The 71,072-nt window shown below is 48.4% G+C and overlaps 1 protein-coding gene across 2 annotated transcripts; it reads right to left on the reverse strand.

The window, feature by feature from the left end:
• Positions 1-17,486: 17,486 nt before the first annotated feature.
• Positions 17,487-33,392, reverse strand: PITX1 (paired like homeodomain 1). 2 transcript variants are annotated; one of them, XM_054841864.1, is made up of 4 exons: positions 33,288-33,392; positions 24,206-24,387; positions 21,162-21,367; positions 17,487-18,507 (listed from the first exon to the last, which is right to left on the reverse strand). In XM_054841864.1, the coding sequence occupies exons 2-4, from the start codon at positions 24,366-24,368 to the stop codon at positions 17,968-17,970; spliced, it is 909 nt and encodes a 302-aa protein (XP_054697839.1). In that variant the 5' UTR covers positions 24,369-24,387; positions 33,288-33,392; the 3' UTR covers positions 17,487-17,967. The 2 variants fall into 2 exon arrangements, with proteins under 2 accessions (XP_054697839.1, XP_054697838.1); XM_054841863.1 differs by having other exon boundaries at positions 24,206-24,434; positions 33,288-33,343.
• Positions 33,393-71,072: the final 37,680 nt, after the last annotated feature.

Here is a 71,072-nt window from a genome sequence, read left to right on the forward strand (position 1 = left end):
AGCTGCTTGATCTCCCAGCATCACGCCCTTGCTCCATCTGGGCACGGGGAGAGAGGCAGCAGGAAGGGCTGGGGGCTGGTGGGATGGATGCTGATGGAGCCGGTGCTTCACAAAGCCTCTGCAGGGAGGACTCGGCATGTGAAACACTTCCAGCACATGGAAACCGTGATGGGTTATGATCAACCTGGCTCCATGGGATGGCTGAAGTGGTCAGAAACTGGTGTCAACAGGGATGTCCTGAGGTGGGTATTGGATCTGTCTGGAGACAGATGGGAATGGAAACCCCAGTACCAAGCTCTCCCCAACCTTGGGGAGGTCCTGTTGCCTCCAGACTCCAAATTCATGGCTCGGAGCCATCTCTCGTTTAGTCCCAGTGAATTACCGAGCCCCAGGAAGCCTACCTTACTGAGCCTTTTGTAGAAGTCAAGGGCTCAAATTGAGCAGGAGCTTGGGGAAACCATTTCCCTTGTTAAAATAAATGTATTAATTTAATACGTACCAGGAGAGGATAGGGAGTTCTCCTTGTTAAATATTTACCAGTCAAACCCTGCTGAGGACTTACTTGGAGCAATTCAGCTTTAGTGATTTCCTTCTATTGTGGTCTAAGTCTCCAGCATCGCTGGGAAACCGCCCGGCAGGGCCAGGAGGGTTGGCGGCAGACCCGAGCCCCGGGCAGCAAAACCACGGCCGGGATGGCCGCCCGTCATGCCCGGGACACTGTGGGACCTCAGCAGGTGCCCAAATCCACCCTGGGACCTCCATCGGGATGCCAACACCTGCCCAAAGTGATGGAGTGAGCAGCCTTGTTTCCAAAGGGGAGCAAGGCACAGGAGAGATGCCCAACAACCAGGCAAAAATAGAAAATAATAAAAAAAAAAAAAAAAAAAGAGAGAGAGATTATTAGAGGCACAAAATGTTGTTCTGTGCCTTACCTGTCCTGGCAGCCCCTGAGAGCATCCTTATAGCACTTTCCCAGACACGCCACAGTGAATTTTAACAAGGAGCGTAATTTCTATGGGGGCTGATCCTCTTGGGAGTGTATACCTTTGAAAAGAACCCAAACTGTGAATTATCTTCATTTCCCTAAGATGGCCCTCCTGCTACCTGATGGTGGAGTTAAGCCATATTCCAATAATCTTCCACAGTTCAGGATTTCCTGACGTAGCTATTCTATTTATAGGAACAATTTTGTATTTATGTTATTTACATGTATATATACTAATTTGGCACACATTTACATGAATAATTTAATTGTCATTTACAAGTTTATTTTCCAGCAATCTCTGATGGTTCAAGATTCCTTAACCTTTGTAACACATTTTTTTCTAATCAAGCTAAATTCGGATTATTTATATTTTTGGTGACTCCTCATTGTTTTGTAACCCTGTTGCTTCCCCTTAAACTCTCTAGAATAAAATGGAAGTACTGGATGTGGGAAAACATGGGGGATCTCTATGGAAATGCTCGGAACTTGATGGTCACTCACTTTCCTGAATGCAGTGATTGCAGATTTTCAAGCATCATGTCATCGTGTATTTTTTAAAGAATGACTCTATTAATAACGTTAAGAGAAAACAGATGCTTCAGGTTTGCAACCAGAAATGTGGATATTCCAGGAGACATCAATTGTTAGAAGTAAACAACAGCCCTGATTCAACAAAGCTCTTAAGCAGACACTTAACTTTAAGCATGCACTTAACACGGGCTTCAGCAGGGCGTTAACATATGTTCTGCTATATAAGGAGGGACTTAAGTACGTACTTACAGTTAAGCTTGTGCTTAAGTGCTTTGTTGAATTGGGGCCAATACTTCAGCTCTCCCTCTGTCTCCCTAACATTAACTGTGCCTGACATCCAGGAAATTCAAACAGGGGTTGCTGTGTTCACCTACGACATTTCTTTTCCCTTCAGACAGTGGCTGCATCTACTCTGCAGCATGGCCAAAGCTCTCTGGGTGGCAGGGTCAGGCCATCCCATGCACCTTCGTGCCCTCGTCGTGCTCCCCATTCCTTGGGATCCCCATGCCACGGTGCCCATGGGGTCACCTGTGGAGAGACCAAGAAATAGTCACGCTTCTAAGTCTATGAAAACCCCACCTCGAAGTCTGTTGTGCCTTTATTTTTATTGGGTTTTACATCAAGATATTTTTCCATAATATTTTGCATGATCATAAAAGATCCTTGCTTTCTTTGTGCTTCGTTTTCAAGTGGGTTTGGTTTTCATTTTGGTTTTGTTTTTACTCCTGAGCACTATGAAGTGCACTGTGCAATGATTTAGCCTCTCTGGCCAATCTTTATGCACAAAAACTTAATTTTGCAATTTTTTGGTTTTGTAGCTTTTTCTCCTGTTACATCCCCCATCCACTGAGTTGCGCGTATCAGCAGGTGAATGTGCACGTCAGCAGGGAAAGGCCTTGTCGTCTTCACGGGTTACTCATGACTCCCTAAACCAGCCTGGATGCACTGAGATGCCCTTCCAGTTGGCCTGAGATTCTTCTTGGTTGTAGGTCACCTTCCTTTCAGACCAAAGTTACTGAGGATGAAGATCTCATTCTGGTCTCTGCAATGGCACTTTGAGTCAGCACCATTGGAAACCCCAAAGCCCAGCTCTCAGTCCTTTCCGTAGCTTGGGATCAAATCATCACCATTTGTTGGCTTTCATTTGGAGTGGACCAGATTTCTCCAAAAAATGAACAGATCTTGTTTCATGAGCCACAGACAGCTCAGTGAAAACAGCGACCAAAGTTGGTACCTCCAGACCCAAATCACACCAGGCAAATCCTGAACCAAGCATTCCCAAAGTTTTCCTGGTTTGTAGGTGAAGTTCGGCCCTTCTTGCAATCAAAGGGAACTTTTACACTTCTTCCATGGGGCCAGATCTGCTTTCTTCCCAGGATTTCACTTCTGGACAGTTTTTAAGCTGTGGGTATGGCAGAAGCTCTCTGGAGCAGAGGAACCTGTTGGACAGCAAACCTGCTGCCTTTCCCAGCCCCAGCTTTCTGTCTACGTCACCTCTCTACCCGAAAGGTCATGACTGGAGAGGCATGCTCACTGCAAAAGAAAGGATTTTGTTTTACCAGTCAAAGCCAAGTATGGTGAACCTATGGCCTTCAGTTAGACATGACTCAGGGAGCATCATCTAGATACTACGCTAAGTTTTCTTGAATTAAAAAAAAATTAATAAAGACCTCAAAGACCAGGTCTTCATTGCTTATTTTCTTTGCAGATGGCAGCATCCAAGTTCCAGTTATTTCTGTCTTATAAAATAAAAAACCCGACCAGAAGAAAAGGAATGTGAGTTTGCAGCACAGTTTGGTACCTGGAAGACTCCAGGCTGGCGTGCACACTCCTGATTTATGGTGTACTTGTTAAAACCACTTGTTCTTGTCATAACAAAACAGATCGAAGTGAAGCTGGGTAGAAGGTCTCCTTCTAGTTGGCACTTCATCATGGCTTCTTACTCTGTCTTAGGTTCTGGGGGTTTACAGTTATATAAAACTTAATGAATCAGTATACTTTAGATTTCCTTCCTAATGCATATGGGTTCAATTAACTGCACTGTTTGCTTATTTAAGCGTTTTCATTAAATTGCTTTACTATATTTTCCCGCAATTGAAGGGGAACATGGTGGGGCTGATGCCATCTGCCACCATCAGTTTAGCAGAACCTTTTTCTTTGTTCAGACCCATTCTTTTTTATTAGAAGAGACCCTTCTACCCCCAGTTCCCTGTGTGCCATGCACTTATTGCATTCTCCTCTTCTGACTGCAGACTGATAAATAAAAAGCTTGTGCAAGGACCTTCATGTATGGCATTTTTAAGGCTCTTTTTTACAAGATCAGGTTGTGTTTTGCTCCCCCTTCTCTCCCCCTGCTTGCAGATTCCTTTTTGCTCCAGCTTGTGAATAAATAATTGTTGCTATTACAATAGCTAGCAGCTCTTGCTGCCTGGCTCTGCGGGGTGGGGGATTGCCGCGGGTAAAACACCCAGCCAGGCTACAGGCTCAGCCCAGGACCGCAAAGACAAGGCAGGGGAGGCTTTTCCTTGTTTTTAAAACGTAGCCGATCCTAGCCACCTCCACAAACCTTCCTAAAGGTCATTTTCATGGCAGGGGGTGGTCTCCTTGCCAGTGTCCCTGCTTCACCCATGGCTTCATTTTTGGATCCGATGCCGTTAGGACTTCCCCCACTGTCCTCCCCCTGAGCGCAGAGGTGGTGTTTTATTACGTTCCTCCTTGTGGCTTTAATCCATCCTTTCGAGCTGCATCTTGCCAGTGTAAGTGCTCACCGTGAGCAGCCCTGTGCTTCTCAAGTGGCTGGCGGTCCCAAGGAGGCTGTTGCCAGCATCCCTCCGAAACACCTCACACCGCCACGGGAATGCCCATCAGGCTGACGGTGCCTGATCTGATTTTACAGACTAACTAAACTGAATAAACTCACCCACTTGAGTTGGGATGCAATCTGCACCCTGTTACCCAAATCAAGTGCTTTATAGACATCACTAATAGGAAAAACACCTCCAGAAGAATATAATAGGGGTAGGAAAAACATTCACCTCTTGTCCAGAGGTCAGCTTTTTGATTTGGAAATGTAGTGTTTGATATTGCATCGGTTATCTGCCATCTCTCGGTTAGGGAACAGAGGAAAGCATTAGTGATCCCGGAGCAAACTGATATTTGGGGAGGAAAACACCCAGGCATTTATACTTTTCTGTTCCCCGCTACGGGCATTTTATGTAAGGGAAGATGCAAAGAGAATAAATAACTTGCCCTAAAGGTATACAATGAATCTGTGGCAAGGCCAGCAAGAGAAATGCTTTTAACCATTTCTTGTAAGAGCCTTGCTCAAGCCGTATTTTTGGTGAGGGCATCGCAACCCCTGGTCCTCCCCAAAGTCTAAGGAAACTGTTTTGGCCATGGAGGACCAGAGGATGATGCTGTGGGACTCTCACCCAGCCTGTGCCCCCTTTTGTAGAGGGGTTTCAGTTTGTGGAGCAATGTATCAGACCAAACAGCTCCAAGAAGGAAAAACTTTTACCCCCCGCAAGTGTGTATGGACTTTTTTTTTTTCCTTTTCTTCCTTTTCTTATTTTCAAAAAGGTTTTCTGATTTCTGGGGTTTTTTCAATGAAAAATGCAGCAAAGGCAACACAGATTTTGCAAAACATCGCAAACTTTCCAAATTAACCTTTGGGGGGAAAAGAGGGAAAAAAAACACCCATCAGCTGGAAAAACATCAGCTAGGACCCTCGGCTGCATCCCAGTCCCCCCCTGCCCTCCCTGCCGATGCCCACTGGGCACAGGGACCCTAACCTCTGCTAACAGCCCCGCAGGCTGCAGGGACCCTCACGCAACCGGCTGGATTTGCCAAAATCATAAGGAATCACCTGTAAAACCCAAACTGGTGCAGAGCCTGGGCTCTGGGAGGCTTTCTGAGAGAGTGGCTTGACAGCCCTGCCAGCTCCAGCCTCTCGTTGGTGCCTTTTCTTCTTGAAGTGAGGCATAAAATAAATTGAAGCTGCTGGCGGTGGTAAACATTCCCTCCAAACATGCCTGTTCTTGATACCCCAAATGCAGATAGTCAATTTTGGAAGAAAATGGAGAAAGAAGAGGAAAAAAAATAAAGGAAAAGAAAAGAAAAGGAGAGAGAGAAAAAACCCGACGCTTCCAAGACACTAAAAATAGACTCTGATCACTTACCAAATGGTAAAATGAAAATGATTTGCTTTGAATAGTCTCCAGAAAGGCTCAGATACAATGTCTTGTGGAGCAAAATTGAATCAGTTGAAAGTGCAGACGCCAGCTCAGCCTAATCCCTCCCAGCTGCTTTGCTTTGCTTTTTTTCCAACAAGCAGCCCCTAAAAGTCGTCTCCCTAATCCTGCAAACTGAAATTCAATCTTGTATTTTTTTTTTTAAATCAAGTTTCAAGCCTGGGGCTTGCAGGGTGGGGGTAGAGGAGGAGGGAGGGCTTTGGGGTTGCCTCCTTCCCCTTGCTCTGACTGCAGTAAACACAGCCTTGAATTCAAGGAAAAGCTTTAGACTACAATTCGCTTGGCTTGAGCCAAACACACAAATCTGATGCCTTTAAAGCCCCTCCAGCAGACGGTAGATAGCTTTGAGATGCTCACTAAATGGCTGTCTGGTTGCTGCCTTTTTTGTTGTTGATTGGGGGCCCAAGGAGACCTTGTCTCTGGCTTGGTTTTTTTTTTTCTTTTCTTTTCTTCTTTCTTTCTTTTCTTTCTTTCTTCCTTTCTTCCTTTCTTCCTTTCTTCCTTTCTTCCTTTCTTCCTTTCTTCCTTTCTTTCCTTTTTTTCTTTCTTTCTTTCTTTCCTTTTTTTCTTTCCTTTTTTTCTTTTTCAGTGTCTGCTTTTATCAGTGAATTTGGGTTGGGCATTTACCTAATGCAAAGACCAAGACAAACAATTTCTCACAGAGGCTGGTGATTGTGGCCAGAAGTGCATGTACAGGCTCTGCTATCTCGAGGAATATCGAGAGGTATTTATGACACTTTCCCAAGAGTTTCCCAACTCCTGCCCTACTCTCCCCCAGCTCCTGCCGCGTGTGTGACTTGCAAGGGCTGGGCAAAGGCTCCCGGGACATCCCAGTCCTCTGCTCCTTCTGTGGCACCTGGGAAGATAACTCAAGGCACCTCCAGACTTGCCTTGTCACTCTTTGCCACCTGATGGTTGACTGATCCTGAAATTTTTTGGCATCAAGCGATACTGGTTTGGTTTTGGAAAGTAATTAGAATAAATAAAATAACAGCAAAGCATTCAAAACCAAATCCCCTGGCGCAGCATCCTGATAATCCAAATTCCTGGGTCTGCACACTTCCAAACGCAGAACTTCAAAGATTTTCACCCATTCGGCCATGCAGGTTGGCTCTGTGAGGCTCTTGTTTGAACCCAGGTCAGGGTCCAGAATTTTGGCAGAAGGATAAAAAAAAAGATGGCTAAGAGAGAGGAGAGAGAGAGTATCTCTTTTACAGTATAGAAACTCCCCCAGGGACAGCTGCAGGCAGGTATAGATTTGCCTGGTCAGGAAAAGATTCAGAGTACCTCAAAAAATTAGGAAATCAAACTTATAAGGAGAGTGTGGAAAGTTCAGGTGAGAACCTTTGATGTCAGTTCTCTTACCCTGATATATATGACAAAAGACATACCTGCATAACACCACTGCAACCACCACACCCATGTAGATATTTAAAGTTGAAGAAATTGGTCCCCACAAAAATCACACATTTCACAGATGCAGAGATGATTATTTTGTCTGTTCCTAATATCTTCCTTTCTTCAGCTTGTTGGCATAACAGCCTTGACCCCCACACCAGAGCAAACTTCTACTTGTTTGCAACCAACTGTTATTTCTGCTTTGAGACACCTGGGGTTACACAACATTTATTCAGACAATACCCATCCTTGCTCTCCACATCCCTGTACCCATTGCTCTGATAGAAGGCTGGGTCACCGAGAGCAATAAAAGCATTATTACTGAAAGTTACTTTGAACTAAATTACCTCTGGTATAACGAGGGGCAGCATGTTGGGCTCCTGGACCAAATGCCACGTGTCGGTTGCTGGATTTTATGGTGTAAACTGATGGACAGTTTAGATAAACATACAGGAACAAAAGGGTAGAGATATACAGACAAGTAGGCGGGGGACAGATGGATTAGAATAATTGGCAACGTTACATAGACATATACAGGATCTGTACAGAGGATGGATAATTTGATATTAATACAGAAGAAGTGATGATGGAGGGAAAGCATGTGTATTTGACATGGACTAGACAGACAAGCCAGGGCTTTGGTCAGTGTGGTCTTGATGCACATCAGGACAACTAGAATGGATTTGGGATGTGCTGTGTTAGAGCAAGTCCCGTCTGAGTGGGCAGAAAGTTTAGGTAGGAGCTGGCAGGATAGCTGGGCGGTGGAGCTAGGGATGAGGTGGCTGACGGGCTGCACAGCGAATCCATGGGATAAACACATGGGCAGAAGAGGCAGTGGCTGCATTTGCCATAAAATAGTAGTCAAAAATGTAGACCTAGGTGTAGGAGAACTATAGAGGGAAAGGAAGGAAGGAAGGAAGGAAGGAAGGAAGGAAGGAAGGAAGGAAGGAAGGAAGGAAGGAAGGAAGGACACAGAAAGCTCAGAATAAGCCTGAAATTAGCTAGACAGATAAATATGCATGGAACGGATTACAGCGTACCCGAGCCTGATAGCCATGTTAAAATGAGCAAATAAGTGTCTATATATCACATACTGACCTGTTGAATGCGTGTGGAACAGATAAATGTGGAAGAGACAAAGCTGGATTGGGGAGGTAAAGCAACTGCTGGGTGGCTGGGAAGTTAGGCAGAGTATATGTGGTGTGGATAGATTAAAACATGGAAATGTGGACTATCGTAAGTAGGTAGTGTAAGCATGGAGCTGTAATAAGTAGCAAGTAGATAGGTACAGATATAACAGAAAACTTAGTGGGACATATGGAATGAACGGAGACATGAACTGATGTCTGTATCAATGAACATGTTTAGGTAAAGAGATATATAGAGATGTTCTGGACTACATAAATCAAATGAAAGTGACATGAGTGGCAGTGGCACTAACAGATCCAAAATGGGAAAATGGATGTAAGGAGGAAGAGGTGATCCACTAGAAATACTGGGAATATTCAGGGGTAAGGTCAGCTGAGTAGAAATTGGATGGATGCATGGATGAAGAGCTGGGTATATATACTGACTGAAGAGATTATTAACTGAGCTTGCGTTAGTTAGAAATGTTGTCTAGATAAACCTGTAGAGAGCAGGTTAATAAATTAAAGGCCAAAAGAGAAAGAGATTAGATTGAGATGGACAGGTTTACAGCAGACAGAACATGTGTTGTCTGGGTAAAGGGCTGGGAAGATAGTTGGAAGGATGGAATAAATACATGACTAATACAGCCAGAAAACATGGACTGATAGGGTGGATAGGACATTGATTATGGGGAATGTGGACAGAGGGAGGAACAGATAAAAGAGGAACAATAACAGAGGTAATAGATGAGTAGCTAATAGAGTAATAGATGAGTAACACCCATAGAGAGGGTATCTAGTCTTCAAGGCTCCCTGCAAATACAGAGAAGTGTGAAAAAGGTGCCATACAAGACATAGATGAGCAAAGGAAGTATTGGGTAGATGCCTAGAAAAAAAAGATGAAGTGCACAGACATGAGAGAAGAGTAGATATGGGAAAAAGCGAAAAAGCACTTAAGGAAGAGTCAGATAAAATAAGCATGGAGTAAATAGTAAATTACATATAAAATTCATAGAGAATAAAGAGATTATGCTGAAAAACCAAGTTTGGAACAATTAGCGAGCTAACAGGTTGGACTGGGTATTGGGTAGATAAAGAGACAGTGGAATATTCATGAGCTGGGAGTGTTGAGAAATTAGCCAGATGATCAAGTGTGAATTAGAGGGATGTTAAATGGGGGAGTAAATCCTGGACAGGATGATTGATGAAGAAGGATGTGGGTGCACATACAGATGAGTGGGTACCAGGAAGCTCAACAGAGTGAGTACGAGTGAGCAGAAAGATGAATATGGATGGAACAAGGAGGAAGACGAAAATATATAGTTTACCATGTGCTATGAAAATCCAGAGAGATTAATTAAAATTTGCATCAGATTGATCAGATAGGTAAGTAGTCACAGGCATTAGCTTAATGGGTATGTATAAAAGAGACTGCAAAAAAAGATCAGTTAATTGTGGCATTAGTTGCATTGATGTCTTAGGCAGGATAGGCAAAAGCAGAAGTGGTGAATACATTAGTGCTATAAGAAAGGACAAGAGAGATTAGTAGATGTGTGAGACATTAATGTATGCAAAATAGGCAAAGAGGTCAGGTAAATATGGGGAAAATGGATTGCTAAGTGTTATGAAACTCAACTATAAACACCTACAGGGGTGCGTGGGAGAGAAAATGAGGTGATCTGCAGTCATAAGAGACAGAAAGAGAACAGATCTGTTTGCACAAGAAATACGCATAGAAAAGTTACATGATCAAGGCTGAGACGTGACTCCCAAACTAATTCTAAAACTAACCCTAATTCTAAATCCTGACACAAACCCAACCCTAAGATTAAAGCTTATCTTAACACAACACTAAGCCAAACCTAACCCCTAACAGTATCTGAACATAGATAGCACTAGCCCATAACCCTAACCTTAACCTAAAGTTCTTCATCCAACACCTAAGCCTAACACAAGCTGAGAGCTACCACTGACCCTGATACTAACCATAATCCTATCCTAAACCTAACCCATGCCTCACCCTAACCCAGCCATAACCCAAACTTAATCCTTACTGCTGAACCAACCCTACCCCTAACTCTAAACCAATCTCAACCCAACCTAACCCTAACAAAACCCTAAGCCTTACTCTAAGCACTAAGTCTTAACCTATTCCTAACTAAATCTTAACCTTGCACCTTAGAGGAACAGGTAGAAATATATGATACATTTGTATTTAGTTGATACTAAACTGTGTTAAAACAAAAGAAAGATTAGGTAAATATGTTGAAAGAAGGAGTTATCAGTTTTATGTATTATAAAGTTATACGGTATTAATTGGCTACAGGGAGGTAGGAGGGTTGTCTAAATGAGTGGGTATAAGGTAGAGATGAACAAATTAAATATATCTGTGTAGAACAGTTATACCAGAGAGTTTGAAGTGTGCAAGTAAATAAATTCATAGTTATGATCTCAGATCAGAGGTCAGATAGATGAAGGTATATGAACAGAGTGATATGTACAACCTGATAGTTAAATCACACATCGAGGTAGGCTTGAGGTAGACAGGTATTTGTATGGCATAGACAGGGAAGGAACGAGGGAGGAGGGAAGGCAGGGGAATGCAGGGGAATGCACACAGAGCGGGGGAGCCGTGGAACGAATAGGTATGTATGCTGTCAGAGCTTGTGGAAATGCATGGAGAGGACAGGTAACGGGAGGGTTCAGGCCACAAAGCGGACAGGACTGTAGATCGGTAGGTTTTGTCTTTTTCAAGTTGTGACCTCTGCAAATGTGACCAGTGGAGGTGCCAGCCCCTGCCCGGTGAGCTCTAGCCCGTGAACCGCAGAAAAATGCTGCTTGCTGCTGTCCCTGAAGCCCTGGGAATGAGATGGGGCCAGCGAAAGGAGCGGTCCCATGCTCATCACAGGGGACAGCATGGCTGGGGTAGGTGTATGGGGCAGACGGGCCCATCAGGTGGGGGGGACAGGCAGGTGGGAAGGGGCTGTGGGCCGGTGTGCCCAGTGGTAAACCATGCAAAGCCAATTAAGGTAAGAGGATGAGTTTTCAGAGGACAGGAGCCAGCCTTTTTTGCTGCCATGCCAGGCAGGGGGGTTGCACAGGTCCTGTGCTGAACCCAGTTCAGTGCCACCATGTCAGTCCATGGGACCACAAGGTGGGTCAGCAGAGGGGACAAGATCTGTCTCAGCAGGCACTGCAGAGCACAGGGTGAGAGGTGCAGGCGTTCTTCCCTGCCATGAGCAATAACGAGCTTCCTCCAGCTCCAAATACCTGCACTGACTCATTTTATTCTCCTTGCTGCAGAGAACAAGCTGGCGACATGGGCAGAGACCCGTGGGAGACATCCCAGCCTCGGTCTCTGCTGCTGAACCCACCTTGGAGGGGATGGTCCCGAAAACGGCTGGGTTCTGCAGAGCAGGGAGGGGAGGGGAGGCTGCTGCCTGTGTTCGTGGTTCCTGGGGACGGGAGAGCGGGCTGGCCCCCAGCCTTCGCAGCCTTTCCAGGTTTGCTTTCAAAGGTCCAAAACCTGCCCCTGTAAATGTTTAAAGAGTGGGGTCTCTCTTTGTGAGAGCGTAAGATTAAATTTAGGACCTGACTTCAAACACAGACTTGCGAGAGCATGACTTTCCAAAATGCTTCCTTCACTTCGCTTAACTTTATGTTTAAGCAACTTTAGTTTGCTGGCTTTAGTAGACTGCGAGCAGCGGGGTGCGAGCAGCTCTGCGGTTATCTGTGGGGCACAGCCCCGCTCCCCCGCAGCCAGCGGCAAATCTCCAGCTGGCCTCCGTGGGACCAGGGCTTCACCTCATGCCTAGAAGCATTTTGCTGGGTAGTTTCCTTGTGAGCTTAAGTACTTTCCTGAATTAGTTTTTAAATGAGTGAACCTTCTTTCTAGACTTTCTGGGAAAAAGAAGAGAAGGGAGTAGAGGGAGAATGGGAATTTTTGAGGGTGCCCCAATGCCGAGAGCCAGCCTTTGGAAGGGATTTGGGTTCTCACAGTTTCACGCAGGCAGTTAGAGGAGCCTCGGAAGGAGCCAGAGCAGATACCTCTGATAGACACAGGCACTGGGTGTTTTTAAAGATCCCACTATGTACTTAGCTGTATCTTCAGACATCTAAATCCCTCTAAAAGTCTCACTCTTAGTGTCTAAATCCCAGGTGCCTAACTCACTTCTAGGAAAATCTCACACCAGGACTGATTCACTGAATCATTTTTTTAAATCTGGTCCTCACTCACATAGGGCTTTTGAAAATCCCACTGCTAATCTCCTATACCCGGGCATGTATCACTTTGAAGCCTGTAAAATAAATTGCTTTGCGCTCCTGGGGGACAGCAGCTACTTTGTCCTTGCTCATATTAAGTCAGATTTTTGTTTCTTGCATATTAACACATAGATTTTTGGGGAAGCTCTGAAGCTGTTATGCGAGACTTGAATTAGCAACCCGGATCGAGTACTGTTTTACATGTTATTCTGGGGAGGCATCGCACGATGCCGTGGGTTGTAGGTCTGCATCAGCAGAGGTGGCGGGAGGAGCTGGTTCTGGGCTGCTCATTTACATCGGTGGGGTTTGCCCGTGGGCACAAGCCTTCGCTCAGCTCCACTGATCTCCTGGGAAGATTTGTGAGCAAATTTGCTCGTCTCTAGCAGAGATTGAACATTGTTACCTGGGTTTTTGCAAGAAATTACTTGGGTGAAGAAGGGGAAGAAAAATCAAATACATATGTTCTTTCATTTTTCTTTTTTTTTTTATTTCCTGTGGGAATTTTTATTTGTTTGGAAGGTTTTTGGTAAATAAAAATTTTGTGCATATGCTTTCTTCATTAGAGAAATTGGAGTTGGGGATAAACAAATTATTTTTTCCTGTTAAAAAAAAAAAAAAAATCATGCCACAAAAGAAAAGGCTGGCTGCCATTGAAACATTTTTGATAGAAAATCTGCCTGCAGCCCTACTGCTTAATCAGTTTGGAGCAGAGCATAGCCTGTAGCTTGTTAATAAGAGCAGCTTGCCCGAGCGGTTCACACAATGGTGAGCTGCAGAGGAGGCTTGTTGCATAGCTGTGGATTTTATTTTGCAGCTCTGTTAATTAAAACATATTTTACTTTGAAGGAGGTTTTTACTGTTTTCTATGAGGGTGAGCTGAAAACTGTTCTCCTGGATAGATTAAAGGAGGGATATGAAGTATTTTTTTTAGAAGTAACAACTTAACTTTGTTTGATGGGCAAACTCTTAGCAAAAACAATGTGTAGTTTCTTATTTTCATTTGTTCTCAGTCCTTGTATACAGCTGGTTTATAAGTCTGAATATCTTGGCTATTTTGATAGTATCAAACTAAATTTTCACATACAAGTTGCCAGACTGGAACAGAAAAGTTGCCACAGATTCTTGTTTAATTGATAAAGTAATTTTTACTTGTACAAGGGTAAACTAAAATACTAAGGCCTGAAACTGTGCCATTGAAGTTAATGACAAACCCTTCATAGGTTTCATATAAAGCCTGAATTTTTATTATCCCAGTTCCAGTGACTTTTTGTTGCAAGTTTGCAGCAAAATGTTAGGGCATTTCTAAGTGTTATTTTTATTATACAAAATCCCATTAAAATCAGTACTGAAGCATCCCATTAATTTAAATGGGACTTTGCATAGTTTGCTGAGTTCCAGGCCACAGATAAAGAAAAGTATGCAATTTGGAGTTAAACTGACCACAGCTTTTTATTAGAAGACATTTAATCTCGAACAAACAGCTCAGTCTGAGGCATAAAGTCTTTGTGAACTTCATCTGGACTGGTGCAACAGGAGCCTTCACCGCGCAGCAACTTCTGCGTTGGTCGTCTGGGACCTCTCAGGACCATACAGCGTTCTCAAGCAAACCCCTAGCCCAGGTAGGTATGCAAAGGGCTCCCCAGGCAGCTTTGCCTTGGAAATGCTAATAGGTGAGCCAGCACACCCAGAACAAATGGAAAACTTGAATCAGCTATTTCTCTGGCTCCAAGTATCTGCTTGCCTTGACAAAGGCAAGGCTGCAATCGGTGGGCAGGAGGCTAGGGGCTCTCTGCAGCACCCGCTGGAAGGCAGAGTCCCACCAGGCTGGAGCCACGCTAGGTCGAAGCAATGCAGCTTCAGAAATCACTGCTTGTGCTTCACGCACTGGAAACCACTTGGAGGAATGTGCTGGGCGAGGGATGGAAAACCATCGCCTCCGGTGTGAGGAAACACCCACCAGCCAGACACTGGCAAGGAGAGTTCAAAAACCAAAGCGCGAAGAGCGGTGGGGAGGGCCATTTTATATGTGGTACCCCCCTTTGGGGACTCTGGGGGCTAAGTAACCATTAAATGACAGCCCCCCCCCCCCCCCCCCGGCTGCTCTCAGTGTGGGCACACACCTGGGCACATCCAAGGGTGTATCCCTAAGGAAGCTGTGCTTGGACAAGGCAGTCCCAAACCATGCTTCAAACACACCAAACCCCCAAATAACTCAAGCTCTAACCATTGTGGGAAGAGACCTAAAGGCTGCTGGAAGCAGAGCATCCATAAAAGTGCACAGAGAAGGTGTAGGAGCTGCTTTCTGCTCAGTGTCTCCTTGGAATTTTCCTTTCCCTGAGTCATAAATGTGTCAAGATGCCCAAATTTCACCCAGCAGCAGCGAATCAGCTTTCCCTGGTACATTCACAGGGCAGGGGGACACCGGTGACGGCCACCAGCACAAAAACCCAAGCAGACTGTGTCCCCGGTCCCCAGATGAGTTTCAGGGGGGCATTCAGGACTCTGACAAAAACTAAAACTTGCGGCAGGGTTTGTCTAAACCTGAGCACTGCAGTCGCTACTCTGATTTAGGACTAACAGTGCTACCTCCAGGAACAGGAGAAAATGAACACCGAAAATCCAGGCTAAAATCACAGCTTGCAGATATCCTTCTGGATGGAAACCGGAGGGGAAAACCACTCATTTTCCTGCTCTGGTGCATGCTCCCATAGCTATAATGAGTGATAAAGTAGCCGAGGAGACTCAGCTCCTCTCTGCTGAGCACCCCGGGTTAGGTGCAAAGCCACCGAGCAGCCCCCCAGCCCCAGGAAGGGGGCTCCGCGGGCACGGTGTCCCGTCCCCCCCGCCCCGCCGCTGCCACGAAACGGTTCCCGGGGCTCCGCGGGGCCGGGCTGCCGTGCGCGGCCGCGGAAGCTCAGGCTGTAAACCCCCGAGGGCGGGGGACATCCGCAGCCGCGTAAAGAGCGCGTTTGGGTGCGGGGAGACAGCCCCGGCAATGGCTTTTCCCGCCGCGGAGGAAGGAGGCTGCCGCCGGATCCGGCCTCGCCGCAGATAATTTATTGTTTCGTTGGCTGAATTATGGCATTGTTCACAAAATACTAACAGTAATCATAATACTAATGAAATAGTAATGAAACCAGAGTCTTTTGTGCTTGCAACAGCTTGGGAAAAAAAGAAATAAATCGAACAACCTTTAAAATTCAGGATATCGGGGAATTTGGAGGAGCAAGAGGAAAACGCACCTTAGCAAAACGGGCAAAACGGTTCAGCGGGAAGGAGCGGTCCCAGGGCCGCGACACGCCGAGGCGGGGGTTCTTCAGGGTGCGAGGATTAACTATTTTGGGAGGAAAACCCCCCAATCCACGGCTCGAGGCGTTATTATTTCGTGGGAGCAGCAATCCAGGCGGCAAGGAGGGCTGCCTCCACAAACCCCGCCACGCCGCCAAAACAGCAGCGGTAAAAGTCTGCCATAAAATTAGAGATGGGGAGGATTTCCACTGCCGGGGCTGCCCCTCGGGATGGCAGGGAGCGGGGCCCCCCTCCCCGAAGAAGGGCGCCTTCGCCCCCCTTGGCCGGCGGCTCCCGGCCGGGTCCCTGCCGGGGCGCGGGGAGGAGGAGCGGGGCGACGGCGCAATTACCGGGGGGAAGCGGAGAGACCCTCCCCAAAATGCCACCGCCGGGCGGGGAAGTGGGGAGAAAGCTGCTTTTCTTCTTATTTAGTCGATCTCTTAAACACAGCCAGAAAAGAACATTAAAGGCATTTCTAGATTTCGTTTCGGTTTTGTTTTTTTTTTGTTTTTTTTTTTTATTCCCATGCTCTTAATTTTGAAAAAAAAAATAAAATTCACAAAACATAACTTATAAAACAATATATATACCGCATCCTTATCCACAACAGCATAATTGAAACATCCAGCGTAACGTTTACCACAGGTGTGAAATACACTGGGAAAGAAGTACCGTGTGCATTTTATATTATGTTTCTTTGTCATCTACAGGTAATAAGTATCGACAAAAATAAGCAACAAATATGCCTGCAATTAAACTTCATATGCGTTTTGTATGCGTATTAATAAAGATCATATTTATCATTTCCATGTTTTTTGTTGGGGTTTTTTTTTTTCCAACAAGCACTTGTTAAAGTATCTACATTTACATAATAACACCTTAAGATAATAACAACTTAAGATCGGGGGTTTTTTGGTTCCTTGTTTTTCCTTCACAGTTAGAAAAGCAAGGAACGCTTTCAGCTTTGCTAAGCAACCTTTCCGGACGCCGAGGCTCACTGTTTCTCTAGCAGAGATGCAGTATCTGGATTCACTTCATAACAGAACATTTTTCGTCTTTTTTTGTTGTTTAGACTCTCTGAAAGGGGGTTGGTATTTTTGTTTGGTTGTTTGCTTTTTTTTTTTAAGATAAAAACACCCCCTGCATTTAAATAAAGATGAATGATAATTTAATTATCAGGATAAGACTTTGGATGGGGAGAATGCTGAACAGTTTTCGCATCGCTGGAGGGTTTCTGTGCTCTCGCACAACCGGGGATACTGCAGTCTTTTGGAAAGGATGAAGAGGTAGGAACCTTGAGCTGCTTAGTATCAGGAATGACTGGATTATAGCTTCCAACTAAAGAAAAAACATCAAGAATCATGCATTTTAAAAACAGTTTATTCAACGGCCAAGGACAATGATCCGGCACAATGCAACGGTAGATATAAATATAACCTTATATAAGTGGTTGACCCTTGTCATTATTATTTTTAATAGTTTCATACCTAATATTTTAACCATTTTTCCCGCAGAATCTACTCTGCGAATTATATTTTTTTTCTCCCCCCCCCCTTTTTTTTTCGAGTGTGATTCTGTTTCTCAGTGGTAAACATTAACCAAACTCTTCCCGTGCGACAAGCGGCCAAGAACCGTCCCACCAGCTCTTACCACCGAGGCGTCTCCCTCCCTCGCCGCCCTCCCCGCGGGGAAGCGGCCGCCTTACCAACTCCTGTGCAAGTTCAAGTAAACACATACAACCCGCATAATCCAGAGAAAAATTGCAACTCATCCATGTACCAGATTTCGGTGTCTCTTGCAAAAGTTTTCTGGTCCGTTTACGGTTTTTGATGGTTTGTTTTTATTTTTTTAAGCGCTGTTTTGTTGGTTGCGTCGTTGGTTTGCATTAATATTTTTTTTTCTAGACAGTCGAAGTCCGCGGAGCTTTTGGGGCTTTATTGTTGGTGTTTTGTTTGGGTTTGTTTTTTAATTTTTTTTCCTCTCTCACTTGCTCGGGTTTTGCTTTTAATCATCATCGGGTTTTAATTTTTTTTTTTAATTTTTTTTTCTTTTCCGTTAAACGTCGCTTTGCTTCTGCTTTGCTTTGTCGGCGGTGTTTTGTCGGAGGTGGTTTGTGTCAAGTCCGTCAACTGTTGTATTGACAGGCGTTTAGACTAGAGCCGGGGCTTTGCAAACTGCTGTAGCCGAAACTGGAGTGCTGCTTTGATTTCAGTCTGAGGCTGGCTAAGCTGGAGTTGCAAGTGTCCCGGTAGACGCTGTAGGGCGAGCCCGGTGGCCCGTAGGGACAGGCCGGCGAGGACATGGCCGAGTTCAGCGAGGAGCCGCTGATGTTGTTGATGTTGTTGAGGCCGGAGTTGGCCATGCCCGGCACGGCCGAGTGGCCCATACTGGAGGGCATGTTCATGGAGGAGATGCTGCTGGGCGCCGAGAACATGGACTGCGAGGAGAGGGGGCTCATGGAGTTGAAAAAGGTGAAGCTCTTGGTGGAAAGCGGCGCCGGGGTGAGGCTTTTGGTGGCCCAGTTGTTGTAGGGGTACCCGGCGTACATGTCGTCGTAGGGCTGCATCAGCCCGCTGAACTGCGGCACGTAGCCGTTCTTGCACAGGTCCATCTGCTGGTTCCGCTCCCGCTTTCTCCACTTGGCTCGGCGGTTCTTGAACCAGACCTGCGGGAGGGGGGACCGACACGGCACGGTGAGTGCGGGACCACCGCCCCCCTCCTTTCCCGCCGCCGGGGCGCACGGAGCGCAGATGCGCGCAGAGGAGCGCAGGCAGCCTGCAACCAGGCGCCGACACCCCCGCGCCCCCCGCCCTGGCTAGAGGCACCGTCTGGCGGCCCCCACCTCCGCAGGCTGCGGGCACGGCTCCGCGGCCCCGCACCGCCTCTCCCTGCAGCCCCCTGTCCCCGCGGGCTCTGCGCGCATCCCCCTCTATTCAGCGGGATGCGCCAGCCGGAATGCGCGCAGCGGCCTCTCCGCGAAGGGTGGCTGCGCGGGTGTCCGCGCCACGACCCTGGCCGCGTCCCCCCGGTCCCCCCCCCGCCGCCCCTCTCCCCGGAGCAAGGCAAGGGGCGAAGGCACGGCCCGCTCTGATTAGGGCCGGCTCGCCCCGGCTCCGCCGCGTTTCCGAACGCTAATGCTGTGTAATAAAAGTCCCCTGTTACAGATCATAAAAAAGGGGATTGGATTAGTATGTTTAAGTTTAAAAAAAAAAAATCAGTCCCCGCATCGCCCTTGGATGGATGCAGCCTCTGCCTTTATATCTAATGAGAATTTACAGCCCTGACCAGGGAACAGAGAAGCGGGGGCCGCTCCTGGTGTTTGCTGCAAAAACCTGATCCAGACTCTCCCTTCTTTACTTTGTTTTAGCCCTCGGAAAGCGTTTGAGTCCCCCGTGATGGAAGTCGGGCAGCCCCAAATTCTTTTTCCAGGTAAAAAACCCAGCATCGTCCTGCCTGCCGGCTGCGCCCGGCCTGAGAGCTTCTGCCTCTCCTGCTGCATCCCCTCTCTCCCGGCTTTCTCCGACCGAGCCGTCGCCCCCGGGTTCCCTGCGGACACCGGGGCCCCGGGCCGGAGCCGCGCGGTTCCGTGCGCCCGGCCCCGCGGAGGCTGCGCTCCCTCCGGACGCCCCCCGGAGTCGGGGCGGGGGGCAGCTCTTCGGGCCTCCCCTCCCGGCGCAGGAATGGCGCAATTATTATTAAACACCGGTCTCAAGGATGGAAACTTCGGGGGTGGGGGTGGGGGAATGTATGGCGGAGTCTATTTTAAAAAATAATAATAATAAAAAGAATCCCGTATAAATAGGAAACGAAAGCCAACATGTTCAAAACCTGTAATATACTCCTCGGAAGGTGCTTCCAGACAGGAATTTCCTGAAAATGAGGGTAATAGTTTTAATTATGGCTCCTAGACATTTTAAAGGAAGGCCCTCATAGCAAATTAAGGTTAGATTTGCAATCTGCAATCTCAGAATATCAACCCAAAACATCTCCACACAGAGGGAGAACGGTATTATGTTAATGGTAACTCATATATTAGTTTTATTTACTTCCTGAAATATTCCAGCAATATTAATGCAGTTTAGTCTCTGCTCTGGCTTTGTTTTGTTTTAAACTCAATTAAGACAATGCTTTCAGATGCGTTTCCCCCATTGCGGATGGGTGTTTACTCTTGAAAGGTTTAAAGCAGAATCTCTATAATCCGATTTGGTCACTCGCGGTTTAATTGCCAAGAAAAAAAAAAAAAAAAAAAGAAAGAAAAAAAAAGTGGCTTTTCGGGACTGCCGGGCTGCCCTCCGCGGTTCCCGTTTTCTCCCGTGTTTCTCCCCTTCCCGGCAGCAGACTCAGCCCACGGCCCCGGCGGGCGGAGGGCTCGGCTGGGGTGCACGGCCACGGCCGAAACCGCGCGGGGAAATGTCCCGGGGGGGAAACGCAAAGGGGAGGTGGAGAAACCGTGACAACCCAGGCACGGTGGCCAGAAAGTCTACGAATCAGTACAGCCCGAGCCGCTCCGGTCTGGTCGTTCATTGCCAGGATATTTCACCCGTAAATCTCTCTAAGGAACTGCCGAAGATATATATATATATATATATATATATATATGTATATGTATATGTATATGTATATGTATATATGGTGGCATCGGCTCCGAGGCGCCTTCGCCGTAGAAGTATGTGTCTACAGCGCTTATTGACTTTGGAGTGCGATCGCTCCCCAGCCCTTGTCCTTCACTTTGCCCATCGGCGGCCTCTGCAAACAGCCGCTCCGCCCGCCGCGGCCGCGGGAGATGCGCGGCCGGGAGGGGCTGGCACCGACAGCCGCACGGGGGGGACCGCCGCGGGCCGGGGGGCTGAGCCGCGGTTCCGCCACCGCAATGGCATCAGGCAGCGGTTTGTTGGGAGATGATCACGATTGCTGGGATTTATGGGAATAACCAGAGCAAGGGGAAAGGCCGCTGGAGCTGCACGGTTGCTCGGATGGGGGGGTTGCTCAAGCCCCGCGCCGGGTTTAGGCTCACCCGGGGGGAGTCTTCCCCCCACAACAGGGTCCTTCGAAGCCCCGGCCTCTCCGTTGCCCCCTGCGCTGCTCGCCCCCCACTTTTCGGGCCCGTGTCCAAGCGCGGGGCCGGCGGCCGGGAGCCGAATTTCTCCTCTGCGGCCTGGATCCCAAATTTAAGTAATTAAAATGAAGCCCGCCGCGGCCGGGTGCTGCTCGCAAACCACCTCCGCGGCTCCCGAAAGGGGCAGTTTCCCCGAGACCTCCCCCCGCAGAGGGGCCCGGAGCAGAACCCTGCATCCCCGCGGGGCTGGGCGCCCCTCTTACCCGGACTCGGGGCTCTGTGAGGTTGGTCCACACGGCGATCTCCTCCCGCATGCTCATGTCGGGGTAGCGGTTCCGCTGGAAAGTGGCCTCCAGCTCCTGCAGCTGCTGGCTGGTGAAGTGGGTCCGCTGCCGCCGCTGCTTCTTCTTCTTCGCCGGGTCGTCGGCGGCCCCGTCCTCGTTTTTCTGCTCGCCGCTGCGTTCCTTTTCTGCGGTAGGGTGTCGGGGTTTGGGGTTTTGTTGTTGTTTTGGGGTTTGTTTGTTTTGTTTTACAAACAGAAATACAGGCATACAAAGGCAGGCATGCCGCCCCCGCACCCAGACCTGCCCGCCCCGCCGGAGGGACGCGTGGGGGTACCCACGCGGGTCCTGCCGGGCCCTGCAACCACCGAACGTCCCGCAGCCAAACCTGGCCTTTCCCGAGCGTGCTCGAAAAGGACCACGGAGCCCTGTCCGGGCCCAGGGCACCCGGGGAGGCAGCGGGACCCCGAGGTCGGCCCGGCTGGAAAGGGGCCCGAGGGGTGAGAGCAATCGCGAGGGAGCGAGTTCCCCGCAGCATCGGCTGCTCTGCCTTTCCACGGCACCTTTTCACTCCCTTCAACCTAAGGCGCGATCTTTGCTCCATTGTCTTTGTTGTGCTCGGCCGCGACAGGAAACTTTGGAAGGGCAGGAGTGTAAAACCCAGTAGCAATTAATTGCAAAAGGCACCCTCTCTCGTTGCCTCTACACTCTCCCATTTATTTCCTTTTTTTTTTTTTTTCCTGCTTTTAGGATTTTAGCATTTATTTTAACCCGAGGCTGAGCGAAGCCCTCTGCAAAAATCATATCGAAAGAACCAAAGAAAAAAACCAACCCAAACCCAAAACCAAAAACAAAACAGGAGGGTTTTGGCGGTCGGGATTTGCGCGGACTGGAAGCAGGAATCCAACCCCGACCCCGCCGCAACGGGGGGACAAACCCCCGTTCCCTTTTCGTAACGGCTTTTGTAGCTCTCCCTGCCCGGATTTCGGCCGGATTTGACCCGGTTGAAGCGCTCGGAAAGGGACTCAAAGGCCTGAACGAAATGTGCTCCCGGCTGGGCCCCGGCGGGAGCGGGGAAAGGTGCGGCCGGGCGGCGGGCGCGGGAGGCTGCAGGGCCGGGAGCCGCGGCCATCCCCCCGGCCTCTGTCCTGCTGCTGCCTAAAGGAAACTCGGCGGGGAGTTTTCATTTTTAGAGGGTTTTTCTCCCTCTTTTAGAGGGTTTTATCCGGGCGGCGGCGGGCCCGGGGGCATTTCTGCAGCCCCGACCTCTGCGAGGTAAACCGGGAGTCTAAAAATAATCGCGGGCTGTGTTCAAAGCCCGGGAGGACTCGTCCTTGCACAGTCACCCCTGAATCGTTCCTCGTTCCAGAGCAAAAGTTGGGGGGGGGGGGAAGGCGAGCGAGCTCCAGCGGCTCGATGGAAACCCCAAAAGGGGCCGATTGCACCCGGCTGGCCTCTCCCTGCCGTAAGTGGTTTGCAGAGCAAACAAGGCCTCTGCAGCGCAGATCCCATCGCCACCGGCCCCCCCGGCCCCCCCGGCCTCTGCGGCCGCTGGACCGGCCGAGCCGCAGGGCCCGGCGGCGGCGGAGAAACAGAAACCAAAATAACCCCCGCAAAGACAAATCCTCTCTCTTTCAGCTGGGAAGAGCCCGGCGAAACCGGGCCGAGAGGGAGCCGGGGGGGCGATAGGAAAGCGGCTGCGGTGGGATCCGTCCCGATGGCCCCTCGCCCCGCTCCGGGTTTAACCCCGCCGGGATTTCATTAAAAATCCGGCCTCCGCGCCGGGCTGTGATACAATTTCAAATCATAAAGCATATTAGCTTTAATCGGCTCTTGTATCTTTTTTTTTTTTTCCATTAAAAAAAAATGTGAAAGGTATTTTGCAGCTTCTCGGAGAAGAAAAGCAGGCAGGTCCTCAGCCCTCCTCCAGCACCGAGGGGGTCACACACAGGGTTAGGGCAAAATGGAGCAAATCTCCCTCTCTAATCTCAAATAATCCCCTCTAATCTCGGAGTCCCTTCCAGACGCCGGTCCCTAACTTTGTTTGCGAATCAGGCTGGGAGGCACAACCCAAACCCTGTTTATCACCGGGTGCCACTTCGGGACCGACTCTTGCCACAGCCACTCTCTAGGTTATAGTACCTGCTAAAACTCCGAAAAGCAACAATAGCTATTAAAAAATTAAAATTAAATAAGAGATAAACTCCCCCTGAAAGGGTCTCGGTGGAGAATGAGTATTACACTCCTTCCTGCAGCTTTTGTTTCCTTCTAGCTTCCCTTGTCATTCTAGAAATGTTGCTACTTTAATTAAATGCAAACTGGGAAACCACAGCTTTCCCTGCAGCCCTCGCACATGGTGGTCAGAGCGCGGGGACCCTTTCCAGCGGGGAAAGCGCGCAGCCCACGCGCGAAACCTCTCCGCGGCCGCGCACATCCCCTCCGCGGCGGCCCGCGCTGTCTGCGCTCGGGCCCACGCCGCCTCTCCTGCTCTGCGGGGCTTTTCTTTCTTTTTAAAATTTTTTTCTTTCTCGCCCCCAACCCCCCCCCCCCCCGCTTTGACAGAGAGATCTTTTTCCATCTCTGCACCACCCGAGCTGGAAAATAAACCCAGGCAAAAGCTGACATTATTTCAGAAACATCCGGCAAAACCGCACTCCCCGAAGAGCCCCCCTTCCCTTCGACCCCATCAATTAATAACTGTGTTTTTTATAAAAAAAGAGCAGCTCCTGGGATGGGGCTGGGGAGCCGCGTGTGTCCTCCCGGCGGGCTGTCAGCACCGGGCACGGCGGGGGTGGCAAGCTCCGGGCGGGCCCCTGCCCCCCGCTCCGGTTCCCGGGGCTCGCTCGGGATGGAGCCGCCAGGATCACTGGCTGCTCTTACCCCCCCGTACCCCCTCATCGCCTCTGGTTGTGCGGGGGGTTCGGGCAAAGCACCACCGACCGCCCCGCGAAGGGAAGGCGCGGTGGGGAGGGGGAGGCGGCGCGGGGGGGAGCGGGCCGGGGCCGCGGCGAGGGGGGGGGGGTTACCTGGCACCTCCGTGTCGGAGGATTCACTGGCTGAGTTCTCGATCGGGTCTCTGGGTTCCGAGGATCTTTGCAAATGGAAGCTGGAAGCCATGTCATGGGAGGGTTGGGGTCTCAAGCTCTCGGGCAGTCTCTCCAAATTCATTCCACCTTTAAAGGAATCCATGGCAGGGGCGCCGGGCTGCCTGGGGGAGTTTGCAGGTGTTTATTCCACACAGAAAGGAACAAGGAGCTTTTTTTTTTTTTTTAAAGGAAAAAAAGAAACGACAAAAACAAAAGCAAATCCACTTATTACTAACAGTATTATTTTAAGGGTGTTGGAAGAAGAGATCTGGGCAGTGCCTCGAAGCTGGTTGTCTTTGCTCGGGGAGAGGCACGGCAGTCCGGCCGCATAGGCAGGGAAGTGGTAAAGATCCCTTATAGAGAAACGCGAGTTGCGAGTTGGACAGTTTAAAGCTAAAGAGATTAAAGTGACCTGCCCTAGAACAAATGCCTGTAGTTAAACGGGGCTCCTCCCCCTGAAGGTTAAAACCTCCCCGTCTCGCTAATGCATCACTCCATCTAGCGCTCGCCCAGCCCGGCCGCGCGGGCGGACCTGCCTCCGCGCTCCCTTGCCGATGTGCGCGACTTGCGCGGCCGCGGCCAGGCCCGCGGCCCCCCGGTGGGCCCCTGCCCGGCCCCCGCCGCCTGGCTGCGTCTCCTCCGAGGGTGCCCCCCCTTCTCTTTCCCCTCCCCCCCAAACTCGGTGAGGTATTAAAAATATTTCAGAAACGAATGGAAAGGTGGAAAATTATTCCCAGTCGTGCGGGGGGGCGGCTCGGGACCCCCTGCCCGCCCCCAGCACCCCGCCAGCCCTCCCTCCTCCGCAGCGTCCAGCCAGTCGGCAGCGCGCAGGTTGCGCCACGGCGCAGCACAGCATCTCCGCGGGTATCTCCTTACCCAGCCCCGCTGGGCCTCCCGGTCCGCGGAACCTCCGCCCCCACGCCGTGCAGTGGACGCGCACCCTGCGCACCCCTCAGCATCCCTGCGCAGGGCTGCGCGGCCCGGCCCGAAGCGACCCCACCGCGAGTTCCAGTCCCGCGGGGAACCCGTTCCTCCGAGCTGGAGGGGATTTCTTTTCAGGACGGCCTCCTGGGGGTTGTGTCTGAACTGTTTTTACCTTTATAAAACATTTTTTTTCTGGCTGTGGCGTTTATAATAAAGCGGCTCGGACCCTGCCCGGCGGCCGGGGGACCGCAGCCTGGGGAACAGCGGCAGCGCGAACGCTCCCATCACATCATCTTTCAGCACATGATTAATAACAAATAATTTTCCTCCCGCAGCCGAACTCGCGGTGACCCTCCGGAGGGGTGTCTGCGGCTCTGCCAGCCCAGGGGCCGGGACAGCCGGCGGGGAGGGGGCGGGAGACATCCCCACCTTCTCCCGCAGCGGGCACGGTGCGCCCTGTCCCGGTGCGGTGCCCGGGGCGGGTTGAGCGGGGCCGGGCCCCGGGGCTGCCCGCGTAGGCCAGGACACGGCCTTGAGCCCTCTCGGATAACACCTCGGTGTATGGGGAGGTGGAAAAACCCACGGGAAGCCCTCAGCCTCGGGGGGCAGGTGGGAACCGGGGGGTACCGGCGGGGCAGGCGGCGGGGGCTCGCTGCACCGGGGAAGGGGGCGAAGGAAAGGGGGAGAAGGACCCTGGCTGTAACTCTGCCCGGGGAAAGGACCTTCACTCCTCTTTATTTTCTCGGCTCACTTTAACTGATCCATCCTGACACTCTATTTTGCTTTCAAATCAAGTAAAGATGTGGGAGAGAACTTTTGAACTGTTTTATGGAAAAGTGGAGGGAAACAATGTTCCAGCCGCGCAGGCTTTTTCCTACACCGCCGGGGTGATGCAGCCGGGCCCGCCCCGCGCCCCCCGGCAGCGCCCCGCGGGCCCGGGCCCCCCCCCCGCCAGTGGGCCCGGGGACACCAGGCGGGGAGAGACCAAAGTTCCCAGCCCCAACCCCCTGCTCTCCAGCGCCTTTTGCAGTTTAGGGGATGTACAGGTGGTGCTGTCAGGGTCAGGTCTCCCCAGCTCGCTCTTTCTTTTTTTTTTTTTCTCCCCTTTTTTTGAGTGGCATATTGATGTCCGTCTGTCAGCTCCCGGCTGAACTCCGCTCAGGAGTCTGCAAACGACGGGGAATTTCGGGCACTCGAGGTGAACCAGGCAATCTCGAGGCTGCTAACATGGACGTGGTTTAAAACGCAAATATTTACGAGAGCCAGGGCCTCTGGGCTTCGAGGGGCTCAGCTGATGCAGGAGCCCACGGCACAGGAGGGACGGGGACCTCCTCCCGGGAGAGAAGCGAGAGGTGGGGATGGCCTTTCTCCCGAGGAGGAGGACAGCGACTGGATTCCAAACGTGCACCGTACCCGAGACCCTTCACAGTCCCATTTTCTTTTCTTTATTTCCGAGAGAGAGAGGCGGCAGCCCCGGGGCAGGTCTCCGGGGGCTCCCCGCTCTCAGCGGGAGCGGGATGGAGCCCGGCGGGCCGTGCTGGAGGAGGGAGGCTGCCAACAGCCCGGCTGCTCCGCTCCGGCTATTTTAAACCCACTGCTCACAGCAGCCTCAAAAACGGAGGCGGGATTTTCTTGTATTTTTTTAATGCGCCTAATTTATAGATTTTGTTCTGCTCTATAAAATACAGTTTTCAAAAATTCGTTCTAGGCTCAATTCCTCCCGGTCGGGCGCGGGGAAAGGCTTATCCCTGGGCACCGACATGAGCTCGCCGAGGCGACGGCCGCGATAACGCCGAGTTCGGCTGCCTCCCGGGGCGACCGCCCCCCCCGGCTCCTTCTGGGGGGTCCCTGGGGCAGACACCCCTCGACATCGGCGTGAAATGGAGAATAACGGGCCGACCCTCTCGTTCCCGGCCTTACGAGGGGTTTTCGGGACTCGGAGCAGCGCCGGGGTCCCTCCTGACCTCCCCCACGCGTGTCCGCGTCCGGACCGTGGAGTGAGTCAGGCATTTACCGCACACCTGCGCACGGGTCGGCAGTCTCAGGTGGGCGGATATATATATGTGTCTTCTGTAGATTTAAGGGCATCCTCTCGCTCCGCGCTTTGGGGAGCAGGAGCACTCCTGTCGCACAGAGCCAAATCCACCCGGTTCTTCCCGTTGCTGGTCGCGACAACATGTGTCGCGACAACAGAGCGCACCCGCGGGGCTGTCACCCCCAGATTTGCGCTTTCTTCTCTCTCCTCCCCGCCGGGCCCGCTCCGTTTTGGGATGCCAGGGACACCTCTCTTCCGGCAATCCCCTCCAGCAGAAGCTACGTCATGGGTCCACTCGTCTGACGTCATGCCTTGCTTCTCTGACGTCACGCCTCGCCTTTCAGCCAGCTTAATGACCGGCTCGGAGCTGGCGGCTCTTCCCGCGACGTGAAGGCGGGACGGTGGCCCCACGGGCCGGGCAGGACGGTGGCCCCGGGCTCGGGCTCTCCCTTTCCCCCGCCACTTCCCCGGGCTCTCTGGGGGCCGGAGGGAGCTGCGGGGACGGAGAAGAGGCCGCAGCAGACGAGGGTAGCCCGGCCGCAGGGCCAGCTGCCCGGCCCCGCCATGACGCCCCTGGGGAGCCGCGACCTGCGTGGGCGTGGGAAGGGCCGGGGAGAGGCGGAGAGAGGGTCGGGCCGGGGACCGAGCGGGGCCCAAGGAGCTCCGGCCGGGATGCAGCCGGTGTGCGCGGGTCGCGGGACAGCTTTGCGTGGGAAACCTCCGCGCGGTGCTGCGTGGGGCTGGCCAGAGAGCACCGCCGCTCCGCGCCCGCACATCCACCGCACTCCGAGGCTCCCTCCGGCCGGGGGCTGCGTCAGGGGTCTGTAAAACGCTGGAAGCCCGCAAATAAACCGCTCCGCTTCCTCAAGCTATAAATAAACCAAGAACGAGGGACGGCGCTTATAAACAAATCAGAGCTGGCCACGCCGGTGACAACCCCGTGAAGAAGAGGATGAGACGCGTCTGAGCGAGAGCAGGATCCTCACTGCTCCCCGAGGGGCGGACGGACCCGCCGAGGGCGCGGGGGACGGGGCCGCGTCGCCCCCCGGGTGCCGGGGAGGGATGTCTGCTTTTGGAGAGTGGCTCCCATCCCCGACGGGCTGCGGCAGTCGTAGCCAACGCAAAACCACCTGGGCCGTATATCAGGCAGCAATATTCAGTCTCTGCCAGCTTTTTCTCCTCGGATTTATTAGCGTTGTATAGACTCAGATTCAGTCTATAAATTATTGGGAATTGTTACAAAAATGAAGGCATCTCCTCCCAAGCGCACCTCTGCCCGAGAGGAGAGGGAAGCCCGCTGAAAAACAGAGCTGCAAGTGAGTCAAGACAGGAGGGAGAGGCTCCCTAACACAACCCAACCAAACCCAGCTCAACCAAACCCAGCCCAACCAAACCCAAGCCCACCCAACCCAACCCAACTCAACCAAGACAAACCGAACCCAACCAAGACAAACGAAACCACAACCAAAGCAACCAAAACAAGCCATGCCAAACCTAAACAAACCAATCCTAGCCAAACCAAGCCCACAGCAAGCCAGGCAACTTCCACTTGGTGCCCCCTTCGCGGAGCCCAGCAGACCGGAGTTGCTGCGAGGAATCAACTTTTAATAACAACCCCCCCTAAAAGTGCCCAGCGGGTGGCGAAGGGACCATCGCCGGGCGGCGAGAGCAGCTGGAAGGGCGCAGATCCCCTGTCCCCAGCGCCGCGACAACGCGCAGTGGCATTTTTAAAGCTTCCGTCTATGAAAATGTCCCCCGCACGGGTGGATGAGTGGTTGTCGGCCGCGAGCTCCCGCTCCCGGCCTTTGCTTGTGCGTGGGTCTGACCCACGGGATGCCCACGAGGGTTGGGAAGAAGCAGAGGCCGGGGATGCGCGCAGGCGTGTGCGCAGGACAGCGGGGCTCCCCGCGGAGCACAGACCGCACTGGGGGCGGGGGGGAGATGCTTGTTGCCGTGCACCGGGGAGTCGTGTCCGTCGGGACAGTGTCCCTTGTTCTTGAGGTGTTCTGCCCCAAACCAGCATCGCCCCAAACGCCGCCTTACGCGCAAGGTGGAGACCCGAGTGTACGCCCCCGCGCAGGGCAAATCTCAGCACTCCCCGCCGCGACTGTAGCCCCGGCCCGCATCCGGCCCGAAGGGAAAATGGAGCAAACGCCAAGTAACGGCGACCACGAAACGAGCCCCGGCACCCCCCGAATTCCCTCCGGAGCTGGAGCCGGGTCCCCCACCGGGCCGGGCGGAGCGGGCAGCGGGAAGCAGAGAGGGGGAAGAAACCCAGCTCAGAGAGCATGTTAAATCGCTCAGGAGAGGAAGGTGGAAAATTACGCTGGCTCCCAGCCGGCCTGTCCTCCTCTGCGCAGCCAGGACAGCAATTTTCCTAAGAAATTGAGCAAAACGAAATCAGCCCTTTTTGGATCCGCAGCCCTCCTCGCTCCCCGTGCTGGCCAAGCCTCCGACTTCCGCGGGCGCGCAGGGCCCCTCCGCGCAGCGCTGCGCCGCGGATGCTCGGCGGGAGGGTTTCCAGCGGCCGCCACCGTCTCCTCCGGCCTCCCGCAGCCTCCTAAACCGCCCGGGCGCTCCCTGCCCCATCCCGCTTCCCTCGGCCCGGCGGACCCTGCCCCACCGCCTCGGCTCTTCCCTCCACTGAAACCCAATGGAAGAAACGGAATTTTCTCGGGGCGTTTGGTCCGTGACACCTCCCGGGGCACCTGGGGCACCCGGGGCTGCGGCTTGTCCTGCCCCCCCCGCCCCCCCCCCCGCCATCCCCATCCCGCCCCGGGGCTGCCCCGGGTGCCGGCGGCCAGCGGCAGCGCTTGCAAAAACTCGGGATGAAAAAGTTGAAGGCTTAATGTTTTCTGACAGATACAAATGATACCCCAAGGCTTTCTTGAAATGCAGCGACTGACGGCTGGAGAAACGGTTTTCCTATTTGGGTTTCTGCAGCTGGAAGCAGATGGGGTGGGAGGCAGTTCCCCTCGGCCCTCCTTCCCCTACCCTCACCCCGAAAGTAAAAACCATCTCCTGGGTGTTCGCCGCCGACCTGGGACAACTCTTTTTTTTTTTTTTTCCCCAAATGCCTGGCAGCACAGTCCCACCCTGGCCCAGAGCTGCTTCCCAGCCCTCTCCGCATCCTTCAGAGCACAGGCACCGAACTCTGCTCTAAGAAAATACTAATTTGCTGTTAGCAGTGCCTTGGGTTTATCTCTGGCCGTTCGCAGCCTGATGTGAGCTGGAGAGTGTCCGGGCCCTGCAATGACAACGCCGGAGAGTGGACAGCTCAGGAATAAGAGAGGTTGTTTCCCTAGATGGGGGGGAAGAGAGGGGGAAAGTACAATATAGTCCCACAATTCCCTCTCTGAGCAGAGGGAACATGCTTTTCTTATTAATTGATGGAGGAAGGGGCACCAGAGTTTGCTAGGCAGCCTGCTCATGTTACTGTGTGCATCTTTAGATCCTGAAATGTGTCTCTCTTGTGGACTAAAAAAGATGCCTCTGAAACAGAATAACCAAAGGCCCGGGCACTCCGTTGGCATTTACTGAAGACCCTTCTTAGGCAGAAAAGAGGCTGCGTCTGAAACCACCGATATTATGTTTCCATGTGGGTTTTCCCCCCACCTTGTTTCAGGCGAGCAACCTCTTAATTGCTCCAGCATTTGGATGCGGGAAACACATTTCCCTTAAACAGGACATTTCCTGAAAGGCTGAAATATTCTAATAACGCGCTGGGCTCTTTAATGTTCTCAGAACAGCAGCGAATCTCTGCAGAGCCGCACATTTCCTGCTTTAAAATGCAAAATCAGAGAAACAATTAACCTTTGTGTGCCTTCAGCTCCTTCTCTTCTATATTATTTTATTTCTTTTTTCTTTTATTTTTTCTTACGCATTTTTCTCGTCTTTTTTTTTTCTTTCCCCCCCCCCCTAGCTTTTTTTTTTTTTTAAATTTCCCCCCGAAAAGCTGATTTCCCCCCGCTGCCTGGCGGCACCGCGCTGCTCCCCCGCTCGTCTCCGCTGCCCGAGGAGCAAATATCACCGAGATAAAGGCACGGGACACTTTTCTTTCCAGTTCCATTGTGGGAACAGCCGTATCTTAACGGGCACATCTCGGGGAGAGATAGGAACATACTGCCTTCCAGAGGGCTGTGCTAATCAGCACGCCGGGTTAGATATAAAAGTTCAGGGCAAATAAAACGAATTAGTTTTATTAGCACGTTTAGGAGGCGGTCTAACGAAGGAATTCGGCTTTACTAGAGAATGTTTTCTCCTCCCCTTTTGTTATTTAAAAGCAACATATATCCGAGCTGCTCATCATGGGAGGGAAATAATGCATCGTTCAGTCTGCGGTCATTTTCTCGGAGAAAGGCGCTCCCTTCTCTAAACCCGGTAAGAAGGATATATACTCTTGGAAATACACGATTTCATAATAAAACCTGCGTGAACAATAAAACCGACTGTAAAGGACAGGCTGCGGAGCCCGCCAGGTTATTGTTCGGCGGTGGGTTTCGGTAGGAAATATCTGCCTCCATCATACGCGCCTTTAACTCGGCTAAAACTTTCCCAGAAAAATGTTGCCACCGCTCCAGCGCGGGATTTCCAGGGACTTTGTCCGTATTTCAAGAAAATGAAGGATTTTGGGGAGGTTCTCCCAGTGAAGTAGCTCTCAGAACATGTTTGGAAGTCAGTTTTTAGATCAACGGTTGGAGTTGGCGCAGGGAATAACCCGGAGACCGTGGACTTTGGTTTGTTAAGTGGAAAAAATATATACTTTAATTGTTATAAAAAAGCAAACGGCATCTCGGTCCTCGATTCAGGCACAACAGTATTGTTTTACGTTCAATCCGTGCCTCGGACTTCGTATTCGCCTGCAGTGCGGTTGGCAAAATTTGGGGAAATGGACGAAATAATAAAAAACTCGCCTAGTGACAAATTATTAAACGTGAGACCTAAAAAAATCTCCGAAAGCTGCCGTCGGTGGGGAGCCCTCACGTCCATTTAAGCGGTGTTAATACGCGGAAAAAAAGCCTTTTTCCTCCCACTCCGAGAATTTCACTCCCGCTGCAGGAAGCGTTATCCCGGAGCGGTGCTGCCAGACACCCACACTGTATGTAGTTCCTAAAGATGGTGCCTATTTTTTAAGTAAAAAAATGAAAAAAAAAAAAAAGCAGAGGGGCTGCAGCATTTTTTTTTTTTTTTTAAGAAAACGGAATTCATCGACGGTCCAGACTCTCCCCGTCCGCCCGGCTCATTCCCGAGAGCGGCCGCCTCTCCTCCGCGGTAGCGCATCCCCGGTCCGAGCACCGCGGGGGCACCGCGCACCCCCGTCCCGCACCATCTGTACCCCCCGCTCGTCCCGGGGAACCCCCGCCCCGCCGGGGCCGCCCGAGCCTCCGCGCATCGCCGCCGCACACGGCGCTGCTGCCGGCGGCCAGTCCCCGCCGAGGGCACCGGGGACCCGGGTGCGAGCCGCGGTTTGCTCCGCGCCGCGGAGCGCCCCGAGTAGAAGCGTTGGAGGCTGAAAATGGTGCGGCGCGTTGGGAAAAAAATTAAATATATATATATTAAAAAAATATAAAATGAGGTAACGCCTCTGGAATTGCATTTCCCAGAGCATTTGTCAGAGCTGACGAAGCGCAGAGGCCCCGAAAGAATTTATACACGGTATAAAGATGTCAAAGACTGCGCGGAGAGCGGAGCAGAACTGCCGCCGAACTCCGGGGCGGGAGGCGAGGCGAGGCCGCGGTGAGGGGCGCTCCCCCGCGCCGGCGGCACGTCCCGTCTCGGCTTTGTTTTCCAGCCCCGAAACGCTCCGCACCTACGGCCGCCGCCTGCGTCCCCGCAGCTGCCGGGCGGGCCTGGAGGAGGCGAGAGGGGGGACGGGGGTGGGACGGCCCCGCGGGACACGCGTGGGGAGACACGGTGGGCGCGCGTGGGGCGGTACGGAGCGCCGAACGCACGCGTGGGGGGCGGGACGGGGCGCACGGGGCCGCCCGTGAGGGACAGGCAGCGACACGCGTGGGGCGGGCCGGGCGCAGGGGGACACGCGTGGGGCCGTCCCCGGGCACTTACCGGGCGGTGCGCTCGGCGGCGGCGGGGTGCCGGGCCCGGCGGGCGCTGTGCGCGCCCCGGCCGCCGCTCCAGGGTTTTCTTGGGAGATTTCCCCGTCTCCTCCTGACGTCAGCCCCGTCCCAGGGTGCCGCAGACGGGGGAGGGCCGGGGGCAGGGCCGGCCGCACCGGGAGACCGGCGGCGCCGGGCGCCCCGCGCCCCTCACCTCCGTCCTGCCGCCAAAGGCATCCCCGGGCCCGGCCCCCCGCCCCGTCCGGCGGCTCCCGCCCGGCCGAGCCTCCCTACCGCCGCCGCGCACCGAGGGCCGGTTTCGTGCTCCCGGTTGCACGGCTCCTGCCCTCTTCGTTTCCTCCCGGTGTTCTTGTCCGAGGGGGCAGGGACAAGGAAAGCCCACTTTTTTTTTTTCCTTTTCTTTTTTTCTTTTTTTTTTTCCCCCCCTGAAATACGCTGCTGGTTCAGGACTTCAGCCTGGAGGTGGGTGCGCAGCACCGAGCACCCCAGGGAAGACAGCAAACAGCACCCAGGGCTGCCCGGGCTGGAGCCGGGGCTGGAGGAGGCAGGGCTCCGGCGGGATGCTTACACGGGTGATACAGGGCAGGCACACTGTGCTGCCCAGCCGGCCAAACACCCAGCCCCAGCCCCTCTGTCCAGTTTAATTTTCCAGGGATGCTTCTGGAGTTTCAGACACTTCACTTCTTGTACCTGCCCCCTTGGAAGGTCTCCTCCCAAGACAAAAACACACAAGTCATGCAGCGACCGAGCAAACACTGCGGCGGGGACATGCCTTATGCTTTCCTAAGCAGAGGAGGTCAGACACATGCACGCACACAGAGGCTATAGCTGTAGCTGAAAACCAAGGACAACGAATATGGAATGGATCAGAAAGATAAATAGCATAAAATCAGGAACAGTCCAGTCCCACACTTGCCATTTGTTAGAGAGAGAAGAAGTAAATGGGATTCACATGTCGAGCATTAGCTGGTTGTTAGTCTGTAAGATAATATTAACTTTAGTGCTTGCTGGTTTGCTCCAGTTTTCCAAAGGCAGTTCCAGGAGGCACCCAGCCTGTAATTTAGGATGGCACATACTGTGTGAAAGAGACTTTGGCACTGGGGCCTACAAGCACATCAAGGTGATATTAACATAATAAAACGTTTGGAGAGGGAGTAGGAGCTCATAAATTAATGCATTCTACTGTTTTAATGCTAGGAGCTAACAATGCGTTTCCTGTTCGGCTGATCGTCCCCGCTGCAGCCTAACAGCTGTTTTAAAGGTGCTGTGAAATTAAAGAGAGGGAAGATGATTGTCTTTAAATCAATGTTTAATGATGTGTTATTAGAGGAAAAGTCTTCCTCCAGCAGATGTTTACTTGCTGAGGATGGAGGGGATCTTCCCAGCCTCCTGCCTGCCTGAGGAGTAGGGGTGACTCCCCTGCGTCCCACCAGTCTCACAGATGGCCCTGATGTCCCCAGCACGGGGGCACAGCTTGCTCGACACCAGGCTCGGCTGAAGGCTTTGCACAGGTTTTCAGGTGGGTGCTGAGGAAACTCCTGAAGGATGCTGAATTGCTGCAAGGTTTTCAAGTAGTGACTATGATCGGGTGAATATGACAAATGTTGAGAACATTCTGCCCATGTTCAGCGCAGGTCAGGGCTGCCAGCATCCTTCCCCCATAAAGATCAGATATGGATGCAGAAATATCCCCCGTGCAGGAGTCTCAGGACGGTCAAGCTTTGAGCGATCTTCCTTTTAGCAGGGGATCAGAAGAGCTCTGGAGAGGCAAACAGCTGGTCAAAGACCACACAGCAAAGGAGTGGCAGGGCTGGGGCTGGCCCATGGGCCTTTGGGCTGCAAGGGGACTTTATGTACAGACCCCATCCCTCCTAGTCTAGGAGACGGTCCTCATTGAATATGTATACTGGGCTGGAAGCCTGTCCAAGCTCTTCACTCATGCAGGTCGGTTGGACTGAGACACCTCTGGCCATGCACTAACAGCAAGCTCCAGGTACTAGAAAAAAATCTAGCTTTGAGGCAAGATGTAGGAGTGAACTTCTGGATGTGGTGCCTAAAATAAGGTGGAAACAGAAGCTGTGAGTATAAATCTTTCTGTAGGTGCCTAAATATTGTTATTTCCTTTGCGCTTGATCCAAAGATGGATTAATTAGTCACAGTGTCTGTGATTCAGCTTCCAGTTTAAAAGATGACCATCATAAAGCTTCTCCCCGAGAGAAGACATCAGATGGATTCAGATGCCAACAACACACAGGGATTGTGCCCAAAAGACACTGAGGAGTGCACAGCATTGCTGGGGGCCAGGAGGGAAGGGCATCTCATTGCCAGGTGACACTCCTGATGCCAACCAAGCCAGCGTCAAATCATCTCCAACCCCACCCAGTTTCCAAAAGTGTTGTTTCCACAGCCAAGCTCACATTCTATATGATGTTGGCACAAATTGTTGCTACACAGACAGAAGAACCCTTTGCAATTGCTTTTTTAAATCGTCACAAACATGAATTAAAAGAAAATCTCTCTGTGTTTCCAAATATAGCGAAGAAATCACTCTCCACGCTCGCCCATTCCTTTATTTGCAGCCTTCCCTGTTAGTGCATCCTTGGGACAGCGTCTAAGAGGCCACAGTGCTTCTTTGGGAGAAACTGGGATGCTTGGAACATGACTGGACTGTAACGTTTCTAAACTTCCCAGAAGAGTCAAACTGTAAAGGAATAAGACTCTTTCTGTGCACGCACATTTGTTTTGGAGCCAAATGGAAAGGAGAGCTCAGAAAAAAAATGACAAATTGTTTGGAAAATATTGTCCTTCCCAAGACAGACCTAACCATATGGGGGGAAGGGAGTCAATACTGAAATTTTCCCTTTATATTCGAGTCCAGCAGCCCTCCCATTCTCTCCGCTGGGAGGTTTATGTGAGTCAGACCTGCAAGATCATCCATTCAGGGTAATATTTCCAGCACTTCAGTTCCCTCCCTGCTTCACTCCTATTTCTCACTGAAAGCAGTGTGGAATGGGAGGGAAGTGGGGGTGTCCCCCCCTCACATTTATGGTAAGAATGACGGAATGGGACCCAGAGCTGTCCGTGTCTCTACTAACCTCATCCACAGCCCGGCATCGCCAAAGATGTACTACAGTGAAAGAAAAGGCAGAGCAGCTCCATCACTTAGAAAACGTATCTGTAAGTTATGGAGATAATTGTGAAAAGCAAAAAGCACAGTGGAGCAAGGCAAAAAAAGTATGAAGACCGGGAGAAGTCTTCTTTTGAGCCCTGCCCAGCCTCCTGGTGTGACTTCAGCAAGTCGGATGAGGTTTATGTGCCTGCAACCAACTACCCTGACCAACCCCCGGGGCATGGGCAGGTTAAGGCAGGAAAAGGTGTTAGGCAAGTGGAAGAAGCTGTAAAAGAGTAGAGTTTATTGGCATTTTGATCATGCTTGTAAAAGGCTGCCGTAGCCGCACTGGATCGATAATGCTAGACCTGATTTCTTTGCGGACAAAATGAAGGGTGCATTGCTGCTGCTGGGTGGTTAGATGGAAACACAGAAAATGCTTGTTGTGGCAAGGAAATCCCTTCACTCCTTTTAAATCACTGAATTTATCATCATTGTCATCTTTAAGTAATAAACAAATGTGATATTTATGCATCGCCAACTGCTAATGGTGACATCTATGCAACAACAAAAAAAGCTGCAGCAATTGTGTACATCGGCAATTAGCGGCGTGCAGAGCATGCAAGATGCTTTGAAAGGAGATGTTGGGAAAGAAGGGTTTGCTGTGTGTGTGGTTGTGTTTATTCCCTGGTGACATGCTGCTAACAAGCTGCAAACCAAGGATCACCCACAACAAACAAAAACAAACAAACAAAGTTTTGTAGAGGGTGGTAACGCTTAGTTTAATTCTCTTAGGCCTTTAAAAATAATTATAGCCCTTTTGTGACAACTGGAAAGGCCACATTAACTCCAATAAAACTGCTTGTTATTCTTCAAGAATGACATTTGGAGATGTTTCCTTATACAATGTAGACATTAATGGGAGTAGATCTCAATCAATGAAATATTGATGTATTTCTCATCTTTGTACTAGCAGGATTTTTGATTCTGCAGCTTGTGGTTAGCTGTTTACTTGCCAGTTAAATCGCAACACATTTAACGACTTTCTAGAGATCTATTTGAGGACTTCCTGCCAAAGAACAGGATCTTGGGGATTTGGGCATTAGTGAAAAGTTACTTAGGGTCTAGACATCGATCCAAGTATCTCTACTGCAGTTTATTCCACGCATGATAGATTTTGCGGGGAAAGTGATAAATGGCACATATACCTTCAAACTAACAGACACGCCTCCTGCGTTCTCACAAAGTAGTTGTTACATCTGACTCCAAGTACTCTGCTGTGCTTGGTATTATTCATCTGTGCTTTGACAGCACAGCAGTGTCTGAGCTCACGCACTGTCTGAATGTCATCCTGGATCTTAAAGTGTCATCTGTTAGACCTTGGCATATACTTAAACTAGCTTCTTAGGTCTTGGTGGAAAAAAACCCCAATCCATATAGATATAATATAGATATAGATATTCAAGTCTACCTTCAGTTGAGAAGCATTTTGCTTTGGCCTTAACAAGGACTAAGCATTTTTTTAAAGGTAAATTTGTGCTTATTCATGAAGAGATGGCTGAGGGCAGAGATGTGCAGTATTCTGCACTACATTCCTCCCTCTTCCCCAGGGATTGGCTTTGGGCCATGGCGAGAGGCAGGAGAGGGGACTTTGGCCTGGCCACTGTTCATTCCTGCTGTTAAACAGTGCTGTGGAGCAAGACTCTTAGAGCCAGGACAGCCTCCTCTCCAGCCCTGTGGGACCTTCTCCGTCTTGTATTATTATTGCTGTATCTATTACAATTAATGACTTCCAAAGTTGTTCTAAAACTATATAAGTGTCTGATGATCCATCTGAAACCCATCTCCATTCTGCACACAGGTCCCAAGCATTAATCTTTATAGGTGACCACGCTGGCCTGTGAGTGGAGACGAGGTAAATACACGGTATTTGGCAGGAGCTGTACATGGGACAGCACTTTCTGGCAGCATACACAGGGCCTCATACAAATGAAAACTGATGGCTTAATATTTTGTTACATTTTTCCCACCAGAGTTATTACCTCCTAATTGCAGGGATGGATTAAACCGAAGAGAGTGTGCTCGTTCAGGGAGAGGCTGCCATGTGTCAGCCTTGAGCTGTCACCTGGGGAGCGGGGGCTGGGGGGGTTCCCCTCCTGCTCCCACTTTCTGCCCTGGCCGTGCTCAGCACCAGCGCATCCTGTCACCAGTGGGTGAAGCTGAGGTTAAACACAGGCTGGCATTGCAGTAGAGGTGGCATTTCCGAGGGAATTTGTGCTTTCTGTGCAGTTCCAGGGACGTGGGAGGATGTAACCAACTCTGCACTGATTTCTCAATATGCATCTCGTTACTCGTGGATCTACTAGACAAAGCTGTATTTAGATGATCTCTTTCATTGCCAAACCCACCCATGAGGTCTGCTGAATTCAGTGTGGCAGAAAGGAGAGGCAGCGGTCGGTGGATCCGATGTGGCAAAACATCCTTTTATATGCCTTTGTGTCTTTTACAGCAGAGCTAGGCACTGGGCTGAGGATGCTCAAAGTGGATCTGGTAAAAAAAAAAAGATGATAGAGCCTTTATAGAGACTGGCTTGTCCATGCCACGGGGCACAGGCAAGTTTTTACAGTCTCTTTGCACAAGGCAAAGCTGGACGGTTCCCAGAGCAAGGCCAGGCCCCCGGGAGGTGCCATCCCAGGCTGGAAACCCACGCGGGGTCAGGAGAGGGAAGGCATTTCTGGCCACTGCAAATACGGAGTATGATGTAAATACATTTTCTCCAAAGGCATGAAAGGGCTGAGCTCTCTGCTGCTGAAACGCAACTGCACCAAAACAAAGATGCTCATAGCAACGGAAGAGCAAGAAAATGACTGAGTTTGGGTGCAAATATTTGGAGTTTAGAAAGCAGATGAATTGTCCGTGTGTGTATTAAAAGCACCTTTAGCATTTTTGCTCTCCCAAAGGGAACATCTACAGAAGATGACTAACCTGGAGCTCTCCCAATGACTCGGTTGACCACGACATAATCACCAAAACTTGGTATAAGGTTAAAATTAAACACCTGCATGGAAAGTGTTTGCAGAAGAGAAGTCCTCATCTGCCTGTGAGCAAGAGAATTAAAGGCATTCATTCATCCAGTTCCATGAAATACTGTGAGATCTATGGGTGGGAAGTGCTAAGTATTACAATTATTATTTACTATATATTAATATTTGTTATTCAGGAGGATTTGTGTGTGGAGGGCACTTGGAGGATCTGGTCTGGCTCTGCGTGTGCTGGGATTCTCAAGGGATTTTTTAGTGTCTACCACAATTATAGATGAGGACTGAGTGAAACCTTGTGGTTTTACTCTACAAAACATTAAATTCAGCAACTGGCTATGTTTTCAGGGAAAAAAAATATAAATGAAAAAAATCTTTCAGAATGTATTTGAGCGGTATTTCAACGGTGTGGCTGGAGCAGAGTCTTTTTAAAAAGGGATCACACATGGCTATGAGAGAAAACTGCAGGCTTAGGCTCCTGGTCATAGAATCGAGCACCGCGCACGAGAGCATCAGGTATTTTAATCCTCCTCTGTCTCTCCCAGCCTGCAGAGCTAATCCACCTGCACACAGAGGTGTTTTCGTCTCTGTGTTCATAGTGGTTGATGTTTTGTGTGAAGATGTACCTGGCTGGGGCTTTTCTTGCTTCACCTTTTGGTACCCGCAAAGGAGAAGAGCAGAACACTTCCCCATTGACTTGGGGAAGTTGGATTTTCATGTTTTGAAAGATGACACGTCTTTCTGGGTGAACTACAAAAATTGCCAAAAAAACATTTAAGGTGTGTTTGTATAATTGCTTACAGTACGTCTCCGGATTAGCGAGTGCATTTAGATGTTTAGTTTTAAGGACCAGAGTTTATTCTGCTTCACGCTTAAGTAAACACTGGAAGTTTGGATCCTCCATACCGGATAAGACCTCTGGTTCATCAGGTCTGGTATCCTGCCTCTGGCAGTGACTCACATCTGATAGTGGGAGAAGCTGCCGTGCTGGAGCACAGCGGTGCAGCCGAGATGTGCGTGCACTGGGATGCGGGGACCTGCTGGGCACCCTGCGCTCCAATCCTGCCCATCCTGAGCAGCAAACCCTTACATTTCACATTGTTACATCTCCATTAGTTTTAAAACCACAATGAAATGTTAGATATGCTTCTTCAAAAAAGCCTCATCGTCTTCATCGATAGCGCCTGCAGAACTGCTGCTGCCTGGGCTTTTCCATGTTGTGGCCATGCCGGCACTCTGCCATGAGAAACCTCCTGAGGTTTCTGCTCTTGCATACCAGCATGTCCCTGCATAGCTCCTCCCTGGTGTGCTGGGGTCCTTGGTCACAGCTCACACATATAGAAATTGCTGATATCAAAGACTGCAGGTGGGAAAAACATTCCCCGGGTTTGCTTCACTGTTTATAATCACTCCTCCCATTGCTACGGTGTGTCTGAGCCGAGCTGCAGTTTGGTTTTTTTAAACTTCAACCCTTATGTGACATATAATAACTCTAAACTGCATTAGGAGCCAAGATTACAAGGTATAACGTGAGGTGAAACAGTATATGGGAAATAAGGATGCATGAAAGGTTTTGTACAAAGGAAGTAACCCACTGTACATAAACTGGGTAGTTGCACAGGGCAAACCTTTAGGATTTGATGGATTATTATCCCTGGGATCCAGTGTTAAAGAGTGTTTATTTATTACAGCTTCCTAGTCCTCCTCCTCCCACCGTGTCCCAGCCTTGGGGCTCTGGAAGACTCAGAAATGCCACGTCTCCCTGGCTGCCTCTTCACCGATCTCCTCACTTGGGGATCTCCATTTAAGGCTGGAGCTCAGACCTGCGCTGCTCTCCTGCTGTCTACTCTAAATAAACAGGAGAAACACGGTAAAACCGTGGAGATTTAGCACTCTTTCCTTCAGGAAATGCGTGTGGTAGCTCTGTCCCCTCGTCCCCTGTGCCCGTGTGTCCCAGCCCTGCCACCCCGCCGCCACCCAGGGCTTGCACCTGATGCTTTTCGCAAGAGCTGTGAAAGATGATATTGTTCCAGTTCTGTTACCACCTAATGCTGCTGCTGAGAATTTCCAATCCCCTAATTACAAATGCAAATGCAGTGAGTCAGATCCCAATGGATGGCTCTTCTCAGATGCCTTCCTCTTTGTGGGTGACTCTGACTCTTCCTCATCTAGGCTGGATGGAAACTCACCCATGAAAATGACTGGAAATCCTGTTTTCTGGAGGGATACAGCTTTTGTGCGGCACAAAAGCTTCCTAGGTTTGACTGAAGGAGTACTTTGATGCTGAACTGAGGCCAGTCCAGGTCCCTCTCATGACAAAAGAGGCAGCAAAAGAACAAGAATATTAGCTGCAAGCTTGCAATGCTCCCATTCCTTTTTTTTTTTTTTTCTTTTCATTTGGATCAGTTTCTTTTACATTTCTCCATGTCATGCTATCAAACTGCAAAATTAAAAACAGTGCAAAATTATCCAGCTCCACTCTTTAGTGGTTTGTTGTTTTTGTTGGTGTGGGTTTTTTTTTTGGGGTTTTTTTTTTTTTTACGTTCAGGTTGTATTTGTTTTGGTTGGAATTTGGGAGAAGTGACTGTACCCTAAAGGCAAAAGGTGTGACCGGCAGAGCAGGGTACATCCCTAATCCGCTGACTGCAGTGACACTCCTGGCAGGGCTGGGAACTGGGAGTCTCTTTTGTCTCTGACAAAAGGAGCATCATGTTAGAAGCATGTATTACTTGATAAGATATTCCTCCTGTAGAGATGGAAAGGAAATAACCTTGGAGGCCAGAAGCAGAAATTACATTATCCATTACGCCTGGCAGCACATAGCCCAGGGTTTAGTCATGGGTAGTCATAACCATCTAAACTGCTGCGCTCCCATGGCTCCCCTGGAAGGATTATTCTGCAGCCTAACACATTTCATAGTTGGGAAATATCTCCTGATATTCAGCCTAACCCCTTCCTTTCTTAATCTCATCCCATTACTCTTAGTTATGCCCCATGCAGAATTGTAAATAATTCCTCTCCTTCCTTGATGTTTACAGCCTCCAAATACTTGTAGGCTGTTATCATGTCCCCTTGGTTGTCTCCTAGCCGAGCGATATCTATTTGGCTCTTTTAACCTCTCCTTAGAACTCAGCCCACACTCTCCATCCTGGCTGCCTCACCGCGGTCCTCTGCTTTCTCCAACCCCCTTCCCAGCCCTTCCCCACCGCTGTCCTGCCGCGAGGGGCTCTGACCGGGACGCAGCCTTCCCTGCACAGCTCCCCACAGAGCTGGGTGGGCAGGGCTGTCCGTGCGGCGTGTCCTTCGGGGCACACACCGGTCCCCATGCCCTGGCCACGCTGTCACCCTCCCATACCTCATGGTGCTCCTTGCTCATCTCCTGCAGCTTCTTAAGATGGAGCCAAGAGCTCAGGCCAAATTGTGTTTTCAATCTGCTTTGCCTTTTTTCTTCCAGACCCTTTCTCAGCTCCTCTCCTTCGTCCAGGGGAAAAGGGAGCCCGGAGCCACCTCTTTCTCCCTTCCCTGGGCAGCAGGACTTGCTGAGCTGCTGCAGTGATCCCATCTTGCCGTGCTTTTTGTTTTCTCAAGTCTTTTTCTCACCCAGAGGAGAGAAGTTAAACCCCATAGGCTATTTGTAGGATTATTAATGTCAAAGCTGGTGGCTGGAGGAGAGTCCCAGGATGTCTGCATTTAGAGAAGCACCTGCCCAGCAGCTCTCTCTTGGGAGCCCTCCCACAGATTGCCCACGGGCTCGGCAGCCGCGGGAAGATGCTGTGAGGTGCGGGGTCCCTCTTCGCCAGCACTCGGCTCCCATCACCCAGCGGCAGCCGTGAAACTCGAAACGCCTCCTTCCAACCCAGGGCAGGCTGGCTGCTAATTCCTCCCAGTGTAAATTTACACCCGGAGCTGTTTTCTGACAGCGGGCGGAGGTCAGGCTGGGAGAGGGCTGCCCGGCCACTACAAATTAGAGCTCTGAGTGGCAGCTCTCGCAGGGATGCTGCTCCCTTCTCCTGACATGCTGGGCTGCCTCAGGCTGCAAGCTCTTGATGCTCATTGCAGTCATCATGGTATTTTCCCCTTGGTGCACCGCAGTTAATTTCTGTGTTGGGTTGCAGCTATGATTTTCCCCTGACCCGCAGTGCCTGCAGCAATGGCAAGAGAAAGAGTGAGCAGATGACTGGGAGCCCCTGCGTGGTGGGAGCTGGGCAGCTGGCTCCACGCAAGCCCTTTCCCTCCAGGATTGTTGTGCCAGTGCTGGACTGTAAGTCTCACTGGTGGGATTTTTGCCTTCTTCCTTCTTCAGCACGTGAGGAGGATCCAGACGTACCTTGTCAGTGGCAGGAGGAATGTGCTGGGGCAGGTAGAGGCTCAAGGGCAAGGTCACATCTTGTGTTGCCTACAAGAGGATGCTCTCTGACCTCCACCAAGTGTCTCTGGAGGTGAGACCATTGTGTCTTACATGAAGCCAGTGGGCTGGGAGGGGAGATTGAGCACTGGCTCAGAGTGGCAGTGGCCAGCTCACACGCAGCATCACACTGGTGATGGCTACAGGGCACTCATCTTCCTTCTGGAGGCAGAAAGCCAACAGGATCAGGCCATGTTGGAGCCCTCTGGTCTAACCAGGCCAGTGGGGACCTGGGACCAGCAAACCACCACCTTTACACCATTAAGGGATGGCTAATGTCTGTGGTCAGTGTGCTGGAGAGGAGACTGTCTCCAGGAGAATCCATCCTTCCTGCCAGCACCTCCTCTTGAGGCAGGCGGCTACAAATTTGTAGCTCCCTTGCCAAGGTGCCGTGAAACAGAGTGGTTGACCTTCCTTCCAGCGTAGCAGCCAGCTCTGATTTTGGTAGTGGCGACATAGCTTGTTGCATTAAATGTCTGTGTGAACCCCAGACAAAGCGTGTCCTCAGAAAGCCCCATTGCACCGCTTCCCATCGCTAACCCCTCAAGCAAGGGCACGAGCGCCCTGCGAGCCTGTTCACACCGAAACGCCCACCGAGGGCTGCACACAGCGTCACGGGCTGTCACCGCTGCTCAGCGAGAGGGCAGTGCCAGGGGCACGAGGTGCGCACAGCTTCATGGGCTTGGTCCTGCGGTGGGATGGGTGGTGGAAGAGGAGCCTCACAGCTGGCCGCGGAGCATCGCTCCTTCCCGTACTGCAGCCAGCCCGCGGCAGAAATGCTTGGCATCGCAGCTCCGCACAGACCGGCCAGTGCTGCAGGCAGGTCGGCTGTCAGGACAGAAAGTGTTTTACCATTCAAAATGTGCTTTGAAAAGCACGAAACTGGCACCTCCTTATAATTATGAAGTTGGGGAATTATATTGACAATGTGAGTCATGCTGCTGTATGCTTTGCGAAGTCGGTTGCCCATGTTACGTACACACGCACTCAAACACACGCTTGGGGTGAAGGGCTGCTGTCACACTTTCCTTTTCCCAATTTTAGCAAATTAATATTATTAGAAATGCACACAAGTTAATTGTGATTCATTGGTTTGGGAAGCGCAACTTTGCACACTTCTGTCTAAATTCGCCGTAACTCTATGTTTTAACAAACATCATTCTGAGACCTTTTTGTTTGCTTGTTTCAGGTTTTTGCAGTCAAATAAATCAACAGCTGTTGACAGCTATCGACTCTCTGTGTTTTATGCATCCAGACCTGACTAAATTTGGGACTTAATTTGCATTTTTCTCTTTTGCAAGAAAAGATTTCAATTTATTGTGGACAATTTTATTGATATCAGGCAGTTTGGTACAGAAAATGGCTTGATGTTGAATGTGTTCTCTTTTTCCAAAGGTTTTGCTCAGCTGCGTGTTTGTACAGCAGAATATTTTCTGCTGTTCTTCCTCGTACCTATTCTTTCAATAAATACTGTTTCACTGTGATCTGACAAGCTCATACTGCTCCAGTGCAACAACTTGCCCATACATATTGTGGTGGTGTATTAAAGAGCTCCCTCATTATTTCGGTGCAGTGTGTATCTCCAGCATTTGTCAAGGCTTGTTCGATTCAAACGTGTTTGTCTTATCAGAGGGGAAAAAAACAACCAGCTCTTTAGAACTGTCACTGAGGACAATTAATAACGTTAAAAAAAAAACCAGAAAAGAAGAATAGCGCACCGTAAGGAATGCCTCGCTGTTATGGCACCAATAAGAAAATAAGGTATTGGAGCCAATTTGGAAACGAGCTTTGTGTCCCAGGCTGAATGCGTGCCCAAAACAGGGAGTGTCACGTAAGGACATGGGTGATGGCTGGAAGCATCACGGATGCGAAAGCTCCTGGGCACCCTCCCTCAGGGACTGACCCTGGTCCAGGCAGGGCTGAGGTCAGCCCTGTCCCTTGTCCAGGCGAGTGGATGGATGAGAAATGTGCGCTCCTCCTCCTTAGTGCCATTGCAGCGTAATGGAAGTATTTAATGAATGTTTAAGCCATTTGCCAGGAAAACTTAAAATCCTAGTGAAAAAATCTCCAGCGGCATTCAAAAAATCCCCAAGTGCCACCAGCTCCATGACTATTTGGAAGATCTACATTAAACATTTAATAGATATAAGTTTTCCTTATTCAAAATCCACACTTTTAGCCAAAAGTAGCTAAAAGCTGAATTCAATACTTTTTGACCATTCTGTTTTTCATGCTGACAGGTGGAACAGAAACAAGATTTTCAAGTCCTTTACCTGCAGTCCTTAATATTAATCTTGTATCACTAATACTAATTTTATACTGACAGTCTCGTTCACACCACTGATGCCATAGAAATTACACAGGTGTCAGCTCTGCTCCAGAAAACTTCCACGGAGCTCTGGTAATGTGAGGAGGATGTGTCAATATTCTGTGGTGGTTTTACACCTGTAAAGCCCCTGGATTCGGTTGCTCTCCAGGGTGAGTGTGGACTGTTGCTTCTTGCCTTTTTTGCCTCAGGAACCCATCAGTAAAATGGATGTCACCGTATCCCATTTCAAAATGCTCTGCGGTAGCTGTTGCTGGTGTTACAATAGTATTCCCAGGCATCTCTCATACTGGATTTATGTCATTTTCAGATAATAAAAGTATACAGTATTTTATTTCTCAGGATATACTTTAATTTCTTGTTGCTTTATACAAAACCCTGCCATGACGCAAATCCGTGCTGTCCCAATGAACAATATCAGTTCCAACATCAGAGGATTCAAACACGTGTGGTGCAATCTGAATATCAGAAGGTAAGTGAAATGACTTTACCATTGTTAGAAAAAAGCAGGTCACTGGCTTTTGTTTAGCACTTGCTTTGCTCTTGCCGTCATGCAGTGCAAAAGCAGGAGCTCCCCTTCTCTTCCATATGAATTCGAAGCTACTCAGCGTAACTCTTTATATTTTGGAGCCGCTCTGAAGAACAGAAAGCCAAACTTTGCCTTTGCTTAAATCAGAAGACTTATGAAAATTCTAAAGCTGGTCTAGTATGACTTGCTGACTTCTGTGGAATCACTTACTTGCACTGTTCTGTGCTGTGCGGGAGCTTGCAGGGTCCCTCTGAAGACAACGGGTCCCTTTGTTTTCAAGACAGAGTGAACGAGACCCCAAGGAGAGAAAGAAGATCAGCACGTAAGCACTATCCTTTCTAATTAATCAAGGACAGATTAAAATGACTGGAACCACATATTGCCATAGCGTGGGGCGCAGGCATGTGCATGGCTTCTTTTGAGCCTCTCTTTCTTTCCCTTCCTTAGCCTGCAGAGATTCCTGGCAGTGGGATGCAGGACTGTTTGTACTACTGATGTGGCGCTCTTTCACTAAATGGAGCAGAGCAATTCCCATTGCTCTCAACCTGGATTGTGTTGCCAGCGCTCAGTTCACTTGGAAAGCTTTGGTTTGATCGCACACATTCAGCACGCTCTTTTAAGTGGTTTCCAGCACTCTCCATAGAAAGAAGGGGAAAGGATAATGATCCTGTGGAGATTTTGGAAAGAACTAAGCATAACCTTGGTGTCCAGGCTGACATTCAAGACCTTCAAGGCTATGTGCTTTGCTGCTCTTTTCTACTGCTCCAAGGCAAAGATAATCTAAGGTAGTTAAAGTCCTCGTTTCCAAGTACATCTCCACATACAGACCCATCTTGTCATTGGAATTTTGCTTATTGCCCTCAGCATGTGCAGAGATCTGCGTAAAAGCAACACCTGCTTTTTCTCCTTTTCTACCATTTCATTCCATTAGATGCATTCTTTCCTGAAGCGCTCCATGCCTGCACAATTCCAAACCTTGACACACTTGGATTTTACTGGGTTCTTTGCACATGTCCCTGGCAATGGTCTGCAATCCTTAATTATGACTGTTAGCAGGGGTTCAGTACAACTGAACTCAAAATATGAGTCCCAGAGCTGGTCTTCCTGCCTGAAACCATGATTTCGTGACTCTTTCAAGTAGACATGGCTGCCAAGGAAGTGGGTCTGTGCTTCTTCAAGGTGAGGCTGCTCCCCACTTCCCCATGACCACCCGCTTGGTACCCTGGTGAGCCACCAAGTCCACAAGACCCAGGCTAGGTTAAATTAAATGGAGCATGAGAAAAAATGGGGAGTTCCCTGAGATTTTTGCCCCAGGGCTCTTGGACATGACCTGGAAAAAAAGTGCCCCAGGGAGGCTGAGCATCTCTCTTGCAGGGGTGTGGCAGAGCCCAGGGCACATTGCCTGGGACCAGCTCCCACCTTGCAGCATTTAAGGGCCCGTGCTGGGTTACTCAACCCTCCCTTTTTTTACCAATCAGAAAATTTTCCACTGCGCCCCATATGTACTGCAGCCTTGGTAGGGAGCATGGTGACGGTGACTATTGTATCAGAGCTCACTAAATCTTTCAGGAGCTCGGGGTATTTGGGTTTATGCCCAGAGGAGCATTTCCATCCCTGTTGCTGTTGCTGCTCTTTGGTTCAGGTCCCCGTTCGTCAGGAAAATAAGTTGCAATTGCTTCCTCCTGAGAGTCTCTCTGTATGAGCTTTACGGGAAACGTGAGCAACTGCCATAAAAATCTCAATCTCCTTTGTCCCTGACTAGCATCATGTATGCAGTAAATTGCACATCCTAGAATTTGCATCTTTGAAACTGTAAGATGATTTGTGCCTTCTCTTTCTAAACATCAGGATCAGCTCTACCTTCCTCGGGAGGTTTGAATAGCTGAGGCTGCCAGGCTCTCGTTGCAGAGGATGGCCCAGGTTTTGAAGGTGCTGTTCTCAAGTTCAACAGAGCCTCAGGCCAGGCTGTGCTTTGGAGACTTAATTCCCTTTCCCACTAGACCATCTGATTACGAATAACCGTGACTGGATGTTGTATGTCGAAATCCATAATCCCCTGCAAATTGTTTAAAGTCTTGTCCATTGAACTGCAGACCATTATCAGACAACAATTTATGGGATTCCATGTCTGGCAAATGCAAATATAATGTGTGCTATGACATGTTTTGGTGTCAGATTCTCTGTATTATTGGATAATATTAAATAGTTCCAGGCTCACGTGAATAATAACCCCAATTAAAATGTGATCTTTGCCAAAAAGTATAAATAAATCTATTTTAGACAGCTCAAATATTTCCTTGCCAAGTTATTTTATTTTTAAGTCCCCATTTTTATTTTACAAGTTACTCTTCTCTATATTAATCTGTGAGCAGCATACTGCATCAAGGGCTCTCTTTCCATTTTACTCTAAGTGGCAAATGGGGAATAACACTTCTATGTCCAAAATTCCTTGTCTATGCTTGTGCTGGGTGACTTAGATCAAAAGTTGTACAGTTGCACAATGTTGTGAAAGAGATTTTCAAACCTTTTCTCCTTTTCACTGGGGTTAACTTTGCTGTATTGGGCAAGATGTCTAGTCTGTGTGAAGGGTTGTGGTGCAGATATCCTCAAGCAAGACCTACACAAGCTAACAGCGAGTCAAACGCAGCAGAGATGGACGATGTGTTGTTGCTCCAGATGAGTTATTCTCATTTCTGTGCTGCATTAGCAGGGCCATCACACTTTTGGTACCTGAGCGACAGGCTTTGGGCAGTGTGACATTTTATAGAGGCATCAGCTTGCTTGGTGCAAACTCACAGATCTCAAACAAAGTACCTCATTTTTCAGTGGAGACGTGCTAAGATGCTTAAAATAATGTTTGCAGCAATTGGGCTGTACTCAAAAGCGGTGTAGATCTTGGGGGTTTACTTGGCAAGGGATTGTGCTAAGTGTAAGGATTTATTGCCTGCTTTGCTCTTGGATGCTATGTTTTATTCTACCAGTAAATAATGAGGGCAGCAGAATTGCAATTTAAATTCTTAGAGAAATTTGGTTCTTAACCTCTTACTGGATGACTGGTCTTGGAAGAACAACTTATTCCCTTGCTTAGGCAGCTAAAAAGTGTGCAATAAAGGAACATTTCTGTTTGAAGAGGTAGCATACATACACATTTCCATGAACCTTCTTCTCACCTGGAGAAAAACACAACTAGAAGGTGAAAACAAAAAAAAAAAAAAAGGGTCAAACATACTGCAAGTATAAACCCGTGCTGTAAAATGACTTAGAGCAGCTCCTGCTCAATGTGAGAGAAATTGAAGGGAGTTAAAATGCATGGGGTGGCAGCGAGGTTGTGCATGGGGGAAGGATGCAAAGTCCTGCAGGGTCGTGGCTCTGCAGGGAAATCCCACCACCGCTGTAGGATGGGATCACTTTCCTCTCCTCAATCCCCAAAACCATTCTGGTCCTTCAAGGCCTGGCTATGACTTTTTTTTTTCTTGCTGTGGACTCAAGTAATGCTTAGCTCTCCATTTGGGTTCCTGCTGGCTGGGGAGGGTATATTTTTAAAAAGCATTAGTGGAAATTTTGATTCAGGGCTTTCTGAAATCCCTGGAACTGAAAGCTTGAAGTTCAGGCTGTTGCATGGTTTCCCTGGACACGTCTTCTTTTTCTGCCTGGAAATTTTATACCAGTGGAATTAGGGGATTTTACATATTTATCCAGGATTTCCAGCATCTGGTGGCTGGCTGAAGCAGGAGTCCTGCCTGCCCATCACTGACGCGGACTCCCGGTGCTCCCGCACGGCTGTGCAGCCCTGGGGCAGCCCGGTCCCTCTGGCATCGCTGGACGGGCTGTGTGTGCCTGGCCACTGTGGTAGCCCATGCAGTGGCCCAGTGGTTGCCAGGAACATCTGCTACAAAGCACACAGTTCAGTTCGGGCAGCCCCGCAGAGGTACGGCGGACAAGTTGCCATTGGATCGCAGCTCAAGCTCAGCTGTCCTGGTGAAAACCAGGAGCGATGCTACTCTGAGGGATGTAGTTACCCGTGGGAAAGTAAGATGAGCATCAGCCATGGGACTGCCTCGTGCAGCAGAGCGAGTGAGAGTGTTAACAACATGGGAACAGCCGGGTCTTTTATTCTCATAACTCATCATTTGTTGTAACAGCCCACAAAGTGCTTTATCCTCAGGTAAATTCCCCAAAAGAAACGGTTTCCACTTTTGCCTGTGGACAGTAGCTTGGTCTAAGGGAGCTAAACTGAATCAATCAGTTAGGGATAAGAGGAAAACCAGTTTCAAGAGAACTGATGATAAATTTACACTGGACTTGGCAGAAGCCTGCGATGCTGCATCCAACCAAAAATTGGCTCCGTGGGTGCCGAGACATGGAGCTTCCGCGGCTCTTTGGCTCTGTCCTCATGAACAGATTTCAGCTTCTGTCTGAGAAGATGCAGAGGATTTCCAGTGCCTCCCCTGGCTCTGTTCCTCCCAGTGCCCATCCCTTGGTCCTGCTGGCATTTCACAGCATGTGACAGAGGATGCTGGTGGGCTGGAAAAGTCAAACCTTCTGTTTGTGCAAAGGAAGATCTGAAGTTGTCTATTTCTGAAGTATTTAAAAAAAAAAAATTCCCTGGATGCCAGATTTCTTTCATGAATTTTGTCTGACACATTTCCAAGTTCGTGCAGAAGCATGAGAAAAATGTTATTTAAATCTAGACATTTTAGTTTATCAAAACTCTGTTCACTCTGTGAATTTGACAACCATTTCAATAAAGTTTTCATAATATTTTGAAAACTGGAATAGAGAAAAATGAAGCTTTTCATCCAATATAAATACGTCCAATACAACGAGCAAATTCTCCTTGTAGGTTGTTTGGAATAAAGAGTTATTGCTTAATAACGAGTATTCACTTATTTTTTCTTTCTCCTTGACCTGACTGATTGTCTCTTCTGTGGAGAATGGTGCTGGGTAAACCTGATGGCTTTACTAATTCATAGCCAAGGAGTAAGCCAGGATCATCGAGCTATAGAAACCAGTCAAGGTCCAACCACCAGCTTTATAAATGCGATGGCTTACTGTCTTCTGTTTTAATATCAAACTAGATCATGCTTTCAGAACTGCATGCCTACAGTTCATTGATATCTCATTTTATTTGGAGTTTTGTTGCACATTTTAGGCACTTCCTTGCTGAGGAGCTGCCTAAAGCAGGTGGTTAAAAGCAGAAATCTCTGTTGAGAGCCCTCCATTTCTATTTACCTTTCCTCCAGGTCCAGCATGGGCACTCTTTGATTTCTATCTTGCATTTTAAAATTTGAACAAACTGGAACAACCTAGGTTTACCCTTTTTTTCTCAAAGTAGTGGTGAAAATGATTTGAAGGAGCAGTGAAAAATTGTGATTGAAGATGATTCATGCTTTGGGTTAATGAAAAGTAAGAAATGAGGTATTTTTAATGTAATTTCAACTTCCAGGAGGTTCTGTGTAACAAATTTATCCCATTCCTGCGGTTCCATGAAGGACCATTCATTAACCTTTTGTGGGAGACGAACAAAATTCAGAAAGCTTTGCTAAATATGGAGACTGAAAACTAACGCCGTGTTTAAAAGAGACAATAGAAATCTATTTAATGAGGTAAATCTGACCAGAGATTAACTTTGTTCAGGATATTTTCTAATAGGAAAGAAGCAGTGGGGTCACCCAGATCCCTTTGAAAATTTATTGCTGTGCTCAGGAATTCCTCGTACATACCAGGACTGGGAATCTGAGCAGCAGGCTGTTGTGGCAAGTAAAAAAATAAATGGTGTTATCTTGATAGCCAGATAACGCAGTATCTGCTCACATAAAGTCATTTGGAGAATATTGTTTGTGAAAACCTCTTTGCTTTGCATCCATTCCTTCTCCTTTCCGTTTTCTGATAAAAAAAATCCTAAACACCAAGCAGTTAAAGGCTGCCATAAAACTGAGAAGAAACACTGACACTGGTGCTTTATCATGCTCCATCTGGGAGGCGAGCCAGCTCTTCCTACTTCAAGTTTATTTCTCCTACTCTGCTTTACCTCAGATAATGTCTCATAAACAGTTAAGAGGGTCATTTATAAACGTCTCGGAATGGTTATTGCTCTCATCATAGGCTTTGGATCTTCATGCTTTCAGCTAGCGAACATCAAGGTAAAAACCAAAACAAATTCCCAAGCCCAGGGCGCTGACTATTTGGGAAATAGAAAAGTTGCTATTTTCTCCACCTTTTTTTTTTTTTTAATTGTAAACTTCATCTCTCAGATTAGGTGAGGTTTCCAAGCTTGGTATGCAATTGAACTTCTGCTAAACCAAGGACTAAGATACCTAAACCAAGAGCTTAACTGGAGCATTTTAACAAAATATGGCCCAAAACAAGTGGGTAACTCTGCAGCAAAGTCTCTGGGCGGCAAACCACTGATTTCAACCAAGCTTAGATATGTTTTACCCAAGGTTTTCTTCCAGTTTTGTTAAAGGAATTAAACCCAGTGGTCACCAGTGACAGCAGCATGTGTTGAGAGGGCACGGAGGACTTCTTTCTCCTTCTCCTCATTTGTGCCTGGCTTGTAGGTGCTCCCATTTTTGGGAGAGGAAAGACCCCTGTCTGCAGGTATTACCTGTCTGCTTGCAAAACCCAGGTGCCTGTTCCCAGATCAGTAGGCGCATGATATATCTTAATGCCCCCATAAAATGCTCTGTCAGCACGCGATACCCACAGCTGTGAATGACAGGGGTGCCCCAGGAGCCAGCTCTGCGGTGGGGAGCAGGGCAGCGGCACGTGGAAAGGAGCTGGTACAACACAACCACGCTCAAACTGACGACGAGCAAAAATAGCATCCCTGGGCCCCGTTTCGAGCGGAGGCAGCAATAAGGGCTCCTTCCCCATGGTCCTGTGCAAGTCAGGCTACTTTGTGAAAAATCAGCATTTGGCTAATTTCTTGTGACGGTGTTTGAAGAGGCGGGCTGCGTAAAAAGACATTTACAATAATCTTTCATGTTCTCCAAAGGAAAAGAATCCACCTGTGTAATCTTTTAAGTTAAGCTTCCCTCAGGTCTTGTTTAACATTATGAAAATGGCAGCTCATATAATTTTATTACCTGAGCTAAATATGATTCTTTCTCTGTCTTCCAGCTATTTCTCCTAATCCATATCAATAAAACTACTAGGGTATAATGATTTTATAGGCTGCTGCTTCTTCGTCTTCTTTCTTTTATTACTTCAAATGGATTCTCTTCAAATACACTAATTAATCTCACAATTAGAAATCCAAAGTAACGTTACGCAATGCATGCAGCTACTTCAGTCAGGAATGCAGAAGCAGAGATGACCAGATATTTAGTATTGATGTCCCAGCTCCGACAGGATTCCTTGGAGAACAGCAAAGAGAAGAACCTGCTGAATTGAGAGAGGAAAGTGGGGACTCCTGGTACGTTTGATCTGGATGGTTTGAGGATGGGCTGTTTGGAGAGGTTCTGCTCTGAGCATCTCTGCTTTGGCCATGGGAGAAGGAAAAATAAAATATTTCCCAGATTTACTGTGTATGGAGACGGTGGTGGGTTGGTGGTCTGAAGCTCTGGAGAAGGTTGCATCTGTTCAAAGAAATCAAACTGCAGGGAAATGCAACAAATTAGAAAATTTTATTTACTGCAAATACCAAAGAAAACCTAACTGCTTTGAATAATGAGATGTGAGGCTGGGCTTGTAGACTCTAACCTCCTCTCTGATGCTGGCTTTGAGCAAATTGAGTATCTTCTGTGTCTTTACCCTCCCTCCATAAGAGGAGTGATGAGAGATACCTACTTCAAGCAACATTAGAGATTCCAGCTGATGGTTTTAAAGCACCCTGCAGCAATCACTAAGTAGTAATTATGCACTATTTTTTTTTCAGCCCAAGCCTGTAGTCCCTGCTCACTAAGGGGCAGTTTTTGACTGCTGCAGTCAGCGTGGTATCACTGCTAAAGCTGACATGAGTGGATGTATCATGGTCTGAGCTTTAGTGAGGCAAAATCCCTTCTCGTGCAACACAATATATGTCGTTGTAGGCAAGGCGTATTAGTTATCCTTACATACATGGAAAATAAATGACCGTAAAGCTTGCTAAGTCACACTGTCTGTATTGATTGTCTGTGCCTGCAGAGATTCCAATACTGGATCTCAGTGATTTAAAAACAAAATTAAATGCTCCACCTAATTATAGTTCTGTGCACGTATAGTTGCCTTTGAGTATTTGCAGCTGTCAGGTTCAAATATTTCTAATAACTGTGGCTGTGACATTTGTTCAACAGATGAGGTAAGAATAAAAGATAAAGGGGCAACAGCCTGGTTTGAGGAATGGAAAGAAGATCGGATACATAACTGGATGCCATGGAGCACTGTAACATAAGTTTGAAGGTGGACTTGAACGCACCAGATTTTGCAACTAAAATAAAATAGCAGGTGGTATGGTGGCAACACTGGAAAACAACATGGAAAAATCACCTCGTGGAGGAAGAGGCCGAGAAATACGTGTTACTCCAAGCCCAGACCTGAGAAGGCTGAATGTCAAGGTTTCTCTCAGGAAGGGTTTAAGTTCCTTTGGTAGTTTGTGTCATTTCTATCATGTTTTCCCATGGAAGGAGGGCAGCGGTGTGCAGATGTTTGTCTTGCTCTAAAATACGTAAGCACCAAAACCTCTGTGCAGATGCATTCACCTCCAGGCTTCACTGCAGAACAACCTGGTGCTTGTGCCCACTTTACCCTGCCCCATTCATGTGTTTCCCTTCCTTCTTCTGCACAGGAATTTACTCTCTCCAAGCTGTGCTGAGGTTTCAGGCCTGGAACACCCTGCCTGTGTCTTGCATAGCTGACTTTTCTTTTTTTTTTTTCTTTTTTCTTTGCAAATAATTTTTTACACATTTCTGTCCTCAACTGCTGTGATACGCTGTGCGTTAGCCACGAGGTAATGACAGAAATATAGTTTTGCAAAGACTTCCACTGAGAATTCCCATCATGACATTGCTGACAGGAGATACCTTAAAAAAGAAAGCACTGTAAGGAAAAACACATGTTTGGGGTTTTTTTTTGGTGGGGGGAGCGGAGGGAGGAAAGATTAGTAGACTATTCTCAATGCGTACTTCTTAGATCTATGATCTTTGCTGCAGAATCCAACTGTGCAGATCTATCAAGTTCAGCCACGCTGGGGTATGCCACACAGGTGGATGGTTTAATCTTGACAGTTGAGCTTCCAATTGAAAGGAGACAGAAAGAATGAGATGAAGAAACATGCTAAAACCTGTTCGGCTCCCAGTCGGGCTTCGAAGCTGTGCTGCTGGATAACACTGCTGCTTGTAAAACAAAGGCATAGCGATGGGTGGCTCTCGCAGTCGCAGATACTGCATTGGCTTTCCTACGGCAATTGCAAAATAGCAAGGACCCTCCCACCTCACAAAATAAAGGAGACGGGGTGCAGCTCTGCTCTGATGAGGAAGAAAGAGTAACACGGATATGCCCTTGGAGAAATTAAGATTGAATGCAGCTGAGATCCTTGAGCAGAGTGTGTGTTTCATGGGGGAATGATACAGTTCCCCAAAGCTGTACGTTTAGGGCTGGATCTTCAAAGCTGCCCAGGTCATGCATCCACGGAGTTCCCGTTTCATCTCAGTGGGGCAAAACATCCAGTTCTCAGCAGAAATATTTCAGAGCCGCCTCGTTCACCTGCAGGTTTCACACCCCGCTGCCTCCGAAATGCAGCAGGTCAGGATGCACGTTGCATTTCTGCTGCAAACTTCTAGCCGCATGCGTGGAGTTAGCATGGCTTGGGTTAACATTAAAAAAGGGAAATGTTAATGAAATGCTTAAGCACATACCTATGACACAATCTGAAACAGGTGGATGTGGAGCGATTGAAGGCCTCACGCTTCACTCAAACCATATGTGAAACTCCTATTGCCATCCTAGGAGCAATGATCAAGGGCAGGAGATGGCTGTTAGTGAGCATGATTTAAAACTGACTTCGGAAAGAGTAATTTATGCTTTGGAGCCTCCTCAGATGTGTACCCAGTAGGAAATTCTGTAGCTACACCTGTTTACACATCTTTTGGCTCACCAAGATGCTAATGAGAAACCCAGCCCTCATGGGCACAGTGAGAAACTGTAACAATTACTGAACTCCAGAAAGAAAATGGGTTTCGGTGACTGATTTATCAGCAGGCTTTCCTGTAGGACAGATAATTCACGCCAGGAGTTTCGAGGGGCTACTGGGCTGCACTCAGATGTTGAAGTGCAAGGCTAGAGACTGCATCCAGCAGCCCTGGCAAACACCTGGTGCTCCGGAGCCAGGCACCGCCTCAGCCAAAGCTCCCTTCCACCTCTCTTTCTTTTTGCTTGCACCCACATTTTCAAATCTCTGTCTGCCCTTCACATTTCTGAAGAGTTTTAGGCTTGATTGCTTCACTCTTTCTGTTGAGATGTATTCTTCATTCATTTATTCTTGGCACCGTGTGCTGTTGAGGGCCTTACACTGCACCACAGTTCACTGGGTGCTCAACGTCTGTTTAACAACCCTCTGTGCTGAACCCTAGCCATTAGTGCTGTTTGTTAATTTAAGTAGAGGGAAAACAGTGTTCTTACACTCGGGATGCATGCGAGAGTGAGCTACCAACTCGTCACACTCAGTCCCTGAGGGTCCCCCTCCAGCTGCAGACTGCTGGAGCATCCTGCAACAGTCTGTTGGCTCTCTGGAGAGGTCTCTGTCCACCATCTGCAGAGAGAACTTTAAGAAGTGGCCTTCCTTTGGCAGAAGTGAGCCATGAAGCACCCTCTCAAAAACCACAGCGCAGTGGCAGCTGTCTGAAGGACAGAAAGACCTGTGTCGTCTTCCTAAAATTTCCATGAACTTTCTCTTCCAAAACCTCGCCATCCCTCCAACAACTTTCCCCAAGCAAGTGCTGGGGCTAACGACAGAGACCCACTTTGAGGAGCTGGTGAAAACCTTCTGCAGATGTGCAGAGATCCTTCCATCAGAGATGCCCAAAGCTGCGGCTGGATCACGGGGCGGCGCCAGCACCCCTCTGCACAGCAATAGGTGCCTGCACCTCTTCATGCATCCGGAGTTTGGGCTGGGAGTGGTGGGAGTGAGGAAAACGCTTGGGGAGATTGCAGGATCAAATGGGTTGCTTAAATACTAGTCATTATAATTTTGTTTGTGAATCATCATTTTACTTTGTTAAAGATAAATATAAACATGGTAAAAGAAGAATAAGGCTCAGTGTAAATGGCCTTGCATGTTTAAGAAACTGCTTCTGCAGATTTTGGATGTGATTACATGGTGCAAATATGCTCCCATCAAAGCCACTTTGAGACTCCAACCCCAATCTCATCATTCAGAAAAATCAGACTGCAAACAAGCAACAAGACTTGTGCTTAATTATAGCCGGAGGAGTGATGTTTGGGCTGTGAATCATGTTAGATTTCACACTGATAGACTACGAGTACATGTGCTGATACCATCTGCAGATTGGGCACAGTTCACCGGTGGCAGCAGCAGCCTCGCAGAGGTGCACACCGTGGTGAGGAGGCATCCCGCTATGGTTCATCCCTGGCAGGTCCTCTGGCCTTGGTGGGAGCCACGCTGGGACCAGCGAGCACATTTATTTTCTGTGTGAAGTGCAGCTTTCCTACCGTGCAGCCTCGCTGCTCGCCCTTCCTCTCATCTCTGAAAGCCTTGGGAATTGGAAGACTCTTTTTTCTCTTTGCATAAGCAGGACGTAAATTCAAAGGGATCTGCTGAATATTTGTTAAGATGCATATTTATGTGCAAAACCCTCCCTACCCCTCAGAAACCATTTAGTTAAAAGAGGATAAAGATGATTTACTTATGCCTTAGGGCTGTTGCTATTTAAGCACTGCACATTTATGTCTATTTACTCTGGTATTTACTAAAAAAGCATAGTTAAATTAGCAGTCGTTGCCTCTCCTAAGCCATTTCTGAAGGCTCTTACAGCACTTCTTTAAAGGAACAAACTCAGGGATGAACAAACCGTGTCATTCTGGCTGTAGGACAGTGAAAGCAAATGCCCTTTTCCAGTGGCCATAGGGAAAGAAAATTACGTTCAAGGATTCCTCCGTTTGGCAAACTGCTTATTTTGGTGAAAACCCCAGCTTTGCAAATTGTGTTGTCACCACGCGAGGCATGCAGCATCGCTGAGATGGTGTACTCTGTCACCCAGGTTTGCATGCAGATTCCTGACATCCCATGAGCTCCACAAGTGGTACACAAGGGGCAAAATCCCCAGGACTCTCCCGCTTTGAGCTTGACAAGGGGTTTTTTCCTGCCCAGGGATATTAGCAGTAACGACACTGGTGCAGTCGATAACTGGCTGGCTGCGCTTAATGACCCGAGGCACGTCAGCTCCTCTCAGCTGGCTCCCAATCCCCAGGAAATGCACCCTGGCTTGATTACTGTCGCCTAAAGAGTCACACATGTACGCTGGGAACCTTCTTTTCATTAACTTAACCTGTGCGCAAAGAGTTGCTGCAGAAACATATTTTTTCAATCAGATAATGCATTTTCAATTAAATGACTTGGTTTCTACCCATTTTCTCTTCCTTTCCTGCTGTACAGGAGCTATCTGTATTTAATGTTGTAATGGGATCTTACCATAAAGTTGGCTGTGTTCTTCTGAAGTGATGGCAACAGTAATTAAGATGTGTTATTGTTTTCCACTGGGTATATTTGTACCATATGGACATGCAACGTGACTCAGAGCAAAGACTGTTCCTGAAAATTCAAGACAAGATGCGATGGATGAGACTTCGTAGAGAAAACTCACCGAAGAAACTCCATGCAAGAAGGAAGGTACGTATTCCTGTACCTGCCTGCCTGGAGTTCCCCTGCAGATTATTTTGGCAGCTGTTTAAGAAACGAGCACACACATTTGTTATAAGCATTGTGAATGATACATGGCAAATGTTTGCAAAGAAACTGAGAAGAAAAGGTGCTGGGGCAGGGCTTTGGGTTTTCAGACTGCAAGACTCTGAAGGAGTATGACCTGAAGATGATATGGTTTTGGGGAGTGCCAGCAGAGTTGAATGAAGCATGAATCAGAAATCTTTGTTGAATAGCGAGGTAAGAAATGGGGGAGTATTTCCAGTCCAGAAATCATCTTCTTCTGCCTCAAAATGAGCATTTCCCAGAGCTGGTAAACCACGGCTGTTCCATGTTCCAGGCTTGCCTTTGGTGCCGGCTGGGAAATTGCATGTGGTCCTTGCCCCATGTCGTGGTTTAGCCCCAGCCGGCAGCCGAGCACCACGCAGCCACTCACTCACTCCCCGCCCCCCCCCCCCCCCCTCCCTCAGTGGGATGGGGAGGAGAATGGGAAGGAAAAGGCAAGACCTGGTGGGTTGGTATAAGGACAGTTTACTGGGATAGCAAAGGGAGAAGGGAAGACAAAACAGAACAAAACAGTACTTAACAGAGTATACAAAACTGGTAATACACAATGCAGTTTCTCACCCAAGGACCGTACAACTCAGACCGCATGCTCAGACCTGTCCCGAAACCGGACTGTCCCCAAGCCACGCGTCCTGGAGCTGCTACTCCCCTCCCCGGCTAGCCCCCCTTTTATGCTGAGCATGATGTCATATGGTATGGAATACCCTCTTTGGCTAGTTTGGGTCACCTGTCCTGTCTATGTCCCCTCCCAACTCCTTGTGCACCCCCAGCCGTGCCACTGGCAAGGCAGTGTGAGAAGCAGAAAAGGCCTTGGCTCTGTGTAAGCACTGCTCAACAACAGGTCCACATAACAAAAACATCTCTATATTATCAACGCTGTCTCCAGCACAAATCCAAAACATAGCCCCATACTAGCTACTGTGAAGAAAATGAACCCTCTCAGCTGAAACCAGGACACCCCAAAATCAAGAACAAGAGCAAAAATTCTCCTTTCCAGACAGAAAAAAGCCATCAGCACACAGAAACAGGCTGGGGTGGCTCCAAGAAATGGGTCTATCGGGCTGGTGGTGAGGACAGGAATGGCATTTTGTAGGTGAGGCAACATTCCTCTGGCAAAAAAGTACCTCTCAGTCTTGGTACCCAACTGCATTTGGTGAAACTGCTGTTGGTTTTCGCCTCCCCAGTCTCTGTCCCAAACTTTGCGGCTTGTCGCACTTGGCATTGCAACGTGGGAATGACTCACCAAGACCAAAGCCATCTGGAAGTGGTAGTTTCAGGTTAAAAAAAAAAAAAAAAAAATTAACATTTTTTTTCTGAGCAGGCACGAGATTCCAGGTGCTTTGTGTTGAAATTCTGGGTTTTGTTTTGCTGTGGTTGGAGGATAGAAAGGGGTCACATAAGTGAGATGCTTTTCCAGGAAGAGCAGCATGCAGGCTGGGCGCCCTAGATGCTGGTGACTCCCATACGGCTTCTTTGCCCATATGTGGGGCGAGGGAAAGAATACGCATCAATTTATTCTGTTTCCTTTTTAATATCACCTAAGTGTTAGAGAAGATCCCTCATTCCGAAAGTGTTTTTTGCTTTGCTAATGGGACTTCAACAGTCTTCTGAAGAAAGTGGTACAAAAGAAATAACATTTGAAGCAATTTCCTGTGTATAACAAGTTAAATAGCTCTGCAATGAAACGTGAAGTAAATAACTTTGAAGCACAGTTATTCTTTGTTCTTGGTTTCAGTGGTGAATTTCTTAGAGCTCGCATGGCATGGAGGAGATCTTTTTTCAGGGAAAAAACAGTAAAAAAAACCCCCTTGGCATGTTTAATGGAAATCAATCTGAATTGGAATTTCAACTGTTAGTAAATCAATGCCATCCCATGCTCTCTTTGAATACTCGCCCATTCCTTAAAGATGATGTTCATATTTATTTAAAACAAAGGCTGGACAGTGTTTGGTACACAGTGAATTAGACACCAACGGTGCTTTAAAGCCATCACAAAGGAGTGTGAGCTCCTGCAACCCATCTTTAAGAGAACAACCATCACTCGTGCCAGCCCGCTCATTGCCTCCTTCTTACAAGGTCATGCTGTGCGATGCACTCGTGTCCTTGCGGATGGTTGCTCTGAGCGGAGGCGTAGGTGGAGCTCTCCATAGGTCATGCATTTCCCAGAAAATACTTTTTCTTGTGGCCTGAGACTGCTGAAATCAAACTGCTTGTAAGTGGTTCATGCTGCGCACTGCAGGCTCCAACCTCTTTAGCAGTGGAGCTTGGCAAATTGGGCAGTTTGCCATTAGCTCTCTGTCCTGGGAGGTTGTCACTCATCCCTCGCAGCAGCTTCTGCCCAAAACAATCCATCACCATGCCAGCAGCAAGCTCTCACTTGTTCCTTTATATGGATCAGAAGCAAAAGAAAGACACATCCAGGGAAGGGAGGAACAGATCTATGTGATCTTGGTGTCATACTCTCAAATGTGGTTTTTTTCAGGGTGCCTGACCCACGGTGAGCACTCACCCCACCCACACTGTGTACCCACAGCACCAGGCACACTGGGCACAGCACAGACAGGTCTCTCGAGCTGATTATACCTTCCCTGTTACCACTGAGTACCACTGGCATGTCAAGGCCCTTGCCAAGCAGGAGAAATGTCATACAACCAATCTGCCATCTAAAAGTTACCTGCTGGTTTGCATACTTAGATTACTTGACTGCTTCTTGCCATTATTTATTGCTTTTATATTAATTAGTTTTCCACATCCCACAATGTCACAGTTCTTGTCTTAGACATGACAGATGCCCAGATGCTAAGAGGTAGACACCAATCCTGGGAGTTAGGAATCTGAATGTCCTTGAAGATACCAGCTTTTGCCCAGTCTCACATCATTTGGAGGATTAGCCAGAGACTTCTTAAAAGCACCATGGGAAGAGAGATGCTGTGGGATCCAGTGCCAGTGCTTTGCTTGAATATTTTTCCTGCTGGAAACATGCAAGGAAAGGATGTTTCTGGGCTGTCTGCGCAGGTACTCACAGGTCCTGAGCGTGCAAAGTGCATCCCTCCATGCCCGCACCGCAAGCCCTTACCTAGTTAATTGCCGCGTGCAATTTTTTTCCCTATGGCAGCCTTCCCGTCACTACAGACAGCACGAACTGGGGCAGGCTGCAGGAAGAAATGGTCTTTCCCCTGTCTCCACTCCTGGAAGAGAGGCAGGACGACTGCATGCACAGTTAACACTTGCATTATCTGCCCCATATGCAGCCATCTGGTTCTGCTGAAGTTTTTGATCTCTCAGCCGGGTTTGATTTATGTGGCAAGAGCAGCGGCATTCCCATCGTAGAAGTCAAGCGCGATGGTTAACGTTGCCACTGCTTAAGGGTAAAGCCGGATCCCACCACGGCTGAGTTTTACGTTGCCCCTTATTGGACACATCTGGCGGAGGAAAGGCTCTCTCCTCGCCGCTGGCCCTCTCCGGCTGGGTTCGGGCCAGGCAACGTGAAACCCGTTTGCATTTTGCAATGCCTAATGTCTTGGTTTGCGGGAATGACGCTTTCCTGATGATCGAAGTTCGGGAAAATGATACTGAATGGTATTTTTTCGCTACAAAAAATACAAAGCAGGGATTTCTAACTTAGTAGAAGGAGGTTTCTGTCCCCTGTTGTGAGAGTGGCAGCATCGGGTTTGGTGTCTCTGTGATGAAGAGCCTCAATGAAATGTTTTGTGAGGGCAGAGCTCCTGAGACCACACTGGCATCACCAATTTGCATATAGGGAATTTAACAGTGCCGCATGTTGCTCATCTTATGTCCTGGGTCATCCTCATGGACATTGATGGTCTTTCTCCTTTTCCTTCACCTCACTGAGGCTTTAAAATACCATATGCAGCAGTTGCTTACTTGAAACTCCTCTTTGTGTTTGGTTTTTTTCTGGATCTATGTCCTTAACATCATGTAATATGACATATCATGATGCATTATCATAGCTTTTTACACTCTTTCCTTTATTACATGACCTTTTGTGAAGTTCATGAATGAATAGTCATTAGTTCCAGCTAAGACTGTTGAAGGGATCATTCCTGCCTAGGAGGGTCCCCAAAGAAAAACTGAAATATGAAATTCGTCTGATCCAGAGCTCTTTATCTTCACTTCCTACTGAAATCCAGCTGACTGGGTGAGACACATCAATTTTCATTAAAAGAGCATTGTACTAGCACACAGTATTTTGGGATGGGAATTGAGGAGAGACAACTTCAATTGAAATGTCATAGGAAAGTCGGGAAGGCAAAACATACTGACCCAACCTGGAGTGAGCGCAGCCTTTCGCAGCAGGCAGGGCTGGTAAGCCCTGCAAAAAGTGATTTGTTAAGGTTTGAGTGAGTTTCTGTGATGTAGATACTGGAAGGAATTTTTATGGGATCTGGCCCTGGAATTGAGAGGATTAAATAGCAAAGGAAAAACCAATGTGCTATTCGTAACTGATAGCGCACAGAAATGATAGTTCTTGTAGCAACTGGAATTTAAGTCACAGTTGCCTGTAGCCAGCCATTTCCAACCATCTGTGCACAGAGGCAGCCTGGGAGTCGGAGCTGAAGAAATAAGCTGCAGTAGCCCTGGGTTTCTTCATGGCTTCAGGAAGGATGTCTCATGGTGGGAAAAGGGGACACGGCCCCCAGATTTTTTTTTGGAAGCCATTAGTCCACATGGCAAAATAACGTTCATGTGGCAAAATTAATCCATGTGCACTGAATTGGAGATGCCGAAGGGAAGGTCCACAGCACACTGTCAAACCCAGCCAGAAAATGCAGAAGACAGGAAACAAATCATAAAAAGCTCTCTGCAGCAATGCAGCCCACACTCCTGCCCCGAGTGCAGCAACACACTGTGTATCATGTGCTGCCATGTAATGCTGATCTGTGTTTCATCAGCAGGGTTTAAGATGTTTCTTGCACTTTTTGCCATTGGAATTAAACCAAAATACAGCAATGTTGTGGTCAGGCTCCCAGGAGAGAATAAAGGAGATAATATGGTCTGGGGTTTGAGCACAGGACTTGAAATCGGTTCAGGATCCAGTCCTGTACCCTGGTAATTCAAGGTGTTTTCTGGACTCAGTCTGTAATTTGACGGTGCTCTTGTTCTGTCCCGTGTCGTTATGATCTTGGAGCAGGGTGGTACTCATCTAATTTACAGGTGTTAGGAGGAATATCTGCAGTCTGAGATGGAAGGTGGCGCGGAATAATGACCTTTTCCATTTTGCATGTGCGCTAACTCTGAGCTTAAATTTTGCTACCAAAATGGATCCTTGAACGGGTGTATGGTGGTGTCTCCAGGTCCCATCCGCATAAAGAAACCAGAGTGTGCGAGGGAGGGTGAGAACTGGGGACCAATCCCCCCACATCCCCTGCCTGTGCTGTGTTTGGGCACTGGGAGATTTCACCCAGTGGGGTGAAAGTTCACCTAAGCCAGAAATATTGGGATTTGTAAAGGCAATCGGCTGCCGCCGAGCCCCTGGGAATTGTAAAGGTGCTTCCAAGAGTTTCTGACTTGTCTAAGGATCTTAATTAAATGACTCAGCAAGTGACATGCACCTTTCCCGAACGCCGAGAGCCCTGCATCCACCACCGCAGGGACCAGTGGTCCATGTCTCCGGAGCCACCTGGGATGGAGCGATGCTGCGGCCGAGGGGTGCTGAGGTGGCAGCGTTGGTCCCCATTGAGCCTGGGCTGTTCTCTCCCAGACCCACGGCCGCACCGGGGAGGGGAGTAGCAAAGCTGGGGGATGCGTTTCCTGTGAGATATCTTGCATTTTGAGTTGGGCCATTGCCCCTGCTGCAGAAGGCGGTGAGGAGAAGGGAAGGAACGCCAGGCCTGCAAATTAGCATCAAAGGGTTGGTGCGAGGTTTATGGGGACATTTACTAGTGTTGTTTTCATTATTTACACCAGCCTTGATTCTAGGAGTTCTCATTAAAAGTGTAATAAATGTAAAAATATTTTACAGGCCAATAAAAGTTCCAAAGCAAAAATAACTTTATATAGTGTGATTTTTTTTTTCTTTTACAAAATACTGTGTGGTATCATTTTGAACCTGCTGATTGCTTATGGGATGAGAGAAGCCCCTCCATTCTGGTGCAGTGTATGGGGACAGGCAGGGGCTCAGGACTGCTTTCCAGTCAATGAATTTGTCAGGTAATGGGTAACTCTCACAGTCACTGACTTTAATGAGAGCATGTTGGGCCAAATACAATGTTTTTTTCCTGGGGAAAAGAGAGAAAACCAGATAATTTTTTTTTAATATTTTTTTCCTGGTTTAAAAAGCATGAAATATATCCAAAAAGGCACTGGAAAATATGGGACTCACAAGGGGAAAATACATTAATGTTTTCAAGTTCCTCTATAAAATATGTTTGCATAAACACACTGTGTGTAGTCAGAACTAGCCTATAGTTTCTGGAAGTATGTTAAACAAGGAGAGTGATATTTGCCAAATCCTCTGTTATGGTTTTGGGATGTGCAGTCCCCTGCAGAAGGACAGAACTAAAACGAGGAAACACTTTGGAATGAACTCAGCTTGGAGATAATCCAAAAATCTTGTGGAATGGGTGGAGATGAAAAAAAAAATTGAATTTAACCATTAAATCATCCAGCAACTTGGCATCTGCGGCATTTATCTTCTTGTCCCAAAGATAATAATGTTCCAAAGTCATAATGACATCTAAACATCTTTGATCACAAAGCAGACAAATTGGTCCAAAAATGCTAAATTTGGCTGTCTCACCCGGGTTATCCTAATAAATACTGAGTCAGCTTTGCAAACGGAGTGGTTTTCAAAAGTGTGGAATGAATGTAGATGTGCTTGACCTAAAAGAAGCTGGAGGTGTTATTTGCAACAGCCAGTGGACCTCCACTTGCTTGAAAGCAAATTTATGATTCCTGGTTTTTAGGCTCTGGCATCTGTAAATGCTGTGAATATTTTTTTCAGACTGACTCTAAAAGCTGCCTTCGTAATTTTGCATGAACAATGACTTCTGCTCATGCAGGGTTTTAGTCCCAGTTTTTAGCACTTTGAAAAGCTAAGCCTGTGCTTGGGGAGAGGGAATGGGGGTGAACCTGCTTTCTGCTAGAAGAAGCCTCTGCCTTTTTCCCTGCCCGCTTACTGAGCTGATCTGTTGCCCGGACTAGGAGAGCATTAGCTAGAAGCACTAGAGAGGTGCCATCATCACAAAGACCGTTGATGGCACAACCAGCCCAATACCATTTTTGAGATCCAGTTCAAGAAGCGAGTGAAGCCAGGCAAAAAGGCTAAAAATCATTTGCAACCCATCTAGCAGGTACGAGCTGAAAGGTCGGGAAGACGGTGCAATTGCACTATGGATTAATTTGGGCTTTTGACCTGAATCTTTCACTGCTGGATTTTTTTTGTGTATGTCTGTGACCAGAATAGAGAGTTTCTCTGCAAGGCTACTCAAAGGAGAGGTATGACCCAGCCAAAAGTCATGCAACATTTTCTCAGCAGGAAATAAATTTAGATCCTTGCTTTTTTTTTTTTTTTTTTTTTTTCTTTTTTTTTTCTTCTCTAAAATGTTGGAAGGAAATGTGGGGCTCCGAATGGGATGATCGCTGCAAGAAAACATGGCTGGTTTTACTGCGCTTGCTATTGCGCCCCAAGGCCACAATTAGGTCCGGAATCCCATTGTGCCAGGCATTGTCCAAACACAGAGCAAGGAACAATCCTTGAGTCAGAGGTTTGCAGTATTGCTTAATCTTTATTTGTTTGTGCAATTACTAGTTTATTATTAAACACTGTTATTTGCTTTAGAAGGGAAATGTTCTCAATTCAGACATCATGATTCCAGGTATCAATCGTAGCATAAGCCACACATTGCATATAGGCAACATGGAAATATTTTTTTCGTTTTCATAGGTGCCTCATTGAAGTTCCAGGTTTTCAGGCAATCTTGGGGAATTACACTCACGGCCCATGAAAGCCCGTGTGACCAGGACACAGAATTCCTGGCAGACCCTTGGGAACCTGCATCCTAAAATGACATGCCCCTAAGCCTGTGTGAGACAGCAGCAGAGCTAGGACTAATCATATCCCATATCCCAAACTGGTTCTCTTGAAATAGTATCTCTTATTTCTGCAAAACTGGATATTCTGTGAATATGCCTCTACAAACCATTTTACTGCAAACTACACTTGATTTAACTTCCAAGATGCTGGTAATCTATATGTCCTTACTTTGCTGGCTAAAATACCATTTTCTTGTCCACGCGTTGATTTTGGCTTTCCCATTGCAATGCTGTTATCTCTTTTGCCATCTCATAATTTACAGGAAATTCAAAACTGGATGCAATCACAACTCATAATTTGAAATGCTAATCCTTGGCCTGTCACTCCAGCTGTAACACATACAGCCTGCTCTATTAAACTTTAATGTCTACCCTAATAGCCATGTGAGGCTAGAAATCCAGGGATTAGCTTTGATTCCAGTTTAACTACTGATAGGCGCCTGTAGTATTATAAAGGACTCTCTCTTCTGAGGAGCGCTGAGCATCTTTGCTTTGGTTTGTTTATAAGCTACTGAAAGTTGGTCTAACATAGATTTTCTCCAAAAAGGACTACTATAAACTGGGTTTAATCTAGCTGAAGAATGGTGCACTCAGAGCAGCAATGACTTGATTTCTCACTCTGTGTGTATTGTAGGCTGCCTGCTGTAAATATGCTGTCTGCTAGGGAAAGAGGTGAATTTTATTTAGCAGTGACATTCAGGACCATCTGGATGCTGCGAGTGGGTGGAAGATTGGGTATGAAGCAACTGGATTGTGTAAAATGCGTAAAAACCTGGCCCTGTTGAAACCAAGGGTAACATTTCCACTGACTTCAGTAGGGTCGAGATTACCCATGGTATTTTGGATTGAGCTAATAATGTTCACATTGTCCAAATAGGTGCTGGCAAGGGAAGTAATTATTGGTTTTGGTTGTGTCTCTCAGTCATGTGAATTATTTCTTCATGTTGTGTTGGTAGGAAGGCTAAGGAAGGTGTAAGAACAGAGATCTGGTGGTGTTCTCCCGTGTCAAAAGTAGATGGAATTCATAGGCATATAGTCTTCTGCACAGTTAGTACTCCTGACTTACATGCTGGAAATCATAGAATCACTGAATCATTTAGGTTGGAAAAGACCTTTAAGACCATCGAGTTCAATAGTAAACCTACCACTGCCCAGTCTACCACTAAACCATGTTCCTAAGCACCACGTCTACAAATAGGATGGTTCTATAATTGTTAGATTCTGTGGATACAACAGGACCTATTTGGATTGTGGATTGGGAGCTCTCTTGGTGAAAATGTCTTATTTCTTTTGCAGAGGAAGATCTGGTCTCTGCCCCAAAGACTGAGCTTGCAACCTGTTCTTCAGCATGGAGATCTTTCCACCATGGTACATGCCTGTGCTTACTCCAGGGTGTATCATTGCAATCTGGCCATCTGTGCAGCTCCTCCCAAAGACCACCAAGGACAAGTGAGGCAGGAGAAACTGCTCCTGCAGATACATTCAAGCATGTTGGTGAGCAGAAGAGGACTGTGGAGGCTCAGCAGATGCCCAGTGTGGCTGGAGGTCCATCTCTGGAAGCAGCTTGCAGAGGTTGCATTTCTGTATATGGCCTGTAAAATCTCTACAGATGGTTGGGAATGGGTTTTGATTAAGATGTTTAAAAATTTGGAACACAGCAATGAGTTGAACCAGGAAGTTTTTGTTTGGGTGCTTTTTTTTTTTTTTAAATGTATTATTTTTTTGTACAGCTTGCACTGGGAAAGATCTCTTGGGACCAGAGTAACATCTCTTCCAAAGTATACAAAGCCCAGAAAGCTAAACAGCCTGACAGGGGTGGCACTTCTCTGCCAAGCCTCCTGGCTCGTAGATTCATGTGTGGCCTGAGTAGGAAGCACAAGTATTGCCTGGTATCCTAGCTTTGGGCTGGCGATACTCTGAATGAGGCAGTTTCCTGCAGCGCATCATTCTTTCCTCATAGTTGTTCAGGGAAAGATTTCAGTTTTTTGCCTTGATTTGGAACAGGACCCATTACTGAAGCTTGAGACTATTTCTTTTGCAAAACTGAATTCTTGTTGTTCAGCCGGTCTTCACTCTCTTGAGGCCAAGGCAACCCCCAGTCAGCTTCCAGTCTTCATTTTCATACAGGATCTACCTTTTAGGATCTGGGTGCTCTTCTCTAAGTGAACACCTTGTCCGTTGTACTCCAAGGCAGATGATGAGTTCAGGTGGGATTCTGGGGATAACTCACCAATTTGTTCCAACCCCTGATAGATTTTGAGGATGGCTTTTAGCTGTGAAAAATGCTCACCCCTCTGAATCCAGGCTTATTGGCTTCCTGAGTATTTTATAAGGACTCAGTGTTACTTTTTCTTGGGATTATGTTGAATGGGCACCTGAGTTGCTGGTATGGATAGGTGGAAATTTTTAATGACTGCTGTGTGTGGTTTATAGCTATTTTTGTGCATATTTTCAATAGCCACAATGGTTACGCCCATAAGCTGAAAAAAAGGAAATCTCTTTCCCGTCTGCTGGCTTTTCTTGCAGCTCATGTATATTCTTGTTTATTCTGCCGGGCTTCCAAGATGGAAGTTTGTACAAACATTTTAAAGTTTTGAGAAACAACAACCAGAGGCAGAAGGAGAAAAAGAAAAACAAGGAGCAGGGCGATCTGCTCTCAAGTGGGTCTGCGAATCCTTTGCTTTATTGTCTGGAGCTTCAAGCTGGCATCGATTTTTATAAATCTTGGGAGATGGGTAAGCTCCTATTTGCTGCTCTGTAAATGAGCATAACATGTTGTTTCTTTCATGTATATTCTTTGGAATCCATCCTCTGGCTGCATAGCTCCACGCTTCCTGCAGATTATGCACGTATGAAGGAAATAATCACAGTAGATGCCACCCAAATACCTGTGGGTGATCAGATAACCCAACCCGCTCTATGGCTTTAGAAAACCCTGAGTCAGGTGTTTGCTGTCCAAAGGTGTTTCCTGAAAAAAAATAATTTCTGGGCTTTGTACACCCAAACTTGTTTAATTTTCTCTTGTGGCTTTTGCCGCAGAGACGAGCGATCTCCAGAGTCATAAGGAGAAGAGGTTAAGAGGAGGGACATAGGTGAGTGAAAAACTCTCTCCAGCTGGCACCAACGGCTGGGAGTCCTCTTGTGAACAGACGAATTTTATACATAAAGGAAAAGCGAGTGGAGCTTGTTCATCTGGTTTGCCACTTACAGCTGATCTAGCAGTATCTGCAACGTCCATCAAAAGTACAGTTAATACTATTTTGTATAATTAATTGATTTCCATAAGATCTACATTGGCCATGCTACCTATGCAGGGAGTCAAGCATGCCAACTACTTTCTGATATTAACTGTAAGTCTAAAAAATAGAGAGTGTCTGATTTTCACACTGA

The sequence above is a fragment of the Grus americana genome, chromosome 14 (assembly GCF_028858705.1).
Source record: "Grus americana isolate bGruAme1 chromosome 14, bGruAme1.mat, whole genome shotgun sequence".
Lineage (NCBI taxonomy): Eukaryota > Metazoa > Chordata > Aves > Gruiformes > Gruidae > Grus > Grus americana.

Excerpts from the sequence above, each read along its gene's own strand:
- PITX1 (XM_054841864.1), bottom strand. The coding sequence starts at position 24,368 with ATGGATTCCTTTAAAGGTGGAATGAATTTGGAGAGACTGCCCGAGAGC. Across the intron at positions 21,368-24,205 it reads CTCCGACACGGAGGTGCCAG|AAAAGGAACGCAGCGGCGAG; the intron begins GTAACCCCCCCC and ends ACCCTACCGCAG. Across the intron at positions 18,508-21,161 it reads TCACAGAGCCCCGAGTCCGG|GTCTGGTTCAAGAACCGCCG; the intron begins GTAAGAGGGGCG and ends CCCCTCCCGCAG.